We start from the raw sequence: 72,089 nt of genomic DNA on the forward strand, positions 1-72,089 counted from the left end.
CATTATTCTACACAAATCTCATCACCTATCATGGGAACATTATAAAGAAAAAAGAACCCAATGTACTGCTCTATATACATATGTGGCGGGGTGCCCGCGCCCCTGTGCATATTTTGTGTGTTATGTTGCATGTGGTGTGTTTATGTTGGTGTATACGTATTGGTGCACGGGATATAAACGGGTTTGTATAGCACAAGTGATTTAAATTGTATTTAGGCACGAGGATTGCACAATCACTTCACGTGCAGATAAAATTTGTATTACCATGTAAGCATGGGGAGTACACAGATTAGTTCACGTGCTGGGATTCAAGTGAATTAATCAGTAATTGAATTCCGGCACAACTGTACATATAGGTGCATGTTTCACTCACTCGGGGTTGTGTGTTTGAGAGTGGAGAACAGGAGAGAGAAAGTAGGGAGTAAACTTTAAAAAAGCTAAAAGCAAACAATTGCTACGCATGCTAGTTTAAACTAGCACGATACCTGTTTGTATTAGTGTGTTGCTTCTCTATTTAATATGGCCAATGCATCATTTGTTTTGTTAAGTGTGTTCTGTTTTGTTCAATCTTTTATTTTCTGTTTAATAATAAACCGACGCACAACGCAATTCGCAATTCACAATTCACTCACCACTCTGTGTGTTACTGTTCCAGGTCTGACGTCACCACCGGCCAGCCTGTCCACAACACAGGTTTACAGTATTAGTTGTTTACATAATGGAGAAAGTAAAATTGAAATGAATACCATTGTTGAATTCTGAAATACCTGGACAATAATCCTACTGTATATTGTAATAGTGATTTTCACCCTTAAGTACAGTATTAGATTTTACAGTACCTCTGTAAACCGCCACCTTATTTTGCAGCAGAATATTTTTTGTCTTGTAGGAGGTGATGGTAACTTGTCCTGAAGTGATTAACATATCTTCAATTGTACCGTACCTACTTTTGATTGCCCTTTGGAACAGGTTTTGTATCTCCGATCAGCACACTGTTTGCCAGACATGTCTCCTCTTTCATTGCCATTGTTGCCCACCACACAATGGTGCCACACCTATTTCAAAGTCTGGTTGACCTCTTGCCAGTATTTTGTCAAGCAAGACAGTCGCACCGGTTTGTCCCAAAAATACATATATGCCTGTATGAATCTGTATGGTGTACTCAGAACCAACATTCGAGTCCTGGAGAGAGAACGGTGCTCTTCAGTAAAGTAACCTGCAAACTGACCTACAAGATGTCTTACCTGGTTGATTCTGGAACATACAATAATGTTTCCAGAAGTCTGAAAGCATTTTGTGTCAGGATTTACATTTTGAAGAAGGAACTTGTTTTTGAAGAAAACAAACCTTACAAGATATTTTACTACACAATATTGGATCCTACAAATCTGTAATCATTTTTACAAATGATCCATTGCTGAGTGACAGCAAGTAACACATTTTGCAGCTTGCAGGCTTTGTATGAAACACGTTTCATATAAACACATTTAGCTGAGATATTAGTTGTTAGTGTTTAGAGGTATACTGTATAATATTGGAATGTTCCAACTGTAGGCTATATTTTCATCTTCAGTCTTTGTTTGAGTGAAGTGAAGGTAGGTTACTTTAAAATGCAGGCACAACCAATCCCATTATCAATAGGTGAGTGAAGGAGACATGTGAGCATGCAGATTTTTAAACATCATCATTATATATATATATATAGTGACAGATTACCTTCTGGTCACAGGCTTTCCTTCTTCAAAACACTTGACAACCAGGATGCAAGGAAACTCCGTAGCATGTGTTTATTATTTACAATAATAAAAGAAAATAAACAAAACAAAACTATCTAAACAGAAATTGTCTCTATTTAATAACAAGGCAGGCTAAGCCTGTTACTTCATCTTCAAAACCAAACCACAAATCAAGCCGTAGTCCAAATACCTTTTCCAATAGTTTGTTATCCAGTTTCACCGTAGTAATAATAAGTTCCCCCGTCTTTCTCTCTCACTCTACAGTTCTCCAAACACAACTCCTACCATCACTCTCAACCAAACCCTCACGAACACAGACATTTTAAATGGTAACCAATTACATTGTTAAACAATTGACAAATCACCCAATTGACTAATTAATTTGGACTTGAGCCCACCATGACTCATGTAGCTTCAACATGGTCCTACTGCCCCCAAGTATTGTCTCTGCACAATAGTAATTATTTATTTGTTTACCATCCAGTTGGTTTACGTTGCCTTTTCACATTTTATTTGTTTTCTTTAACCAATCCCTCACACTCTTATAACTTTGCTTGTATAAAATAAGCAATAAATAATGTAGCTATGGATATTAAAGCTTTTAAAATGTGAACATGCATGTCTTAATTAGCTGTATGGGGTCCTTTTGCATATATATGTATGTTTGAAACAAGACATAAGAAGAAAAGATGGTCTTAAAAATACATGATCTGAAATAAATTACTTCACACAGGTATGCAGTATGGGCTTTATATTATTTATGAAAACTGTTTTTGTTTGTTAGAAACCTATAATTTTCATGTGTATGGCCACCTTGGACATTGTATTGGAAAGACATGATTTATACCTAAATGTTAGTGATACTGTAAAGTAAGACAACCTGCTAAATTAACAACCCAAAACAACACACAAATTATACAAAAGTACAAAGAAAAAAAAGGTACTGGTTCTGCATTATAGGCTTTTCCTTATGAGGTCTTGTCAGCAAGTTTGGCAAATTAAGGAAAGCTGGTTAGATGTTTATGGCGCTTTGTAACACTGTGTGCAGTCCAAAAAACTTTTTTTAAAATTTTTTTTTTCATTCAGCTATGTGGTTATTTGTATACAACAGTTTAACAACATTATTCACTTCTAACAGGGAGTAACCTTAAATTTGTTGAATTTGCTGACAGGACTTCATAAGGAAAAGCCTATAGTGCAGTTAAAGTACTTTTTGTGTGTATGTTTTGTACTGTTTGTTTTCCTGGAACCAATGCTTGTTAATTCCAAAGACTGCCTTGTTTGAGCTGATTGGCTTATTTAACTTTTCACAGTATTACTTGGTTATAAATCACATCTCTCCAATACAGCTTTTAGGAAGTCAAAGTGACACTGTACAGACAGTATGCCATAGGCCTACTGGCTTCATACATTTTGGTGCTGATCTGAAGAATTTTGATAACAAATATAGTTTTCTTAAATAATATAAAGCCCATACTTCATACCTGTGCGCAATAATGTATTCCAGATCATGCATTTAGTTTGAAAGATGCCACATGGCAAATTTAAAACTGAAATAGATATCCAGTATTTATGAAGTATGATGGGTTTTTTTTTGTATATGAATCAGAGACGTATAATGAAGGTGAGTTCTACATCACAGTTTGCATCGCTAAATTATTTGCTGTCTATTTTAATGAAAAATACACCTACCCTTAACCTGGTTAGTTTGAGATGCATCCCCTCTCCCTCTGAGCAGTCATTGAAATCGCTCAAAGCTGTAAATATGTAAATAAAGCCACACCCTGAAATCTTCGATTATAAAACCTCGTGAGGATGCGTGACTGATCTTCTGCAACTTTTGCTGTCAGGTGTCTTATCTCCATCATACAGCACAAAAAAACAGTGATTCAATTATGCAGTATGGGAATTGTCAATACAAGGCGATGTTGTGCATATGCAATAAATGCTGAGATGACAATGGACTAGATGTATTAAGTGTTTGCTTCAGACCAAAGTTTGTTTTTTGTAAAAGAAAGCAAACGTCTGGACCTGATGGTGCCCAAGTTTAAACTCATGTTCGAAAGTCCTGTGTCTGCACCATCTTTCTTATTTTGACAATAGTTTCAATTACACAATGTATAATGTACTGTGGCAAGAGCATGTTTTTTATTTAATAAAAAAAAAAAGATTTTTGTTAATGTTTTCTTGAAATCTTGGGTTAAAGATTTTGTGAACAGAGCCCAATATGCTTAACTTTTTATTTTTTTATTTGTTTAGCAACTTCTAATCCTGATGCCACCAACACAAATTCTGAAGAAGAGGGAACGATAAAGCTAGTCTCATGGCAATACCCATTTTATTTTTACTTGGGGATCTCATTGATTGATTGCACTCTCTCTTATCTTGAGCTCAGAGTCTTGCCAAGCAGGCCTTGCCAATTCATGAGGTTTGTTCACAAACTTCTACAACGTTTCTTTCTTAAGATTAAGGTCCACAATATATCACACCAAATTAGTTTGATCTTTTTAAAATACCAGTGCAAGTATAAAAAGAAAAACTGAAATGGACTACTATTGTTTGAATGTTATATTAAAAACTCCATAATCCCAGTCTTGCAAAACCTTTCACTTTAAGAAATCAGTTTTGTCCTGAGACATTTTAAGAGCCCCAAAATAATCTTCAGAGATTCTACTTCAGTCTAATCCAATTTGATCAGCTGCTGTGTGTGTGATTGATAAACCAGTGCTAACAGCAGACAGAGAGACTGATAATGCAGACATGGGGTAAATAGATTTGAGAATCGGTTTTAAAAACATTTCTTAAAAAATACATTACTTTGTCTTACTTCATTCTAGGGTTGTCACAATACCAGAATTTTGAACTTTGATATGATACCAGTCCAGTTTCACGATACTCGATCCCCCTTGATACCACGGGAAAAAAAAAAAATATATCTTAACATGCAAAATAAGAGAACATTCCTTTAATAAAGGTAAACAATCTTGATTCTAGGTCAAACAGTGCAGGTGCAGTAAACGTAATTTGCATATTATCACTTAAGGATTTTTTTTTGTGTAGGACTATGATTGACTGTCCCTTTAATAGTTCTGCTTGTGGATGAAGTAAAATTACAAAGTGGATGAATTTGAGATTTTTATTAAGTGATTCAGGTGAGTGCTCTGTACATTATTGACAGAGAAAAGTTCTCAGATAAGTTTTTACTATTATTATATTTGTGCTTATAACTGTGACTACAGGGGTTCAGGTAAGTACCATATGTGGAATAAATCAGCACAAACTGGGGGTTCAGAAAATAAAAAATCCATTGTTTGATTTGATACCCACTAAATTTAGTAAAGAAACATAGGGCAGCAGTGTGGCGTAGTGATTAGGGCTCTTGACCGGAGGGTCGTGGGTTCAATCCCAGGTGGGAGACACTGCTGCTGTACCCTTGAGCAAGGTACTTTACCTAGATTGCATCAGTAAAAAACCCAACTGTATAAACGGGTAATTGTATGTAAAAAAATAATGATAACTTGTAACAATTGTAAGTCGCTCTGGATAAGGGCGTCTGTTAATAAATAAATAATAATAAACAAAAAACTAATGAATGTCAAGATGGCAAGAGAAAATAAAATATGCTTTTTAGAAAAAAAGAACATTTGTTGTCAAATATTTTTTTCAGTGCTCTGAGTAGAAAAAATGTATTTTACAATCAAACTTCAAGGTCTTGGGAACATGTCTAAAATGAAAGAATTAAAATTGGAACACCAGAAAAAAAGTTACAGCCATTTATAACAAAACTATAGAAAACGCAAGAAATGCAAAATAATATATAAAAGAAGAAAATGATCAAAAACAAGGGAAAAGCAATTTTTTTTTATTTTGTTTGGCAATGTTTTCTTTGCTATCCTGCGCGTCTGCTCCATCCAGTGCTCTCTCACACAACGTGAAGCAGTCTGTCAGATTCTCACAGACGTACATGCCCATATTGGGTATAATTAAAACGCCACAGTCCGCCCCTTTCCAAGAGTGACAGCCATATGCGCCTATGATATACCGCTCTCGTGTACTACGTCTTAGGCCGAGCCCAGGTGGCGACCTCAATAATGCTAGACTAACCTCAGAGAGAAATCTGTGAAGTGTGTTTGATACATTGACAGATAATTATTTGTAACATTAATGTGAAGGCAGACAATTACTATCTATCACTCCAAGTAGAGCACAACACTGTACATATTAGCGCTAAATTAGTTAGCTTGCTTTCTTAATTTCACATTTCCTCATCGTTTTCTTGAGGACATGTATTTTTAACGTATATATGTGATGCATTCATTCAATAATCTACACTGTCGCTAACCTGTCTGAATTATTTGAAGAGGTCAGCGTGCCTGTCCACCAAATGCTTCGCTAAATTTGAGGTGTTGCCTCATTTTGTTTGTACCGTCTTAAAGAACTGTTTGCATATGGGCTTGGATGGATCTTTTGCTTTGCCCTGTTCATTCGCTTCATAAACGAAATATTTCCACACAGCACTCCTGCTGTTCTCTTTTTCTAAGAGCGCGGGCCGCTGGGCTTGTTTGCCTTCCATCTTAACCTTTTACTCCTGAATCCTGGCTGTCTCGTTATCGTTGTTTCCACCTGGAGTGTATGGTGTCCCTGCGCGGACATAAAGGGAAGCTTTTTTTTTTTTTACATGCAGGACGCAAACACACAATTATCATTATACAAGTACAGAGTGCTCCGATACTTTCTGTTTTTCGGTATTACCGAATGCATAATTAATCAAGCTCAGAACCGTTTCTGAAATCTGGTATCGCGATAGTATAAAAGTATCGGTATTTTTGACAACCCTACTTCATTCATGTGTTACATTTTTTTTAAAAAAATCCAAATTTAAATAACATTTACTGATAACCGATTGAAAAATAAATTATGAATTAATTAGGGATAACTAAAACAAATGTTATAAACTATCTCTAGTTATAACACAAGAACTTTTTGTAGGATCAATGTGAGACAGACTAATTTGATTATAAGTTTCATCATCTACAGCTTCCCTGCTGACAACTGCATTGTGATGGGCTACTTAATTGCTACTGCTAACTTACCTTTAGACTCACATTGACAATGCACAATGCCCTTGTGGGGAACTAGCAAAGCATCTTGTAATGGTCTTTAGTCGAACTTTTTATTTTTTTTGCTATGAACCATGCTGTGCTCAAACTTTATAACAATACGTTTCAATGATGTCATGAAAAACCGAAACAAACCCAATTTACAGTTATAGGGGAATTGGCACTTATCCACATGTAAATATGTGACATTTTAACACCTTTCTGTACAGTAGACCCTTGTATGACAGCAGTTAGAGCAAACACAATTCAGCTCTGTTACATGCTATTGATGTTGGAATGAGGAAGCACAAACAACAACAAAACACCGACCCCGTTCACACTACTGGGCTGGCCCAGGGCCGCCGCATATTTAGGTCTGCAACCCCGTTCATTTGCGGTTTAAGGCGCCTTTTAATGGAACGATAACCTGCACTCAGAATGGAAGAGCTACTGGGATATACAGTAATCCTTGATTTGTAGCAGATGTTTTTTATTAATATTTTTTTTTTTCAATGCAGCACAGTAGCAATTTCATGGTATATACAGTATTAAAAAAAACATATATTATTGACTATTTTGACTTAATGTTATGGTGTGTAACAAGGTGACGGTCCAAGCTTACCCCCACCCACAATCACATTATTCTCTCAAGAACACAGGGGTATTTAGAATGCAGGAAACCTGCTAGTGTTCACATGTATAGATATTTATTTTCGTAATGGATACTTCACTCAGATTGCAGATGACTAACAGGCTGTCCATACAAGGACGGACATTCACAAGACAAGTTCACGACTGACCATCTTATACTACTGCTCCCTCCTAAGGAAAGATACGGCATTAAATTAAAAAAAAAAAAAATCAATAACCGGTTGCACCTGGAATCATTTTATACAAAAATAAACTATATTATTTAACATTCATTCCATTTGCAATAAACATTAATATAATTTACATTACACATGTTTCTTCTCATTTATACATATTTGTTTAACCTGATTGAATACCGTCTTTGTTTACAAACACGATTGTTCAAATATTCTACTGTTTACTCGTTATTATTGTCATTATTATTCTCTAGTCCCTAATCATTATAAGTAAAGACTGAACATCAGCATTACCCCTTCTCTTGGAAGATTACCCAACATATGGCTAAAACAAAACCCTTGTTCCACATGTAGCTACGGCAACATCATTAAGGGAAGCGCCCTAATCTTTTCTCAACAACATGCACGATACATAATAAATAACTGCTCTATCGCCAGTAGAATAACATAAACAATAATAATCACAATAACAGGCATTGAAATGTTACAGTGAAAATACAATTTTTTACACTTTCAAATACTAAGCTAGTTACAATCTTACCAGTGCTATCAATCAATAAAACAAACAAACTTTTTTTTTTTTTTTTTTTACTTCAAATAGTTCCTTGTTAAAAAAAATAAAATAAATAATGGTAGTACAACACAGAGTTAGTCTTCATCATCCGGATGGCTATTGTAAAATAGAGCTGCATCATTCTCCAGCCAGATTGTCATGAGACGCTGGCGTTGTGCACAGAAAATAATTCTAAGTTTGCTGTTTGTTTACGTTTCCTTTCATTCAATTTATGTTTAGGGCTTGCCATGTGTTATACATTCGTCTGCCTACGAGTGTAATCTACTACAGCCTTGCTGCATGAAGTACAAAACAGCACATTACCATCGTCATGAAATTCATCCTTGCCAAACTCGTTGATCCGATCTTCAGGTGTGATTGTTATTGTTTTTGGCATCTTTGAATAGCTCTGGATACTGACTGAAGTAAACTGAAGCCTCATTCAACACTGAACTTGAATACCGGAAGCAGTTTTATTAGACAGGTATGTTTACGTAAATGTAAAGCAAAGTTGCCCATGTTAATGTTTATATGTGGTACGTGTGTTGATTTGGTTATTATCAAATACACAAAAAAAAGCCTGTTTTTTGCCCCTCCCCAAATGTAAAACAAAAAAATCTCCGACATCATAGAAAATCCGCATTTTTCCGTGTTATTATAGAAAATCTAATTGGTCATGTGATACGAAAAGGCCTAAGTCTGCTTTGCGTTCATACATATGTAAAGGCTGGCCCTGGTCTCGAATTGCAGGCCCTGGGCCACATCGAAAACGGCGGCCTAAATCTAGGCTGGCCCTGGGCAGCCTTTTGTTTTTTGGAGCGTTCACATATGAGAAAAGGTGGCCCTGGGCTGCCTTAAATCGCAAGTGTGTATAGGATCATGGTCTCCAAACAAGCTTTAAGGTAGGAGATGATGAGTTAATTTTGAAATAGTTTTGTTTACTATACAACAACAAAAATACAGATTGGCTTTTGTATTTCTAATCACAAGGAATTATACATTTTATGTATGCTAAGTTACTCATAGATCAATTATATTCATCTAAACTTAGGGTGCCACAAAAAAAAAAAAAAAAAATCTAATCATTGCAGTAATTTACATCAGGCTCTTGAGATAATTACTCAAAAAAAGTGATTCATTTACATTCAATATATAAATGTAATTGCCACTGCTATAGTTCTGAGTTAATTATTCACAATATGAAATCATAAATAAGTCACATAAATTAATGTCACACTAAGAAGAATGGATATTGATATGTTTTGAAACAAACATAACAGGATCTTCATTTAGGAGATCTAATTTTGGTATCTGATTGTTTTTTTTTTCAAGTTTATAAAATTGTAACCTGGATTTGTTTTTGTGTAGTGTTTGCTTATTTATGTCGTTTTTTCACTTCATGTTTTTGACTTTCTTTTACACTGGATATGTTCACACACATTTTTTTTGGTTCATTGATAAACATCATACCTTCCATATAAATAAATAAATAAATAAATAAATAAATAAATAGCAATTCTGTATCCACATGGACTACATCCAACATCCTTTATCAAAAGATGACAAATAAGAGAGATTCGATTAGAAATTCTGTATATATTGTAAAACATATAATATCAAATTAAATGCAGTACTTCATAAGTTCATTGCATAGGGTGTTTGGCACAGCACACATTGTTGCCATAGCTGGTGAATATCTATCAGATCTTTCTTTCAACATATCTTGGGCAGAGGTAACGTGAGTCTGTGGACTGGAATATATATTTGTCATACAAAGCAGAAAGTATTTGCATGCTCCTGCAATATGTGCAGACCCTAAAAGAAAATTAATTTTTAAATTTGCGTTTTAATTTTACCAGCTGAATAGATTTAGAAGCACCTGTGCCCCTCATGGCTATATATGTGTCTAATATACATAAAATACATACATAATAATGCATAAATATTAAACTGGACCCAAGGAGTGCTTCATTTTTAATGGTACATACTATATTGCTATACATTTCAGACGTGTAAAGTATAGCCTTGGCCAAAATTTTTGCATCACCCTATACATTTAACTACTTTTGCTTCATAAAGTCGAATGAAACCTGCTGAATAATGTTATTGATTTACATACTGCTGATTATATTAAATCCCACTAATAATTGTTGGTCATAGCTTACTGGTGGATCGTGGAGCCCGGTGAGATCCCCCAAAATGGATGGCAGTGTTTGGTGTATTGGCCACCACTGTTCTAGAAGGTATATTAGTCTCTGCTGCCTCATCAGACAAGCTCAGCTTTAACACATGGGCCTTTAAACTTTCCTATAAACTGTTAAAGAAACCTAAAACAATGCTGCTATTTATTTGTAATTTTTAACACTGATTCCTGGTCTTCTGACCTGAATACAGTGGCACTGGGAAATTGACCAAACAGAAGTGAAAGCACCATTCAAACAATGTCATTCTATAATAAACATTACTATAATGTGGAAGACTCCTATATAGCATAAACAATGTCAAATGAAGTTTGTATTTGAAAGACTACAAATATATCAATCTATATACCTGTTATTGTGGTAGAGAATCTTACATTCTGTGTTAAAACAGAAGTACAGTGCAGGCTACAGATACAGCAGTTACACTATACTCAGTAATGGCTCTGCTCCCATTTTATGAATATTTTATGCTCTGATATTATATTTATTGGTCCTGGTAGATGTGGATGATGTGCAAGACAGTAAACCGTGACTGAGTTTTCACTTCTTGCCCTGACTTGAGAGATATGGATTGAAATTGGTACATACTGTATTTTTTGTGTCTTGCCTCATTACACCTTTATTTGTGTGATTAGATCAAACTAATCACACCCCATGCTGTGTCTTAATGCTTGATTATTAAAACACATCTTACTTAATATTTTATGACTTTTAGGAAGAACTGACAAGTAAGTTGTATTGTCAATCAAATGCAAGTAAGCGTAAATGCCACCACTTTAAATTACCTAGGACTTTTACATACAACCGAAATTCAATACTATTTTCATGAATAATTCTATGTATGCATTCTAGTACTTACATTTCCAATGACTGACACATTCAATTATCCCATCAACAGCCCAGTAATTAAGATGACCTTTTTATTATGGTAAGAAGCACAGTAAGAAATGGCAATTGTCCTCATGGGAGATGCATTATGTAGATACCTGTTGTGCTATAATTGTGCAGAGTTTCCCTGTTGCAGTTTCACTGTTGAAATGTTGCAGTTGACTTCACTGCCTCAATATTGACAAACTGAAATGTAGCTTAAGGGCATTTGAGAGACTACAAAAATAGCAGTGAACCTTAAAGAAACTGAAGTGTTTTCAGTAAAGTCCTAAGAATGTAAAATGTAATATAAATATAGAATAATATTTACTCTTGCAGAACAGGATTTCAATGTCTATCCAGAAGCATGTTTTTTGACGTATCATATCAGTATCGTAAGGTGCATTCCGCTTGCAAGATATCAACATGATATTCTTTGGTAGAAACCCTTTGTCTGTGGTTAATGATATAAAATCAGATGATTCAATTTGTATAAGGGCCAACCTAGATCATTCTAAGATATATATATATATTTTTTAATTTGTTTATTTAGCAGACGCCTTTATCCAAGGCAACTCACGGAGACTAGGGTGTGTGAACTATGCATCAGCTGCAGAATCACTTACAACATATCACCTGAAAGATGGAGCACAAGGAGATTAAGTGACTAGCTCAAGTAACTTAAGCCTCCTAATAACGTAGCAAGCAAGAATACTCTTCAGGCAAGGTAATTAGTACATGCACCATATAGTGTGACACAGCAGGTGAGTGAACATCAGTGTGCATGGTGGTTTTGTGATCCTGGCAGAAAGACAAACTTCCAAGTGTCAACAAAAACTAGAGCCCATGTATAATGTATGGTGTGTGCAATCAGCCCCCACACCCACACACACACTCTCCCACCCACACACACACTCACTTTTCATAATTTGGTTTAACCATTGAACCCCCATCTGTAAAAATGCATGATTTTAAATGGTCTTTAGGCCCAGTGTACCAGATTAGAAATGCTTACATTTAGAAGAACATTAGACTCAAATTCAAATTTTTTAACTTTCTTATGAACCATATGAAATAAAATCTCAGGTGTTTATTTTATTGGTCATACACTTTATAATCAGTAACACAACTTGTATCCACACAATGCAATTAACATCTAAGATTGTGGCTTGAATGAATATTGTAGGGAATTAGGCATTTGCTCCTGTAATACTGTGTCCTATTAATACAAGTGCCTGAGGTTCAAAGCTGCAAAGCTAACCTGTGAATACAGCTTTCAGCCCTTTTTTATGTATATTGCTTTTTTAGTTCCAATGCTTTATTACTTTTAGTCAACAAAAGTTACCTAACTTCTTTTGAAGTAAATATCAAATTACAACTCTGGGAATAAAGGTACTGTGTGTGAAAACTGTATATACGGTAAAACCTCAGTTAAACACCTCTGGTGTTTATTTACAATATTTGCCAGCAGACCCAGCGTGTATTGGAGACAGGAGATTATTTGAGACCAGCATTTATATTAGATCTCTAGCTTCACATGCTTCATGCGGTCATTCATAAGCCGCTAACACACAACCTTGTAGCAATATCGTAACTCAATTTAAACATTCCATCAACTTTGTTAAAAGGCTGTGCGTGAGTGGGAGCTAAGTAACAGTTTTGTTTTATAACAAAATTACATTGTATTGTACACCCTCAAGTATAAAGGAGGCTGTGTGGTCCAGTGGTTAAAGGAAAGGGCTTGTAACCAGGAGATCCCCGGTTCAAATCCCACCTCAGCCACTGACTCATTGTGTGACCCTGAGCAAGTCACTTAACCTCCTTGTGCGCTCCGTCTTTCGGGTGAGATGTAATTGTAAGTGACTCTGCAGCTGATGCATAGTTCACACACCCTAGTCTCTGTAAGTCGCCTTGGATAATAATAATAAAGCAAAAGTATTATTATGGTCTTTTTATATGCACTGGTTAACAAGGATACGGTATACAAAACGGAATTAGATCTACCATTGTTAATAATAATAATAACAGTTAAATCCACGAAAAGCCCTGTAGCTATCAGAACACAGGAGTATAGGCTATGCTTACAGCACAATAATAATAATAATAGTAATAATAATAATACAAACTTCTAAAATGTTTTTAAAAATGAACAATAAAAGCAATAAGTATTATTATCAAAAATAAAGTATTGTTTAATCTAAAACTTGTATATTTTTAATACAACAAAATGCATTAAAATACACACTTAAAAAAGACCCCAGAGATGTACCCTACTAAGCTCAATCCAGACGGTTGTCATGCTGATGCTTTGGGAAAACGGACTGTGGTTGATCCCCGGAGCCAGCATCACAGCCATGTGTGCTGATGCACTGGGGAGGCAAAATAAGCTGATCCCTGGAGCCAGCATTACACTTCAGCCATCAACACCAGGCAGAAGGATCTCATCAGAGGGAAGGCAACGCAAATGGATGGAGATGCAGATGGATCACATTAGTTTACTGTAAAGCTACGTCTAGTTGGTGCTTATCTTGGCGAGAGCCGAGTTCAAATCAGCATGAAGTTTTAACATCTACTCTCATGTAATGGTAATCAATCATCAAAACTTTTAATAATGTAATAACTGTATTAAACACATATGCATTACAAGTAGGCCTACCTTAAATTATGCTTTCTATTATTATTATTATTATTATTATTATTATTATTATTATTATTATTATTATTATTATTATTTATTAATCCTGAGAGTCACTTTCATCGCTGTCACTTATTAGCAGTTAATTACGCTCAAGCTTCTCCTCATCTTCCTCAGCTTCAATGGCAATGACAGAGACCCGCCGTTTAATAGAGACCCGGTGTTTATTTACAATATTTGCCAGCAGAGCTGGCGCGTATTGAAGACAGGTGGTTATTTGAGACCCAGCAATTATTTAAAGTTTTATGGTAAGACCAATTGGACTGCATCTGGTAGTCAGCATTTTCAAAACGACCAAGACCACAGTACTTGGCTGTCTGAAAGAATCTGGACAGAAAATAACATCTGCCATAGAGAATTGTGCACTGAACCATATGTTTATGAAGTAGGACATATGTCATCTGAACCAGGAGGTCATCTGAAACAGATGGACCACACTAGCATCAACTATTATACAAAACATGTATTACATTGCTATAGTTTGCAGAGTTTTTATTTTTTTATAAAAATGAATAGGTAACTAATATACAAGTGCATTGCTAAAGTATAGAAGTAAGAGTTCCATCTAACTTTCCATTACCTTCTGACCCCAAATTTTTGGGAATAAGACAATAAATTATTGGGTTTGAGATCCGTAAAGTGTTATCAAACAGAGAAGTATTTTTGTAAATGGTAGAGCTCAAAAATACACCTGTGTGAATTGTTCCTCTGAAATGTGTCATTTGTTGTAAATGTGATGCAGTAACTGTACATCACCAGCCCTCTCCCGTACAAACATGCAATTTGCACATGGAAGGACTAATATGACCTTTGATCTAGCCCTTGGGATATACAGTATCAGTAACAAAAAACAGTAACAGTAACACAAAACACATGCTCTCACAATATGACATCAAGAAAGAAGAAATGCCGACCTTTGTGGTGACAGAATTATGGAATAGGAACTGAAATAAATAAGCAAACTTAATGGTGTATTTAAGTAATGGTGTATTTAAAGACACTGTGTCACAATGTGGTCCTATTTAAACATATCTGCCACAAGATATCGTAATGCATTCAGCCATAATTTCAACTCTGAGAAATGTATTCAGAAACCCAAGGACACCAGCACTCAAGCATAACCTTGATTTAAACATGGACTAGAGCTGTATGTATTTTTTTTTGGCCAACACAATAATGATTGTATTATTACTAAACTGGGCATTCGGTTGTTCAGATGCATTTTTAATATAAATTGATTGAAAGTCACTTTGTTTTTTTAAATATCCTAGTTTATACCAATTACTGGTATAATATGAATATGAACAGCTGTGCATACTTTCTGCTAGATATTTGTATTCTAATAAAATACATCAACAGTGAATCAACCATACATAATTCACGTAGTTCTTATTTTATGCATTATGTACACAATTTTGGCAGAAATGTATTAAGATGTATATACTTTTTTGTGTGGAGAATATGAAATCCAGGTCCATATCCACTGCAAGCCTTTTTAGAATTAACACTACATTTACACAGATTTCTACTTTCTCTCCTACAGTATGTATGGGGATGTGAATGTGTGGGTTGCAGTGCTCAGGTGTACTGTTGCTTCAGCAATGACAAACACAAAGTTCACGGTTCAAAACAGTCATTTTATTTCTCTTTCTCTCTGTTAAGACCGTTGAATAATAAATGCTGGCTCTGCACACCAAACAGACACGGTCACTTCTCCTGACAGTGAGTGCTCTGTGTGCAAGATATTCAGTGACAATTGGTGTAAGTGTAGCCAGGCTTGATGCTGGCCTGTAGCGACAGCTTCCCGGCTCGTGTTAGCCCTCTAGTAGTGACAAACAGTTAGTTTCCACAAACAAACAAAACACTTAACACTCATGATGCGTTTTGCACAGTCCATTTCCTTTATCGGTCAGTTTCGTAGCCACATAAAAAGGCAATCTGGCAGCAAATTCAAACAGCTAAAAAGGAGAGGAAGGAGCACCATGTGACATTCCTGGATTTAGCTAATGCATATGGTTCAGTACCACACAAGCTTCTTTGGGCAGCATTTGATTTTTTCAGTGTACCGAGGACAATAAAAAAAAAACTTAGTGAAAGCCTACTTCAGAGATTTGCAATTTTGTTTTTCTACACGTCAATGTCTAGAAATTGGAATAATGGCAGGATGCACCATTTCTCCACTGGCTTTTATCATGGCAATGGAAGTAATTATTAGGGTGTCAAAATGGGTAGTGGGAGGAGAACGCTTGGCTTCTGGAATGCGATTGCCACCAATTAGAGCATACATGGATGACATGACAATCATGACTACAAAAGTAGCCTGCACTAATCGGTTATTGGGCAAAGTAATCAATAACATTGAATCGGCACAAATGCCATTCAAGCCCACTAAGTCAAGGAGCATCTCTATAATTAACGTTAAAGTAGTGGATAAGAGGTTCTACATTAACAGTGAGGTAATACCAACAGTGTCTGAGAAGCCTATGAAAAGTCTTGGAAGATGGTATGATGCGGACCTAAAGGACACAGTTTGTGTGGGAGAAGTGAGACAACAAGCAGTGCAAGGGTTGAAGAGCATAGACAGCAGCACTTTAACTGGCAAACTTAAACTCTGGTGCTTTAGGTTTGGTCTACTGCCAAGACTTCTGTGGCCACTCACTATTTCCTTGACAACAGTAGAAAAGCTGGAAGCGTTAATCAGTTGTGCCTCGGCAGAGTGGGACTGTATGGTAAAGGATACTGCAGCTGCCTGTCTCAGCTCTAACTGAGGAGTTTAAGTGCGCCAAGGTTTGATTGGAAATGACATTGGTAGTCACACAACGAATGTGGAGGGAGGCAGCACCTGTGTTAAAAACTGGAAGAAAGTGGGAAGCAAAGGAAGCTGCGGAAGATGCAAAGGCTGCCCTTCATATCAGTAATTTCATGGGGCAAGTACAACATGGAAGAGGAGGCCTTGGTCTCAGTTCAGCTCCTCCTAAATGGCACAAAGCAGCCCCAGCTCAATGGAGGAAGCTGGCATGGTCAATGAGGTACAAAAGCAGGAGGAGAGGATGATGTGCGTAAAGGCAGTTTCCCAGGCCAAGCAGGGAGAATGGGCGAGATGGGAGAGTGTGGAAAAATGCAAGATTGGCTGGCAAGATCTATGGACAATGGAACAGAGCAGGATCAGTTTCCTCATCAGGTCAACATATGATATTCTCTCATCACCAAAGAGCCTTAATCTATGGGTAGGAGAGGATCCGTGGGGTCCTTTGTGTTCATTGCCAGCTACATTAAGACACATTTTGACAAGATGTAAGGTGGGTCTTAGCCAAGGACTGTTTACTTGGCGTCATGACCAGGTGCTGCAATGTTTGGCTTTAGCATTGGAAGACAAGCACAGTATGACCAACAGGTTGCCACCAATTCCAGCAATATATGACTATAGCAAAGTGGTTTGGCAGGGGTAGTGGTGATGTGATTATGAAACAGAAGACAGACACCAAAGTTCATAATCCAAACAGGTTTTACTGTTATAATCCTGGTCTGGTGACCACAAAGAATAATCCCAGGCAATACACAGCAATGTGTATTGCACTGTTCCAAACCAACGGACTGCAGTCCCGAAATAATAAGACACAGATCGTAAATAATAAACACAGTAGAACACACACAAAGACCCACAGGTTCACAAGTCCAGTGTGAGTGCTATAGTGCTCGTGGTGAAATACAATTTATCCGTGTACAATGGTGCAGTGCTGTCCGGGTTTAATTCTGGCCTGTAGCGATAGCTCTGGATCATGTTAGCCCTCTAATAATAACAAACAAGTAGATTTTTAGACATGACAAAACAAACAAAACACTCATGATAAATCACAGTACTCCTTCTGGTTCATCTTAACCATAACAAAGGAACAGATCACCTCACTGCGTCCCCATTTGTGTCGTCAGTCACGCGCCCTTGGTTAGTGAGTGCAACTGTTTCTCATCCAATCCACATCACTTCCCATCCGGGCCAATGACTTGGTGTACCGTAGCTCCGTTCCCTTTCTAGATGGCCACCTTCCGCCTAACCCTGGGAATGAATTGTCCGGGCCATTATCCAGTCCAGGGCACTATGTTCCCTTTACACAGTGCCCTCACAGGTTGGGAAGGAGATTTATAATGACACACGAAGAACAACATCCCTCCGTCCAGGGGAGTAACCACCAAGAAAAGGTATTAAAACCAAAACTCGTCTAGGAAAACTGGAAGCTGCTAGAGACTGGAAAATGCTGGCAGATGTTGGACAATTGCTTATTTTCCCACCTGAGATTGACACCACTAACCTTCAACCTGATATTGTCTTGTGGTCTGGATCAGCACGCCTTGTTCACCTGGTGGAGTTAACAGTGCCATGGGAGGATGCTGTGGATGTGGCATATGAAAGGAAGAAACTTCAGTACGCTCAACTAGCTGCTGAAGCGGAACAGCAAAGATGGAGAGTCCAGGTTTACCCAGTGGAGGTGGGTTGTCGAGGATTTGTGGCACACTCCACAACCTGGTTTCTCAGAGACAATGGATTCAGTGGTCAAAAGTTGCGATGCATAGTGAAGAACTTATCTGAAGCAGCAGAGAAGAATAGCAACTGGCTCTGCTTGAGATGAAAAAATTCTGGTTGGGGACCTCAAGCATCGTAAAAAGAAAGCAACATCGATGTAAAGGAAGGTAAGCAAGCTGGGCTTAGCTGAGGGATCGAGCCCTCTTGAGGTGTCGTGGGCTAGTCGACAAAACACCAAGGAAGGTGCCCACTTGAAGACCCCAGAGAAGTACCCTACTCAGCTCAGTCCAGATGATTGTCATGCTGATGCGCTAGGGAGCCCGCACTGTGGTTGATCCTGGAGCCAGCATTGCAGCCATTGTGTGTGCTGATGCGCCAGGGAGGCAAAATAGGCTGATCTCTGGAGCCAGCATTACACTTCCGCCATCAACACCAGCCAGACGGATATCTACATCATCAGATGGAAGGAAACGCAGATGGATCACATTACGTTACAGTAAAAGAAGCTATGTCTTAGTTGGTACTTATCTTGGTAAGAGCTGAGTCCAATATCAGCATCAAGTTTTAACACCTACTCTCATGAAATTGAAATCGTGTTTAATTTACACATCAGTTTTTTCAAATGTCGGTAGTATAAATTTACCTACCTGTACCCCTGAGTTATGTTCAAAAGCAAAAATGCACATTTTATAATGCCTTTATTCAACTTCCTTTTTGGTATTTTTAAATAAAGACAACAAGTGACCGATGTTTTGTAGTTATTAATAGAAAACTGGAGAACAGATCTGCATGTAGCTTACATGGTTTTCTCTGCTGCTATACACTATACCACTTTCACACACAAATGCCACTTCTGAGCCGTCTCAGAGACGTTTCAAACATTCTTTAAAATACTCATTCACACAGCACAAAATTGCACAATCTATGCCGGTATAATACCCTTTTATACAGCCAAAGAGATCCTGTGAGTACAACTTTCAAACCTGTCAGAGATCGTTTTCAGGCAACGGCAACAGAAACAAAATAAATAAATAAGCAAAATAATGTGGGTAAGCTACTTTAAAAAATTTTAAAAGAATGTTTTATATCTAGGAGGAGTGGCAGCTACTAAACAGATGCGGCACTCTGAACTGTGCAGTAGAAAGTAGCTTACTCACATTATTCTGCTTATATATTGATTTGTTTTGTTTTGTTTCTGCTGTCGTTGCTATGAAAACAATCTCTAGGTCAGTTTCTTTACTCCTCACATTTAAATATTAAACCAAGGTGAGCAAAATGTGTATTTGGATTTGCTGCAGTAACTTTAAACTGACTTATATAAATATATAAATATGCTACACAGTAGTTTTCCTTACACCTGATTTTGTTTTTGTATACAGTACTTGATTAGACCTGCACACTGTGATCAAATATGGTTTAGTGGAACAAAAGAATAAAGGTGACATATTATTTTGGTTCTGTATAGCATTATGTTATGTTATCCATTCAAGTGGGTAATTTTGTGTTTATTTTTTATGTAAGTGTTTTTAATTTATATATGTTAAAAAGCATGTGTCCCCAAAAAAAAAATCTCACAGGGGACCTCTCTGACAATTTCTTTTACATTATTGGAGCTAATGGTAAAAGTACCAGACTGATGTATTTGTTTATTTGTTTGTTGTCAATGGATGATGCCAGGATTTCAGCTGCCAGGTAGGAATTTGCACTCATAGTTCTTAACACAGTCAAAAGCAGCAACTTTGCATGGTCTTTATGTAGGTTGTATAATTATATGCCATCTATTAAGGAGGTGTAAATGTACAAGATATAACATTAAAATAACCCTTACCTGGTTTTCTAAAATAAATTGTACAACTGTCTTCTTTGGAAAGTTACTGTACATGATCAGATTATGTGAACAGATTGAAAAAATACATTCAAAATCAGCAATGTAAACAAAGCAGATACCAACTTCTAAAATTAGTTATAATAGTTTTGACATAAAAAAAAAAGTTTCATCCTGATTTAATAAACTTAACGCCACTTACCAGCAACTTTAAAACAACCTCCTTCGCGTGAAGACAATGCTTCTTAACTTGCTGATCTGTTAATATTAAATACCACACATTTAATGTAGTGTTTAGCCAATTAGTGAGTCTCAAAACTTGAGCTGTTACAGTTCATTAGGGGTGAGGTTTTTAAAGAGCTTGTCTATGCAGAATTGGAAAGGACAGCTCTGTAGGGTACAGATGAATTTTAATAATATAACCTTTTTTTATTATTATTCCATAGAACTTCCATCAGAGCATGTTGAAACAACATTGTAAGTGGCATTTACTAAAGCACTTTTTATAAGCACATAAGTCGTATGCTACCGCATCTGACAATAACAAGCATTATACTGTGTAAGAATTCTTAGACCGATAGTAATTAATTATGATATATTCATACCTTTTTTGCTGTTGTGTGTGGCAGTCTGAGTTCACTGGAAGCCTCAGTCCGTAGGTAGTTTTTACTTATGAAGTAGTAACGCTTCTCATTCACACTGCAAAGAAGCTGTAACCCAACGGAAGTTTTTCTGGGCATCTACACAACGCTATGTCATGCGAGGAGGCAGGGTGATGCAGTGTGTGAGCCCCATAAAGACAGACAATACATAGAATGACACTTGTTTTAGAAAATTAACTTAATTATTATTATTTGTTTATTTAGCAGACGCCTTTATCCAAGGCGACTTACAGAGACTAGGGTGTGTGAACTATGCATCAGCTGCAGAGTCACTTACAATTACGTCTCACCCAAAAGACAGAGCACAAGGAGGTTAAGTGACTTGCTCAGGGTTACACAATGAGTCAGTGGCTGAGGTGGGATTTGAACCGGGGACCTCCTGGTTACAAGCCTGTTTCTTTAACCACTGGACCACACAGCCTCTCCTTACTTAAGGTAATAATGCATTACAATTGGCAATCTAAATTATTACTGGGAGACGGGAGATCAAGCTCTATATTGGGAGTGTCCCAACGAAATTGAGAGACTTTGCAGGTCTGCAGTAGTGTAAATAATAACATACAGATATAGTATAAAAAGTTAACATAATGTAGATATAGTGTACAAAGATATCCTGTAAAACCAAAACTGTTTACACACCTTTATATAAAGGGTGGTCCCATATCCTTACTGACAGCGGCAATGAAGCATGGAAAAGAAATGAGATGGAGGGTCTTTCAATAACATCCAAGTAACAGTCAATTTAAATTTAGAAATATGAATTAAACTTAACGATAAAATACATTCAATAACAACAAGTCTTTCTTAACTTGAATCTATTCATCTTGTTTGCTAAGTGGGTTTCCTTGCTCAATGTATAGGTGCATAGATTTGAGTTTAAAGGGGATTATGTTAAAAAATAAAAAAGGCTGTTGACCATCTGTTTTTGGTAGTTTTTTTTTTTACTTTATGGATAAAAAATGATGAGACAAGTACATCCTTTGTTGCGTACATGTTGTGTTGTGTAGACATTTAGAAACTTGGTGTTAACAATCTGCACTGCTGGCACTGTTTGTAAGATCTGATTTTAAACGCAGTCCCTTCAACAGCGTTGGCTGTAAATGGAAAAGCAGTCTAACCCATAAGAATTTGTCAATGTCACAAACCGCTCTGTTATTCTGCACCAACAGCCCCATAGTGCATTTCATACTGAGCCATGCCACATAAACCTGTCAGCTGCTTCTGGGAATTATGGAGGAATATGAGAGTAGGATAATGTAGGCTGCCAAAAATACCAGGTAACCTTGTGGCCTAAATCAACTCAACCAGAAATCTATTAAACACATTAATTTTGTCTTCATCATGTTATTGATTATCTTTACAGTGCCTCTGCCTCAATAGAATAAGATGTGTGTGTATGATATAATGGTTGAGTAATTGTAATGACAGGAGAATGCATCTCTAACAAGGCTAAGTCTGTTTTATATATCGGGTAGCTGATTTTGATAGACGTGTCATATTTCCATGTTATCATTTCAGACCCACTTGGCCTTATTAACAAACCTATAATACACACTGATCCTGAAAAGTTAAGGACGTGTTCCAGTTATATATATACAGAATAAAATAATTTCCTTTAGTGAACATTTATCTGCTCCTTATTTCAACTAATTTAATTAGGGTGAATCTATCATAATAGCAGGGTAAGAAAAGTACTAAATAATAAATAAGTAAATAAGAAAATATATAGTCATGTTCAAAAGTTTGGAAACAACAAATGATTTACAGCAAGACAAGAGGTGGGGATTGTATTGCCCATTTTTCCTCACTCAGACCCTTTACTTAACAAATACCCTGGTATCTCTGAATAGATAATCGACTCCTCTAAAAATGTGCTAATATTTTAATTTGCAAGACACCTCACAAGTACAATGGTAGAAATGTTCTCATTTTTCTTGGAAAGCAGTACAACTGGGGATGGGGAGTTTGTTGTCGGATAACTTCACTCACTAAATATCTTGGTATCCCTAAATGGAAAATCATCTTGTCTTTAAAAAATACAAGAGTGCTGTGGTACCCCAAATATGATCCATCTAGTACCAATGCAGAATTACTTCATTTTACCCTCAAAATAGGTTTCTGGCTGAGGACTGCCAAGGACAACGCTACATTGAATATTGTACCAATCTTGGCACTCACCACTCTGGAAAATCATGTTTGGGGTAAAATAAAGAACAAATGCTCCACCCAGTCATTCAGCATTGCTAGTAAATTAATCATATTTAGGCTACCACTGAACTTGCAAGACAGATTGCTCATTAAAATCCTGAGCATATTTGTAAAGGGGAAACAATTATCTATGCAGGGATACCAAGTTATTTAGAAGTCTGAGTGAAGTTATCCAGCAACAAACTCCCCATCCCCAGTGGTACTGCTTTCCTAGAAAAAGGAGAACATTTTGAGGTACCATTTTACTTGGGAGATGTCTTGCTCATTACAGTATTTAGCATATTTTTTAATAGCAGACAATTATCTATTCAGGGATAGCAAAATATTTAGTAAGTAAAGGGTCTGAAAAATGGGCAATACAATTCACTCCTCTAGTCTTGCTGTGAATCTTGTTGTTTCCAAACTTTTGAACACTATTGTACATGATAACATTTTTAGCGTTGTACGCAGCATTGAAAATAACTGTCCACAGTTATCAATCAATCAATCAATCAATCAATCAATCTTTATTTTATATAGCACCTTTCATAGTGGACCACCATCACAAAGCGCTTTACAAGATGCAGTAACAACAAGAAAATCCATAATACATTAAATACATAGAAATTGCATAATACATGATAGTAGCATAATTGAAATAGTACATTAAATACAGTGGAAAGTGCTAATAGCAGATATCAGGCTTAAAGAGCATGGAAAGCAAAAGAGAACAGGTGGGTCTTGAGAGTTGATTTAAAGCGAGAGACGGTGGGAGCATCACGCACCAAAGATGGAAGAGAGTTCTAAAGAGTTGGAGCCATGAAGCTAAATGAGCATTCTCCAAGTGTGGTGCACTTTTGCTTGTGGATAACAAGCAGGCCAGAGTTGGAGGACCTCAGCTTGTGGGCAGAGACATAGCTGGTCAGCAGGTTGAGGAGGTACTCCGGACCTGTCTGATGAAGGGCATTGTAGGTGAGCAGGAGAGTTTTGAAAATAATCCTGAACTTTACAGGTAGCCAGTGCAGCTGGGCAAGACGGGGGGTGATGTGATCATGTTTTTTACATCTGATAAGGATCCTGGCAGCAGCATTCTGGACTAGCTGCAGTTGGTTTATGGTGCGTGCTGGGAGAACCACCATATAGAGAGTTGCAGTAGTCGAGTCGAGAGGAGACAAATGCATGACAAAGTATCTCCGCATCTAGAAGGGAAATGTAGGGACGGACTTTGGAGATGTTTCAAAGATAGTAGAAGGAAGATTTGACCGCAGAGGAGATGTGGGCATCAAAGGAGAGGTTGCTGTCTAGAAGTACACCAAGGCTTCGTACTGTGGGGAAAGGCAGCAGCAGACAGTTTCCGATGTTCAGGGCAGCTATATTTAGATTCTTAAGTTGAGTTTTAGATCCTACTAGAAGGAGTTCAGATTTGCTAGTGTTCAGCTGAAGAAAATTGACAGACATCCAGGCCTCGATGTCTTGCAAGCCGAGAGCCGGACCATGGCAGAGGAGCTACCAAGGTTGAGTTTTAAGTAGAGCATAGGAGTGAAACATGCGGCTGTGTTGGCGGATGAGGTGACCCAAGGGAAGCATGTAGATATTGAAGAGAAGGGGCCCAAGAACAGATCCTTGGGGGACACCACAAGTGACTGGGTTTGCAACACCACTGCGTCCAGCATAGAAAACAGACTGCCTGCATCCGGATAGGTAAGAGGACATCCAGGAGAGACAGGTTCCAGAGATCCCTGAAGGCGGTCAAGAAGAATGCCATGATCTGTGGTGTCAAAAGCAGCTGTTAGGTCAAGGAGGACAAGCACAGAGGGAGCACCAGCATCAGCATTAAGCAGGAAATCATTCACAATCCGGAGCAGAGCAGTTTCAGTACTGTGATGCGGCCAGAAACCAGACTGTAGAGATTCAAGCAGATTGTTGTCTGTGAGATGTTTCATCAGCTGACTGGCTACAGCCCTTTCAAGAGTTTTTAAGAGAAAAGGAAGATTGGAGATGGGACGGAATCAGCTGGGTCAAGGGAGGGTTTTTTGAGTACCGGCGTAACTCGGACAAGCTTAAGGGCAGCAGGAACCGAACCAGAGTCCAGGGACGGGTTGAGAGTGTGAATAATGGAGGGAGCAAGATCAGAAGCACAGAGACAGACAAGGTTAGTCGACCTGGGGTCCAGGGGGCATGTGGCAGTAGTTGATTTTAACAGTAAACAGGAAACATCAGCAGTGGAGAGAGGAGAGAAGGAAGAGAGGGCAGGAGGGGCAACCGGAGGAGAGTCAAGGTGGTCAAGTAGTAGACTGGGTTTGTGGTGGGTGAGTGTAGAATAGATGTTGTCGATTTTGTTCCGAAAGAATGAGGAGAAATCATGACAGGTAAGAGAGGAGGATGGACGTAAGTTGGATCTGTCACTGGCTGGATGTAGGATTTGGTCAATGGCCTTAAAGAGAACATAGGGTTTACCGTGTCCCATAGTTATGATTTCAGAGAAGTATTTCACCCTGGCCGCGGCAAGCGCATGCCTGTAGCTCACGAGATGGTCGGTCCAGATCTCTCTGTGAACCGTTAGTCCAAATGACCTCCACTTGCGCTCGAGCTTGCGGCAGGCAGATTTAAGCAGTTGAAGTTCGAGGGTGTACCGTGGGCAGTTTCGATCTTTCTTCACAGTTCTGGTTGTAAGCGGGGCAACAGTGTCAAAAGGGCAGCAGTGTGGAATAGTGGTTAGGGCTCTGGACTCTTGACCGGAGGTTCGTGGGTTCAATCCCAGGTAGGGGACACTGCTGCTGTACCCTTTTACTTTACCTAGATTGCTCCAGTAAAAACTTTATAAATGGGTAATTGTATGTAAAAATAATGTGATATCTTGTAACAATTGTAAGTCGCCCTATATAAGAGCGTCTGCTAAGAAATAAATAAATAAATAATAATAATAATAATAATAATAATAATAATAATAATAATAATAATAATAATAATGATATGAGTAAGGGTGGCGCTGTAGAGGGTCACCGCATCATCAACTGATGACGAGAGAGTACCAGTTAGAGGGGATGCAGAGACACATTCTGAGAGTTTCAGAGGATTCAGCCGATTCTAGGGACGGAAGGAGACAACAGTATAGGAGGAAGGAGCAGGGAGATTAATATTAGCAGTGATTAAGGATTAAGAAATGGTCAGAGAGAGAGAGACATTTGAGACGGAGAGATTGGAGACATCAAGGCCCCTGGTGATGAGTAGATCCAGCAAAGAATTTGCAATAACAGCAGTGCCGCCGACATCACCTTCAACACCGTTGCTCGTGAAACATCAGCAAGTTGAGCTGTCTTGGTCACTGAAGCTGCTGCCAAACGCGTCCCAACAATCACCCCTCTTTCAAAGTCACTGAGGTCTCCTCTTGCAGCCATAATTATAGGCAACCAGGACTGTCCAGCATTTTTATACATGACCCTAAGCATGCTGGGATGTTATTTGCTTAATTAACACATGAGCCACACCTGTGTGGAAGCCCTTGCTTTCAATATACTTGGTGTCCCTCATTTACCCAGGTGTTTCCATTTTTTTTGTCCACTACCTGTATATTATACATACACAAATGAGAAAATTATTTGAAAAAGTGTGTTACCATCCATATTCTTTTTTTTTTTTTTTAATTTAGTCATCGCCGATTATTTTACCCCGATTTTCACCCCAATTTAGCATGCCCAATTACTATCTGTATCCTCGGCTCACCGCTCACAACCCCCGCGCTGACTCGGGGAAACGGAGGCTGGAACACGCGTCCTCCGAAACGTGCTCCTGCCAAGCCGTCATTTTTCGCACTGCAGATCCACAGCAATGCCACCAGACCTATAGTGCCGGAGGACAACACAGATCTGGCGGCTCCGCTGCAGAGCCACAGGCGCCCTATCGGCCACAGGGGTCGCTGATGCGCGGTGAGCCGTGGATTCCCCTGCCGACCTAAGCCCTCCCTACCCGGGCAGCGCTCAGCCAATTGTGCGCCGCCCCCTAGGAACTCCCGGTCACGGTCAGCTGTGACATAGCCTGGATTCGAACCTGCGATCTCCAGGCTATAGGGCACATCCTGCACTCCGCGCGGAGCGCCTTTACTGGATGCGCCACTCGGGAGCCCCTATATTGTACCATTTTCAATGTTGGCTACTGGTTATGAAAACATAAATCTGGAAGGAAACATGGTCAATGCTTCAAATTACTTTAAGTAAAAAGCCAAAATGTAAAATGTTGATACTGCTGATATGGATGCACCTGTGCCTGGCCTTTTCACTGCTATAGTGTAAAACTACAGAATATAACAGTGCATAGTATGTATGCTGGCATCTGCTTTTTTCAATCAGGGAGTTCAACATAAGAAATTGGTGCAGACCTGCAGCTATCCCACTGCCTTTGTTAATGTGGATTCTGTGTCTGTGTGGTAGCACGGATTTACTACCAATTAAGAAGTGCTATAAAAAGGTGAAATTGAACAAGAGATAATTGAGACAAAAACAATACAATAGTCACTGCTTTTGGTCTAAATTCACTGCATAACATGTTAAATATAATTTGATAATCTGTAATGAATGCATACAATATCTTAACAATGCATTTTCCTATCTGACACTTTTGATCTATGTAGCCAGTAGCATGCAAGCCTAGGTTACCTTTGTAAATGTGATTCCCAGCTTGCCCATTAGACCTGCCAGTAGCTTCAAGTAACACTGTCTCCCTTAAATGTTAATGAGACTGCTGATAGCTTGAGCAATTACAGGGGTTGCAGGATGATGTCTCACCGGGTTTTCTTTTCTTTCTTTAGTGCTGTGATTTTAAACCTGAAGAGGAAACTTAGTCATGTAGTGTCATAATAATGTGTTTCTCTCAAATTACTAGGAATGTTTTCAAAGTGAAAGATACGTACAGTATAAACTCTCGATTTTATTGTACTTTAGAAGTGAAAAGTACATACTTGCAGAGTTTTATGCTTGTATTGGATGTCAGTCAAATATATACTGTAATTACACAAAGCATGTGAGCTGTGTTCCGTACACGCAGCAAGGAGGCTCAAGTGTAGGTCCCTACTCCTTCCCAGCAGAGCCAGTACAGTATTTATGCTGCTCTTGTTAACCCTCTTCACGACCTACTCCACTCGGTTCTGCCTACCTCCAGATGAGAACACACACTGATTTACTGTAATGCACACCTTGGAGTGTGTTATTGTGCTTATAACTGGCTATATGTCTATTTTATAAAAAGAAACCAAGTTTTAGTATAAATTAAAATATCCTTCCAAACATGCAATATAATTTGAATACATGTCTGCAATTACTCTACTGTTGTTTACTTGTATACTATATTACTGCACTGACCATTTCAAATCTGAACATAGTTGTTTTGTTGTTTTCATGAACCAAACTGCTGAATGCCTGCATTCAATACTAAGGTCCACTGCTTTAAAGGAGCTTCCGACACAAGATTTTAATGAACAGGCATCAAATGAATACAAATTATATGATATGATTCTGTTACTTTTTAACAGTGTTCGACTGATGAATAATTGTGAAAAAGCTGACTAAGTAAAAAACAGTAATGTCTGCAAAATTCACTTTCAAAAGCTGACCCAGATGCACTTTTTTGTCTTTAAATGTGAGACACCCCCTTTATCAATGTATTATTGTTTATCAGATGCACGGCTGTGACGGCAGATCTCCCATTTAAATGAAAAGGATGGCTAGTTGTGCCATGTTATAAAGTATTATATTATAAAAACCACTGAGATTCTGTAATTAAAATAGGTTAGCTACTATACAATAGATCCAATCAGAAGTAGTAATTTTAATCGGGTCATATGTTATTGATTTCATGTCAAAATATATGATTGACAATGACAATGGCCATTAGGGAGTGCTGGCATTAATGGGAGCAGCTGGGTCCTTCTTTTCAAAGACCAAGCTGATCTTATCTGTTTGCCTTTCTGCAGCCTGGCAGCTTCAGTAATACAATCTTATTTTAAGAGAAGCACTGTATTGACTTTGTTTTTAACTATCTTTTATCTAATTTGACTTTCTGAGCACAGACTGCTGTTCTGTCAATAATTTCTGCTGCCCTCTGTAATACAGACACTAATATTCCTAATATGATGAGAGTTCGCATTACAAGAACATTGGATTCATAAAAGTGCCATTTGGTTCCAGCTGCAGAATGTAAATCTCACATTTAGCATTCATGGCTGAAGTATATCAGTTTTAGAAACTATCTGCTTCAGTAATTTCACTGCCTAATGATCTGCCTTTTTACCCACAGGGAATATGAGCAATCTTTGAATCTAGCATGCCTAATTGGCTAACATATATTCATATTTTTGGACTGAAATTAGTTCTGCAGGTTTTTATTATTATTATTAGTGTTCTAAGTAAGTGTTAGTGGCCTCCTTGTTGGTCCTTTACTGGAAGATAATGACATGCAGGGATAGTTGCAACTGGAGGTTATTAACTGCCAGTAAGGAACCAACAAGGAGGCCAATAACACTATTATTAAACACAAAAAACTGTGTTTTACTTGATGGTAAGAGCTGACAATTCCAAGCCGCCACTGCGCCCTTTCCTGACCCATGTTCTGACAAGGCTTTCCAGCACACACTGCTTAACTGGTACAGTAGGTGGATTCACTTCAGACATGTGTAGTCACCACTGGGCAGGTCAGGTCTAAAACCAGAACCACCATCGTTGTTTTCATGTTGTCATAGAATTATATGTGAATTGGAAAAGCTAATTAGAATAGTTGTAATATTAACACATCTGGAGTGAGACAAGTTATTTATTGTGTACTTTTCCAAGTATACAAATATGTACACCTGTCATAACCATTTCAGGTTTTTTCTTTCTTTCTTTTGGATTTTGGTTTTGTTTATGAAGGACACAAAAACATGGGTTTGATATGATGGAAAATAAATTTGTTGTATGTGTGTGTCACAAAGACGGCCGGAGTGGGTGGCGTCAGACCAGAGCCAGGAAATAAAATGACAGAGAGGTGTGGTTTGGTGGAGCTGAGCGAATGGTTTCGCTCAGCATTTAATAAATAAACAGAACAGCAAAATAAAAAGGTTGTACAAACAAAAACACAGGGCATGGCACTTATGCCAAAATAAATATATAAACAAAACGGACTAAACAGTAAACAGACAAACGAACAGACAAACACGGTGAGTGAAAACACTTCTATTATTATTCTTCTTCTATTCTTCTCTTTATTCTCTTTATTCTCTTTACCTCCTCTCCACATCCGTTCTCCACTCACGAACACCCAACCCCGAGTGAGTGAAAACATGCTGCTTTTATGCAGCTGTACCGAGACTCGACTGCTAATCAATCATTCAATTGGAGTCGCGGTACAACTGCACGTGAATCAATAAAGTGCAATTCCCCGTGCTCACATATTACATTTTACTTGCACATGAAGTGCTGTGCCATCCTTGTGCCTAAATACAAATATATATTTTAAACACTCGTGTTACACAGACCCGTTTATATCCCGTGTACCAATGACTATACACCAACATTTAACACACCCAACATACAACATATAACACAGAAAATACACACAGGGGTGGGCACTTCGTCACAGTGTGGCAGTTGTGTATGGAATCTAGTGGAAAAAATTTAAACTGGAGGCTACTATCTTGTGCGCACAAGATAGTAAGTCATGTGCACGAGATAGTAGCCTCCCTTTTAATTTACACCATGTCCCTTTAGGGGTTCCGTAGTAATGATTGAAAGGAGACAAATAATATGATACACAAGCATTTTCTAACCAATCAATTCATTAACTTTGTAGAGCTTTCCTATCCATTTATGATAGCGACTCTTCTAAACTTCTAAAGGATATCTATTAGGCTGTTTAAGAGAACTTTTGACTCCTCAGCCACCTATTAGTGACTACACATGTTGTCTGAAGTGAACCCACCTACTGTACCAGTTAAGCAGTTTGTGCTGTAAAGCCTTGTCAGAACATGGGTGAAGTAAGAGCGCAGTGGCGGCCTTACCTGCCAATTTCCTGTGTTTTTCGGAACTGTCAGCTCTTAACGTCAAGTAAAACATGTTTAATAGCCATTATTTTTTCACTGGAAGGCTGATTTTAAAACATGATATTTACGCACAATGGAAAGTAGATCCCTCCATTTAGATTGTCGTCCTTTTTGTATATCTTAAAGGAAGTTTTTGGTTTGCTATGTATTTTTTTTATTTGTGGTGCAACTTAGTTTTTGTATAAGTAAAATTCTCTACTAGTATAACAAACATTCCCAAGTAGGACCACATTTTAGATACCTTATACACATATACATAGACTTTGCATAAATAAAACAAGGTATTATTATAAGGCTATTACATTTTCAACCATTTTTAAAAATACAAATACTTTAGTTACGTTTATATTAGGCTAGCTATCTGATTTAATATTAATAACAACATGAATATATTCATGAATGTATTTATATTTATACCTTGTTTAAAAATGTACATTGATTCAAATGGCACCATTAGTCGGAGAATCGCACATTTCCATACAATTGATTCAACCATTTCATCGATTAATATAAACAAAATAGTAGCCAAATAATCATTAACAACAGCATCTCCCAGATTCTTGTAATTCTGTTAGCTAGGGATTTCAACATGTAACCAAAACACTGAGGTAAATCATACCGTATAATGGCAAATTTTGGATGGTATTAAATTTGGCAGATTTGAATTGGTGTGTTTCACTAAGCACGTTTGCAAAGAAAAATGCCACAGTTTTATATTTCTACTTTTAATTTAAAAAACATTACAATACATGTTTACTTAATTAAATTTGTCTTCTAAAACAGTATCTCATTTACAGTAACTCATTATAGCATCTACAATGTCACTGCAGCAACTTGGAGAACAACAAAGAAGGCCTTCTAAAAATGAGTTACAATATTTATCGTTATATAGTTCTTAATTTTAAGATACCAGTAATTGGAAAGGATCAGTAGCTGCTGTACACTTTAATGATAGGCATTTGCTAACTCTCAGTTTTTTTTTCATTGATTAAGACATGGTCAGAGAGAGAGAGAGAGAGATATCTGAGACGGAGAGATTTGAGGTGTCAAGACCCTTGGTGATGAGCAGATCCAGGGTGTCCTCGGGTGTGAGTGGGGACGTTGACATATTGAGAGAGCCCAAGACAGTCCAGAGGCATGTTGAAGGCGGTCACTAGGGGGGAGGAAGGCAAGTCAACATGAATGCTGAAGTCACCTAGGAGTAGGATTTTGTCAGTTGAAAGAAGTGCAGAGGAGGGAGAGGAATTCTGAAAACTTGGCAATAAAAGCAGAGTTGTTCTTAGGTGGACGGTAGATAACAGCAAGGTTGAGGGACATGGGAGAGGGGAGCTTGATGGCGAGATGCTGAAATGAAGAAAAGGCAGGCAAGGAAAGAACTGAGGAAGCGAGCACAGAATCAGCAATAACAGCAGTGCCCCCGCCTTGGCCAGTGTGGCGAGCTTTGTCAAAGCGGGAATAGCCCTTTGGGGTGGCTAGATGCAGCGAGTGCATGTCGTTTACAGAGTGCCAGGTTTCAGCTAGACAGAGAAGATCAAGATTGGTATCAGTTATAAATTCGCTGAGAAGCAGAGATTTGTTAGTCAGAGAACGACAATTGAGAAAGGAGATTTTGAAATTTGTAGCAGGCAGCATAGGGGGAGAAGGAGTTAGTAAAGGTATGTGCAGCAGGTACTTACCAGTGTTCATTCTGGGAGTGGAGAAAGAGTGAGCCTCCTTTGTCCAGGGGATCCAGACGTCAGGTGTCAAGGTAGTAATGAGGCCTCTAGCAGCCATTGGGAGGGATTTGGAAAAGGTCCTCACTCCACCTGTTCTTGCTCTGACTACCACAGCTCAGACTGCCCTTGGTTGTGTGGCCCTTAGACAGCTGGCCCTTAGACGGCTGGCATTTAAAACAACTGGCATTCTAAGACTCTGATTGCCAATTTATACTATCCTGTAGGCCTGGAGCCGTATTCTTAACAGTAAATTTGCATCAACCTCACAATTCAACACGCTCCAAACACAGTTTGGATTACTTAATTTCAATTTTTTAAGTGCAGGCTGGTTACCTTTAGCAGACAACGATTTTAACTAACAAATAAACTAAAATCCACTTACCTATTTCAACGCCGATTCAAACAGCAACGCGAATTCCAGCCGAATTTGCAGATTATGCTCTCAAAACTAAATAATTGCAGGGTTTTAGCTGCCAATATATGTGCAGGAAGCCACATAACTGACACACGCCCCCTATTTAGAGGACAATAGACACCTAATCATTGTTTATTTTTCACAAAATTTGCATCAACCTCACAATTCAACACATCCCAACACAGTTTGGTTAACTTAATTTCACATTTATTACAGCTTGTATCATGTAACACACACAATGGGGAAGGTGATTCTAATGTTTTTATGTTTTTTTATTGACTCCTCCTTTCAGATACTACAATGCTGCAGAGATTGCATAAAGGAATGCATTCGACTTTGAAATCAACAATAGGTACTGGGAAGACAACCAAAGTGTGAAGATGCTGGGAGATTGAGTTATTGTAAACGAAATAAATTGAAGGCATATACAGTATATTAGATAAATACACTTAAGAAGAGTCTTCATTTATATTAAAAAAAAAAAAAAAATGAATTTCAAAATCAGCCCAATGTGTGAACCTTTCAAATAAGAAAAATGTGAACTCTATAAAGTAATGGCAAATGGCAATACATATTAGGTCAAATGTAATGGAATTATTTTGTCAGATTCAGATGCTTTGAACACCAGGGGCTATAGCAAGTTCATCTGAGTAGCAACAGTAGCACATTCATTTCAACCCTAGTCCCTAAATATGTAAACCTAAAAAAAATGTCATATAAAGTCACATATCCTGGTCTGTAACCCAGGTGCTAGGGCCTGCCATGTGAGTGATTAGCCATATCATATTATAACTTGGTTGCTGGGTTCAAACAGCATTACGGCCACTGAGGAAGGCATGGATACACATATTTGAAAGGACATTCATAACTCTACCAGAATGTGCATTTTATTTTATTTATTATCTAATTGGGAATACAAAATCCACAACAGAATCTGTGATCCTCTGTGAGTTTAAGCAACACAGTCAAAGGCTACCTCACTCACACTCCGAGACATCTGTAATGTAATCAAATTAATTGAATATCACTCCTGTCACCTTCCGCTTATACACACAAAATGCGATGTTGGTTATTATCACATTGATCAATATCACTCAAATCAGTCATATAATTGATTTTCACCCCTCTAATATATCATTGAGCTCAAAGATTACAACATGTACATACACGTTTCTGAGCGGTTTTGTTTTTCTTGTCAACATTCAAAACATATGTATACTCTATGTATATACTCCATTTGAATTCCATCTTGGTACTGCAATAATAAATCTGTTTTTCTCTAAAAAAGTCTGTGTTCCTCTTAAATATGTTTTTTTTTGTGTGTGTGTGTGTGTGCAAAAACTTTCAGCAAAATGTAGTACTCTGGAAGATAATCCAAAAGGTATTGTAGGAGCTCTAACAAGTTATAGTGTGGTATAACAAAACCATGTTGTTGCTCAAATAAGACTGTTATACATGAAAAAGATGATTGGTAGTAAATAAAACAAAACAAAAAAAACAAGGACAAGAAAGATGATAGCATCAAGTTTGTGTATCATGGATCAGGAATCTACATTAAAAAAATTCTGAAATGCAATATATATATATATATATATATTCATATATATTCAAATAGAGAAAATAGCAACCTGAGAGTGCTTAAGAAATACTGAATTATGAGTAAATAAAATCAGAATGTTAAGCGCCATGTGGGGGCTCCCAGGTGGCGCATCCGGTAAAGTCACTCCGCGTGGAGTGCAAGATGCGCCCTATATCCTGGAGGTCGCTGGTTCAGGTCCAGGTTATTCCACTGCCAACCGTGGATGGGAGTTCCCAGGGGGCAACCATAGGAGGAATATACAAAACCTTTTACTCCAGTTAGTCAATAGCACAATTTTATTTTATGAGTTTGTATCCCCTTTTAGAAAAAAAAAATGCTGCTGACACAATTGCAAGTTCTCTTTAAGTTATTCTGTGAGGTTATGAACTTACAATTTGACTTATTTTCCATGTACAGATAGCACTCCATCTGCATTCAGATGATACTGTAGGACATTGACAAAAATGGCCTACAGTAATATGGACCCCTGAGGTACACCGATATCTGACCACAGAGCATTTCCTGAGACACAGTTTCACAAAATATCCCTGAACCATTCCAGGGCTGTTGTCATCAGCCCAAGCCTGCTAGGTTTTATGCTTTCACGATCAGCTAGGTCAAAGGTCTTGGAAAGATTGACATCCAAACAACCATGCTTTTATGCAGGAAAATTGCCTTACAATTCACTCCATTCATTACATGAAGATTGCTACCACCTTGACCTTTTGAGACAGAATCTGTTTGAAAATATATGTTGTACAGGGATGTATGGCAAGGTGCAAGCAGTAGATTTGAACATTGGGCCCCAACCATTTAATTCAAAGGGTTATAGACCTATATGCATATGCCATATGCATGGTTAATTTGATATTACTCCTAAAAATATGCACAAGCAATACAATAAACATAGCTGAGAAGAATCTCAAAGCAAACACCATTAACCTTGGAATAGCTGAAAAGCTGATATTGTATATGAAATCCCAAAGACTTTGCTTCACAGCCAGTCCAACATGCCTTATGTAAAGTCTCAAGGGGTAACATATAGTCATGATTGCAGAAGAGGGAACACAAATGTGTATTGGTTTATAGCAGGGGGGAGATGGGAAGATAAATATTGGAAAGCTTTGTTGTTCAAACATTTATAAATTTGATATCCTGTTAGACAGATATAGGCATCAAGGCTGTGTATACACTGAATACTTGAGTGGTTAAATGTCACATATAAGTAGAAATAGAAAGAACAGGATATCAAACTGTAAAGACTTCATAATGAGTAATTGGTGTTATTTTGTCCAGCTTCATGATTTGAGTTATACAGTACTTCCCAAATTAATTAATATTTTCTTATCCCCCGGGGAGATACTTTTGGCTTAGCTATAATTATGTACATTTCTCGGAAAGGCACAATACTTACATGTTTATAGCTAGTTTTTTATGTGATGTGCAAAAGCAAAAAATACAATAGTTGAATTCTTATTTTGCTTTATTGTTTCAATAGCTTTGCCTTGGGTGTTCATTTTACTCTTCATGTTGAGTGCATGATTTTGTCCATGGGCATGCAAAATCTTACAGTTTACATGATAGAGACAGATTAGTAGCAGAAGCCCTCATTCATCACAAATGACATATCTCTCTACCAAACCTAAATTCAAACTGTTATTGAAAAATTATCTTGTAGCGATTGCATTTACTTTCCAAGTTCTATTTTGTGAAGAAAAAAAATTACACAAAGGATATAGAGTATAGAACGAAAGCATAAGAAAACATTGAAACAATTATTAGTTTATTACAAAAGTGTTATGCATACTGTATTCAGGATACATTCAGAGTATATTTACCTCAACTGTGATGAGCTGTACACTGTCATTAGTTTTACATATTTAAAGAGTAAGTAGCGGGTTTCGGAAAAATATAGCGTTATATGTCCACACGTGTTGCTACAGCTATTTAAATAATCTACCTGTATTTTTCTTTTCGTTGTTAACATCCTAACAAGTTTTTATACTTTCAAAGGTCTTTTCAAGATGGCTTCTTAGTGCACTTGGGTTTGAGATCTCTGTGTCTCTGATCACTGCCGAGAGCCGTATTGTTTTGTTCCTACCCGTATTTCTGAAGCTTTTCTCTCTCTCTAGTTTTACGTAAGATTTATAATTGATTGTTTAAATATGTGGCTGAAAATATGAAATACAGTACAGTATGTCCCGTTAAAGTATTACAGATTTCATTTCTCTCTTCATACAGGATCGTCTTTAGTTGCATACAATATTTATACATCAATAAATAAATTTATTACCGCAGTCACTTATTTTTTTCCCAAGATAGCCTAGTTTGACACATTTGAGGCTACCCCGAGAATAATTCAAAAAGTAGTCTCACTTTGACATGAAGGAATGTATTTATTTATATATTAATGTTGTATGAAACTGAAGACGATCCTGTATGAAGTGAAATGAAAGCTAACTTACTTTAATAAAGTAATGTAATGTATTGTACTTTACGTATGTTCATCCACAACTTTAAACACTCAATTATAAATCTTATGAAAAACTATAATAAAAAAACTGTGTACAATTATACCCATAGACCATGTTTATTTTGTTTTCATCCCTCATGTAAAAACGAGACTAGTTGGAATTATTCTCCAGGGTCGCCCCAACTGTGTCAAACTATATATATATATATATATATATATATATATATATATATATATATAAAAACATCAAACCATCCGATTTATTTGCATTTCAAGTACAAAAGTGGATCTTCTTCAGATCGGCTTCAGGTAAAGTTAATTTTCTGTATCCTGATGGGGTCATATTTCAGCATGGGGTCCTGTGGCAAAGTGGTTTGCAGTGCGCAGGTGTAGAGGTGATGCAGTGCTCGCTAATAACAATCCAACAACAGTCAAATGGTGAAAAACGATGCTTTATTATTTGCTTAAATAATAATACTGGCTATACACAGCAATGTGTAAAGCCAGTCAAAACCACAGGGTTCAGTCCTGAAATAATAACACACGCTTTAAAACACCTACACAATCACCAGTCCAATAGTGAGTGCTCCGGGTGCAAGTGGTGTTGTGAATACGTGAAAACAGTGGTGCAGTGCAGTCCGGGTTTGATGCTGGCTTAACATTGACAGCTCCCGGATATTTAGCTGTCTACAATGACAAATATCAACAGTTAAATTCACAGATAAGGCAACACTTGAACAGATTGCTTGGCCACATCCCCTGATATACCTTCAGTCACGCCCCCTTCGGTAGCGAGTGCAATCACGTATCCTCCAATCCATGACTGACACATCACCTAACGCATTAAGGCGATGACTTCTGGTATTGGTACTCCGCCCCCTTTCTGGATGGTGACTTCCGACGGACCCTAGAATGAACTGTTCCTGTTATACATGTAGGGAGGGAGATTGTTGACTAGGATTCATTCACTCTGTCACAGGTCCTTCTATACACTATCCACCCCTCTCAGACGCATACCTTGAAAAATTACTGAAATCCAATACATCGTTGAATTGTTATTCCTCCCATCTGTTCAAACTGCTCAAACAGTGTGTGTCTGCACCATCAGTGACAGGGAAAAAAAAATAACTCAGTGCCACCCCCTGGTGTATTTTTTAAATGGCAATGTCCACAATATAAAAAATACAGATGTACTTTCTTTTGCATGTTCCAAAAAAAGCTTAACTTAGTGTGTAGTTCAAAGTTATAAATGTAACTACTTTATTAGCGTAAGGATATTTAGTTAAAAAAAAAAAAATCTAATAATTTTTTGCCCTAAACATGATTTATGCTTTTTTTTTCCTTCAAGTCCACAGTTTGACCTGGATAATAAATGCAATAAGGCCCTTCAGGGTGTCTCTATACATCGAATATACTGGGTATACGGACGACCTGTTGGGCCTTATTGCATACATATAGATAGATAGATAGATAGATAGATAGATAGAGGGAAAAAGCACCCTTGATCAGAGAGAGAGGATACGCCTCTGATCGCAAACCGGAGTGCACTAAGCACCCATCTTGAAAAGACCTTTGAGAGAGACTTTACATTTATAAGTGTAAAGTGTAAACCTTGGCCTAGCCCTGTTGTCTTTTTAGCCAATCAGTAAGAATAAGAACAATTTGAAGCTACATAGTTTGAAGCGTAAACACCCCAGTACAGCTACAAACCCAACTGGAACCATCGCCAGAAGCAACCACTAAAAAAGGAACTGTTTTACAACTTAACAGATTTCCTTATTTTATTTTAGCTGTATGGATTTATATTAAAGTTGTAACATGTTCACAGAGTTTAAGTATATAGGGGCAGCAGTGTGGAGTAGTGGTTAGGGCTCTGGACTCTTGACCGGAGGGTTGTGGGTTCAATCCCCAGTGGGGGACACTGCTGTTGTACCCTTGAGCAAGGTACTTTACCTAGATTGCTCCAGTAAAAACCCAACTGTATAAATGGGTAATTGTATGTAAAAATAATGTGATATCTGTATAATGTGAAATAATGTATAATGTGATATCTTGTAACAATTGTAAGTCGCCCTGGATAAGGGCGTCTGCTAAGAAATAAATAATAATAATAATAATAATAATAATAATAATAATAATAATAATAATATAACATAATATAAAGTCAGTGTGATACCTCGAAAAAAATGCGCTGAGCCGATAAAGAACCCTGTAGAACACATGCGTGGTTGTACAGTAGTTGAAAGTAACACTGCAGTTAAATGAACAACAATGGTTTTGCAGTAATGCGAATTTAAAAATTCGTCAAAAAAAAAAAAATTAAAATCCATATCTGAGGAACAAAATGGACAATGTTCTGACTTCACCAATAAGAAAAAGAGCCAGAAACTGTGGTTCCTACAGTGCTTGCAACACATTCAGCATCTTCTTATTAGTTTCATGCTGGTATGAACAGTTCAAAAGCAAAATAAAAGGAAGAAACCAGTGCTGTATATATATATATATATATATATATATATATATATATATATATATATATATATATATATATATATATATATATATTGTAATATTGTGCGGGGTTGGAGTAATTATAGATTGTGATAGACAAGTGGTAAGATGCAAAACACCAGACACGGAGAGATTGTAATACGATTTCAACAGCACTGTCTGTATATTTTATTATTTCCCACAGTTTATAGCCTTCCAATAAGGAAGCAGATTATATTTCTTTTTAAATGAAAAGAAAATAAAACAAAATGAAAATAATCTTTAACTCATTTAAGAAACCAAAAACAAACAATCATTGGCAGTCTCGTGGTTCGGGTTCAGAAAAGGGTCGTTTTACCAGGTTCGGGTACTCATTCAGTCCAATCCACTACTCGAGGTCCAATTCCGTTCCAAAGTTGTAGCCAAGTAATCCTTTTTTTGTTTGTTGGTTTCTTTTTTCCTTCTTTCTCTGGCTCACTCGCTGTACGACTGCCGTCCTCCAAGTCCTTTTCTCCACCACTACACGCAGACACAGTTTGCTGGTCAGAGCGTATTTTATACAGGTGCGTTGATCCGTGGCACCTGTCTCTTGTTGAGCTCGTCAGTGCTGAATACCAAATGACAGGAAAAGTGAAGATCTATAGCGGCCATCAATTATTCTATCCTGTGCTATATTACAATATATATATATATGGTACATTTGAAAAAAAAAAAAAGCTTACTACTACCTTTTTGCTGTTAATCAATTTTTTTCTTTTATTACTGTTATAACAAAAATTGCACAGCCACAGTTCCCTGGCAGTAGAGGGCTCGGCCTTACACTTACATGGAGCACAAAGTAGAAATCTAAGCATACTGGGCAGGTTTTCCATAGTTTTTAAATGCATTAAGGTACCTTGATTTGCATAAAGTAGCAAATTAAAGTTTCCAAAAATACGCTAATGTCGAGCAAGTTTTTTGCAGTAGCAGTTCACATAAATGTCATCTACTCAATGCAGCAGGTACAAAACAACGTATGTTAACAGCGGTTATCGATGATGATCTATGTTCCAAAGTTTAAAATAAACCTTAACCCAACATCAATCAATCATACCTTGAGTACATGTCATAGTGATGTGTTTTATAATAACAGGACAAGAATTGTTTTTTTTTTCATGTTATCTACATTATTTTGTTCAAGGACTGTGGTGATTGTATTTTGCTGAGCTCAAAGAAGCTGAATAATGTCAAGGCCTTTATTTTACTTGGTTGCTAAGAAACCAACTGCTCATGCATGTACAAATATCTCCTTGGAAATAGAATGAGATGCTTTTAAGTTGTCAACTATCTGGTTCCCTGGATGCTGCTGTCCTATACTGGCTTACGGTCCTGTTCTGTAGTACATAGACCGAAGTGCACGACTGTCCCCGATTCACTACTGAACAGGATACTGAACTGTTGACTCTGTTAGTGACACTTTCTAGGATAATGTGACATCACAACTTATCTTTAAACCCTTTGCTGCTTAGGGATTTTCCACCCTCAGTGCTAGAGGTTTTTCTTGAGTTTGGGACTGAACTTTTTAAAAGTAAAATTTCTCACAGGTCCCTAAAGGAAACATAGGAAACCTATATTTTTTTGGCACAATCTGAACTTTCAATGATATCTACTCAACTGATTGAGATATTGCAGATTACATGGGCAAAAAAAATGAAAAATTGCAATTTATGCGCCACTTTAAAGCCCTAAAAAAGCAATTTCCTGACATGGTAATTAAACAAATTGCATGTGTCTTGCATTGCTAATATGTTAATGTGACAAAGACGGCTGCAGGGAGGAACTCAGACCAGAGAGAGAAACACACAGACAGAGACGGTGGTGATGCTGAGCTGAGTGCAATGGCTGCACTCAGCGTTTATTAACAAAAATAAAAAGGTTTAACAAACAGAACACAAAACAGGACACGGCACTACACGCCAAAATAAACAGACAGACAAAACGAACTACACAGACAAACACGGTGAGCTTATTTTACTATTATTTTACTTTATAATACCCTCCGTCTCCTAACCCGTTCTCCACTCACCGAACACCAACCCCCAGTGAGTGAAAACATGCAGCTTTTATGCAGTTGTACCGAGATTCGATTGCTAGTCAATCATTCAATTGGAATCTCGGTACAACTGCACGTGAATTAATTAAAGTGCAATTCCCCGTGCTCACATATTACTTTTTACTTGCACGTGATGTGATGTGCCATCCCCGTGCCTAAATACAAATATACAATTTACACACACGTGAAACACAGACCGCTTATATCCCGTGTACCAATGCCTATACACCAACATTTACACACAACACGTAACATATAACATACACAGGGGGGGCACTTTGCCACATATACCCCCCCTTGTGCAACGCACACATGGCCTCAATGGTGGAATGTCTGGCACCCCCCAATTGTTCGTGGCTGGCAGCTCCCTCTTCCGGGGCTTCAGCCACACTATCTGCTGCCGCGAAAGTGCAGCTGGGGGAGCTGGTCTCCTGACCTCCCCCTCTTTCTTTATGGCCGGCAGCTCCCCTTCATGGAGCTCCGGCCACAGTGTAGCGACCCGAGGCAAAGCAGAGGCCCCGGCGACCCCAGGCGAAGCAGGACCCTCGATGACCTCAGGCGACGGCAGCAGCAGCGGACCCTCGGGAGGTGGAGGCAGAGGCAGCTCCTGCTCCTCTCCCTCAGGTGGTGGAGGCAGAGGCAGCTCCGGCTCCTCTCCCTCAGGTGGTGGAGGCAGAGGCAGCTCCTGCTCCTCTCCCTCGGGTGGTGGTGGAGGCAGAGGCAGCTCCTGCTCCTCTCCCTCGGGTGGTGGTGGTGGAGGCAGAGGCAGCTCCTGCTCCTCTCCCTCAGGTGGTGGAGGCAGAGGCAGCTCCTGCTCATCTCCCTCGGGTGGTGGAGGCAGAGGCAGCTCCTGCTCCTCTCCCTCGGGTGGTGGTGGAGGCAGAGGCAGCTCCTGCTCCGCTCCCTCGGGTGGTGGTGGTGGAGGCAGAGGCAGCTCCTGCTCCTCTCCCTCGGGTGGTGGTGGTGGAGGCAGAGGCAGCTGCTGCTCCTCTCCCTCAGGTGGTGGAGGCAGAGGCAGCTCCTGCTCCTCTCCCTCGGGTGGTGGAGGCAGAGGCAGCTCCTGCTCCTCTCCCTCGGGTGGTGGTGGAGGCAGAGGCAGCTCCTGCTCCTCTCCCTCGGGTGGTGGTGGAGGCAGAGGCAGCTCCTGCTCCTCTCCCTCGGGTGGTGGTGGAGGCAGAGGCAGCTCCTGCTCCTCTCCCTCGGGTGGTGGTGGAGGCAGAGGCAGCTCCTGCTCCTCTCCCTCAGGTGGTGGAGGCAGAGGCAGCTCCTGCTCCTCTCCCTCGGGTGGTGGTGATGGCGCTGCCGGCTCCTCCGACAGCGGGGGTAGGGCTGGTGGCGCTGCCGGCTCCTCCGACAGCGGGGGTAGAGCTGGTGGCGGGCGTCTCCGCTGGGCTCCCTTCAGCAGCAAAAACAGCGGCTGCTGTGGAGCCTGAGCTTCACGCCCTCGTCCCTCCCAAAAAAAAATAGGGGTTTGGGCCTTCAGCTCCTCCCCTCCGGACACAGGACGCACCGACTCCTCCCTCTCGGGCCGTGGACGCACCGACTCCTCCCTCTCGGGACGTGGACGCACCGACTCCTCCCTCTCGGGACGTGGACGCACCGACTCCTCCCTCTTGGGACGTGGACGCACCGACTCCTCCCTCTTGGGACGTGGACGCACCGACTCCTCCCTCTTGGGACGTGGACGCACCGACTCCTCCCACTCGGGCTGTGGACGTTCGGGCTCCTCCCACTCGGGCTGTGGACGTTCGGGCTCCTCCCACTCAGGCGCAGGACGTTCGGGCTCATCCCACTCAGGCGCAGGACGTTCGGGCTCCTCCCACTCAGGCGCAGGACGTTCGGGCTCCTCCCACTCAGGCGCAGGACGTTCGGGCTCCTCCTCCCCTGGCTCCTGCTCTGGGCAGTCCTCGTCCTCATGCCCATAAGCAATGCACATGGTGCACCACCTTGGCTCCCTCTTCTTCCTCCTCACTTTTCCCCCTCTCTGCCTCCTTCTGCTCACCTTCCTCCTTTGGGCTGGTTCCTCCTCCTCTTCCTGGAAGGGGCAGACAGCCACCGTGTGCCCATACACCCCGCAGGCAAGGCACCAACCTTGGTCCTCCAACCTGCCGAGGAGATCCTCCAGCTCACTGCAGCCGTCTCTCCAGTTCCAGCCTTCCATTTTTTTTTTTTTTTTTTTTTTTATTTACTTTTCCACAAAAAAAACTGCGGTTCCCGCTCTGGCCTGAGCCCTGGAGGCGCTGTTGTCCCGGTTCTGACACCACGTGTGACAAAGACGGCTGCAGGGAGGAACTCAGACCAGAGAGAGAAACACACAGACAGAGACGGTGGTGATGCTGAGCTGAGTGCAATGGCTGCACTCAGCGTTTATTAACAAAAATAAAAAGGTTTAACAAACAGAACACAAAACAGGACACGGCACTACACGCCAAAATAAACAGACAGACAAAACGAACTACACAGACAAACACGGTGAGCTTATTTTACTATTATTTTACTTTATAATACCCTCCGTCTCCTAACCCGTTCTCCACTCACCGAACACCAACCCCCAGTGAGTGAAAACATGCAGCTTTTATGCAGTTGTACCGAGATTCGATTGCTAGTCAATCATTCAATTGGAATCTCGGTACAACTGCACGTGAATTAATTAAAGTGCAATTCCCCGTGCTCACATATTACTTTTTACTTGCACGTGATGTGATGTGCCATCCCCGTGCCTAAATACAAATATACAATTTACACACACGTGAAACACAGACCGCTTATATCCCGTGTACCAATGCCTATACACCAACATTTACACACAACACGTAACATATAACATACACAGGGGGGGCACTTTGCCACAGTTAACTATCTACGGAGAAAAAAAATAGGACTTAGTATGTTTCTGTCATGGCTGCGTCAACATTTGAATTAATAAATACTAATAAAAAACATTTAAAACAGAACATCGTTGGGTCAATATGTAAACTATACATATTTTTAAATGTAGACAAAAACTAAATTCAAAATATAATTTCGAAAGCCTAAATTCCCCTATACATGTCCTAAAATTCTGTAAGCGATTACTCACTCGCACCACCATATTTTATAATATTATTACTGTGGATGGTGCAGTATAGGCTGTTACAGTATACAGCAATCAATAACGATTGATTAGTTCTGAAAATAACTGTTGAAAATAAAATACAATTTGACAAAAATATCTCCTGTGGGTCTGCTAAATGTTGTAGCCATCAGGATTTACTCAAATCAAACCACGATCTGAAATATATAACCCTTCAGTTGTTTATTTGACTTACTGGATTCCAGACTGAACAACACAGAGAAATCCTATAGGCCATTCACGGTTTGATTGACGTGACCCCACCATGCACAGGTTTGAGAGACTAAACCCTCCAACACATATCCTAAAATGTCGGAAGCGATTGGTCAAACACAGCGTGCCCAAGCACTGAGTTACTGCAGGATATGCCACGGTACAACAGAGACAGCATACAGTAATAGCGATCGACCAGTTCTGAAAATACTATTGAAAGTAAGATTAAGTTTGCTAAAAATAGATCCATCAAAAGTTGCGCCAATCAAAGCACTATAAAAAATATAATACAGACCTGTTTGTTTACTTGTTTGACTTCTGCATCTGACATTGAATAACACAGAAAAATCATATACAGGGCAGTTTACACGTCAATCATGCACTTTTTAAATGACGTGACCGATACACCATTCACATATTTTGAGAGCTTAAACCCTTCTACACACTCTATAAAAAAAAAATTGGAATGATCGGATGCTCACAGCCGGCGCTACAGTGAGATTTATTTTAGGATGTATGCCGTACGCCCCCTAACACTTTATGAGGAACTTTTTAGGGTGTACATCGTACGCCCCCTAGCACTGAAGGGGTTAAAACACATCAATGGTATAATGGTCACAATTATCCCATTATTAGTAAATGTTTTAGAATTAACCAGCAGTAACTTAACTATTCTTTAGATCATTTTAACTGGAGACATCTTGAAGTTTAGGAGTGAAGTGCAGGTGAGTCAGTTCAAACAAATTCTGCAGTGAACTTCTCAAGGCCCTACCTCTGAGTTATGTTACTGCATTTTGGTAACACTGTAGTTTAGGTCTGTTATTATGGTGCTATTATAATCTGTTATTAAGTGATTATAAGCAATCTGTAAACATGTTATTAATTATGCTATAAAAAATATAGCATTAGATTTCTTTTTTTTTTTTTTGCTTTTGTTTATAATCAGTTATAACAGATATAATCTGTCTGCCTGTCTTTTCAGGTCTGTTTGTGTTTCTATGTCTGCCTGTCTTTATATCTCTGTCTCGACAATTGTATGAAGCTGCTTTGCTTTTGCAATACAGTAATTACACAATGTTGCCATTGTTTTTTTTTACTATTGTCTATAATGACTAATAACTGATACCTAAACTAAATTGTTACCCACATTTTAAAGGGGAAGCCATTGCTAGCATGGGAAAGGGATAATCCTAACACCATTACAGTAGCTGATATATAATACAAAATGTTAAGCAAACAAAATGATACACTGGTCCTTCCATTATCTAAATTGTATCTTGTGTATAAATGTGAAACATGAAAACTTAAGTAGTGACAGCAATTGAGGATTTATCAAGGGCTAAATGACAACAAACTGGAACATAATTTGAATCACATTAGGAGAGTCAAGATATAAATTACTATAGTCTCAGATAAGAAATATTGTGGTAGTAAATCATTTGGCAAAATGTCTGGGAGCAAAATGTTGGTTACTAAGGTTAGATTTGCCATAGCCATTAAAATTGTAACCAAGTCCGATTCCCAGGAAGCATCGCCCAAAGTTAAAATAAAAAGTGAAAGGATGAAGAAATACATTACAGCAGGGGTACTCAATTACATTCTCTGGCGGGCCAGACAAGGCAGTGTCCAAACCTTGCGGGGCCACAGAGCGCTCAAGATGTGAGTACTGGTGGGGGTTGTTTAAATGGTCATTAAAAGCTGACTATCGAATCATGCTTTACATGCAGCAACATAACTTTGCAACACTACACTTGCACCAATCAACTAATGCATGTCAGAAATAACTACTTACAATGATACAATGTCTGATTGCCATTTAATAATAAAAACAAAAAAGCAAATATGTTTTTTCCTGATATTTTTCTGACAATATTCAAACGACATCTTGCAAGCACATAATTATACAAATGTCACTGTAATGCTATTAAAACAGCATGTTATTCATTTTAATTTTATTAAAACTAGAAAATGTTCTGAAAATGACAGCGCAGCAAGCATTCAAGTTAACTAATGAAAGCACATCAATTACTGATCGCTTTATTTACGTTATATAAGCATCTTATTAATCGCCTGATGAAAAGTATAGCACGGTGTCTAAATATGCATGTTCTAACTCATTCTAACCAATGTGTTTAAATGGAAATGAAAGATTTCGAAATTAAATACATAGCATGACAGTAAACAGATGGAAAACAAACTTAAGTGCATATCCACAGTGCCATCTTTGAGAGGCGTGCCACAGGTACATTTCTTACTGTTGCCAAACAGGTTTTTTTTAAGCCCAAATAAAATATCTTTGATAGGCTCAGTTTCTTCTGCCAATTTCCTGTGCCTGAACATTTACTGGTGGCCACATTGCTATTTTTTTCCTAAAAATACTCCAATTTATCATATAAAAAATAAAGAAAATATAGACATATGCACTTATATATTTATATAATATAGCCAAACTGTTTCTCATTTTAAAACATACAGCAGCCCCTCTCAACTTCCCAAGCCTTTCTGTAATAAACTGGAGAAAAAAATCTGGTGTTTTGCAAAAAATGCTCTGACACCAGGTAAAACATAATAGGTTAATCAATCATATAACTTAATACAATACCTAAGCTAAAGTACATAGCTAACATACAGTATTTAAATTAAATGAATACAAAAACTACTTTCACTTGCATGTTCCAATCACATGCTGCACAATTCCCAGCTAAATCTAGCAAAATTAAAATGATTTCCAATACTATTTATCCTATAACTAAAACTGTAATATTCCAGAATAGGTTGTGAAGGATTTATTTTGCTCCACTGAATTAACTATAAAGCAGAGGATATTAAAACTTAAAATTATACACTTTTTCATGTGTGTATTTCAGTCAGAAACAGTACAAAAGTAAACATGGCTTTTTTATCCTTGCCATTGTAGTTTCTTCACAATAAACAACGTGGTAAATGACACATTTTCATAAAGTAATAAAGTTACAGTTTTTTTGGTTTTTTGGGTTTTTTTAAGCTGTACACACAAGTGAAAACTGTCAGATTTAACTTAAACTCTTCAAGAAATAAATGTGGAAAAGGGAAAAGGGGATGGAAAAATAGGATCACAACAAAACAAAATGTTGATCACTATACATAACATTTACCTTGCTAGTTTGGCCAATGTCTGGAAAGTGTGAAGCATTTTCGAGTGATGTGCATTACCTGCATCTGTATCCCCTGAATCTGACTCAGTTGCCAAATCTGAAGCATCACTATGTTGATGTTGTGATAATACCACACATCACTTGCCATTTTAGACACCGATGTGAATTTTTGCCTTTGAATTAATGTGCAGCAATGTTTGTAAGAATATTCAGATAGTTTCTCTGCACTAATGAAAATAATATTACTCCATACCGCTATTTTCATATCGCACTAACACTAAACTAAAGGGGCGGAGATTTGTGACGCACGCCAAAATGAAATCTCATCAGAATGAAAGCTGGCCAATCCGCTGTCTTGTTCCTGATTAGGTTGCCAAAAAATAAATAAATAAAAAACCTGTTTGTTAGGGTGCACAAATACCCTGTAGCTTGCGGCAACATTACAATGTTGAGTATCAATTTCAGCTTTTGTAATAAAGGACAGCTGATGCTCGACGGGCCAAAAGGCGGGCCGCCATGAGGAACCCTGCATTAGGGGATCAAGAAAAGGCAATAGGTTGCATAACAGAGAAAAGAAAGTCTACAGATTGAATATTCTGAGATGGCCAAACTAGTATGCTCACTGTATTAAGTTCTAAATCCCTGACACCAGATTTGCTAAAGAGTAGCTCTACCCAAACTTTTATTCTGAGAAAGAAGTTTTCATAACAGTACAAGGATGCTAACAAGGACTGTCATGCTCTTGAACCCTAACGGTTCTCGGGCAATGAGCTGAAAGTGGATTCTAGGGCTGCAAGATATTTCTAAGTAAAAGCTCAGTTCAGAACAGATGACAAAATGAGTCAAGTCTTTGAATCAAGCAAATAAGCTTCATTACAATTCTCCCATATATATGTTTTAAAAGCAATTGTAGCAACCAGCATTAAGCATTTCAACAAAGAGAGTTAAAGATTTCAACAAAAAAAGAGTTCATCAAAAGAGATTAAGAAATCAAAGTATACCTCTTGCAGGTTTAAAAATTGGTCTCTATACCCTAGCCTGTCCTAAGCGTGAAGCTCTTACAGTCTGGCTGGTGCTGTCAGCAGACTTCATGGATCACCTCTCTAGCTAATAACAATTACTGCTTATATCTGTTTTTAAGTTCCTGTCTGACTAAATGCTGACTCAAATTCTGGATTTGAACCTGAACCAATTTTTTTATGGGTTTTGCTTAATATTGGCTTTTTTTGGTTTACTCTTTATAACCTGTTGGTGCACTGTACACGACTTGTTCTAACCACAATCTTTCACTTCCTATAAGAAATTCACTGGCACTTTCCTCTCCAAACAGCTGTTGTGACTAAAAAAACAGATACTTCAGAAAAGTCAGACATTATGACATCAAAAAGAACCATTCATACTTATTTCTTCATCTAGGTCACAGTTTGTGACAGGATGCATATTTAACTAAATATAAACAAAAATGGTTAAATAGATGTGTTCAGATGTAAAAGGGAACCAAAATAAATGTTGCAGAGCACTCCCTTTAGAGTCCACTGGCTCAATTAAGGACACAATATCACCAGCGGACTCTGCATGGGCATGCTCTAAATTCACCAGAAACTGGACTAGGGAAATCTTCTCTGGCAATATTGCACTTCATGGTCAAGAAGATTCACAAGGTGATCTCTTGCCTTTGTAGTCTCAAACAGGGAGCCCAAAAATAAAGTGGTGGAGAAATGAAACCAGAAATGTTGCAAGATATTCTTCAAGAGGAGGATGAAGGGCTGTTGTCTGGCGTGCAGAAAATAAATGTGAAAAAACGACTCGAACTGACTGCAGAAAGGGTAAGCAGCATCCAGAGTGACACAGGAACTCTGGTGACATGATGGCTCTGTGCAACACTCTCCATCCTAGGTTCCCCCTGGTAACAAGGGAGAGTATAGCTTCTCATTATGGACTCTCACCCAGGTGTTGTTTCAGCGGGACACAAGGGTGAGTAAATGGAGGGGAAGGAGTATCACCGCATACAGGGATCTCCTCAACATGAAATGGAAAGGGGTCAAGGAGAAATCTGAGGTCCCACACAGGTGGTTCTTGAGGGGAGGCTGAGGGAAGTGCCACACCTTTGGTTGGATAAGCAGGAGCAGACAGCTGGGGAGTGAGGTTGACTGCGGTCCTTAGGACCCCTTTGAGACACCTGACAATCTGGGTGCAAAGCGGTTTTTCATTTAGTCTCTTCTCATGGAAAGCATGCTTCAGGTTTCCAGCAGGTCCTGGTAGAAAACCGGCAGCTCAGATGGATCCCTCAGAGGTCAATGAAAAACGGCTGCCAGTAGGAGCGCAGGTTGTGTAACTCGCATAACAGGAGGGGGACCAGTACACACCACTGTGTGGCAGAGTATGCCAAAGTCATTGTATTTATCTTGCTCTTAATTGTATTATTACTTGTACTGTGATTCTTGAAATGTATTTTTGTTTATGACTGTAAGTCGCCCTGGATAAGGGCGTCTGCTAAGAAATAAATAATAATCATAATAATAATATGCATACCTCTGCAGGGTCTGTAGGCAGAAAGTGTACACATGACTCTTGATGCACACCAGGATGTGCCCTCTCTTATCCAGGGGGAGGCACAGAACTCTGACAGAGACCCAGTGCTTTCTGGCCCACAAGAAGTCTATCATCTTCCTCTGGAGCCTGGCAAAACACTGCAAGCTGCCAGCATCAACACAATCACCTGCTTGCTCACCAGAGCCCTCAGCCTTGTAGCAACTTTATCCTCCAACTCCACCCAGTGCTGCCTCTGAGTTCTCTGATGTTTGTGCTCCACTGGAAATGTTGGCACACAACAGGAAGGGAGTCCACTTGCCATGGACCTATTAATTGCCTACAGCATTTGTTTTTCTGAGTGTACTTCAATCCTATTTTTCTATGCACACTGTTTCTGTGTGTTTTGGGGTTATTTCAGGTCATCTAATGTGCCAAGGAGGACTCAGATAACCCTGGGACAGGGGTAGATAGTTACACCCATTCATAACTCTATTTAGCTCATAATGTCAAATTCCTTATATAATGAATGCAATTTACATATTTTTGTTTTGTTTTGTTTTAATAAAACAAAACATTTGTATTGTATTTTAAACACATCTCTTTTTCCTCAAACTATTTTGCCACACGGAATATTTTTGTACCAAGGATTGTTTGGCATCCCTTTCAGCTGTCCCATTTCCTGATATTCCAACAAGAGGCGCTCATGCAAACTAACTGATAATTGATTTCACTGATATAGGTAACATATACCAGATCTGAATATCTGAAGTCACATTTTTTATTAATTGTAGATAATTAATATGATTTATTGGTAACACTTTAGTTTAGGTGTTGGTTATAAGCAAGTATAAACAATCTGTAAACATGTTATTAATTATGCTATAAACAGTGGTATAATATGATTAGAAATAATTTTATAATCAGTTATAACGAATATAGTCTGTCTGCCTTTATATGTCTGCTTCACCAATTGTATGGGGTTACTTTGCTTTTGCAATGCACTTATTATATGATATATATATTTTTTTGCTGTTGTTTATTATAACTTATAACAAATACCTAAAGTGTTACTGATTTTTTTTTTACTTCTTGTCTATTTCAGTACTGTTATGATTACTAACATTTCACAGTGAATGCAGATACATTATCTTCTCCTTTATATGCTTACTTTAATCTCAGGGATAAAAAATGACATTTGGATCCATCAATGGTGATGTGGAGATGCTATGACAGAACCTACCCCTTCACTATTGACTTGTTTGTTTAAATTGGATTTTTTTTTTTTTTAACCTTTTCTAACAGCCTCACACCAGCATGCAGTCTATAAATGTACCAAGGAATAACATTTGATGTGCATTTTGATTGACATAGTTTAATATCTGCCTTTTGATTCCTAGTGTGGTACACTATTTTATTGTCCTTAATTACAGTACTAATTTATATATTTTAATTTAAGAGTAAAATAAATATTATTTGTATAAAATATATTATTATTACGTGCCATGTAGTAATGCAAATGTGCATGGCTGTATACGGCATTGCCATATGTGGAAAGTGTGTTTAGTTTAGTCAGCATCACACTTACCTGTACAGTATTTTGATGCTGATTTTAGTTTTTTTTCTTCTGATTATGTTTCTGTCTGCTCATGTGCGTGTGTGTCTTTATCTCTCTCACTTGCTCCTTTTCCTTCACTGCTTGCTATTCATGCTCCCGTTACATAATATATACAGCCGGCTGCGTCTGCGTTTCAAAGTAGAGGTGTGCAAAGAACCTATTACCTGTACTTGTAATCACACTCGTACTCAGAAACCAATATTCATAATTGAATTTTACTGGAAGTGGGCGGGGCTAAACCAGAAGTGTTGTTGTCAGCAGGTATTGAATTAAAACCTAAACAAGCCTGTTTAAAATGAGTTAATTGTACAACAAGAAATGCTGCTTTTCTCTTATGTGTCCTCATCTGCACAATTGAGTGCATTCTCACAATTCACTGCACACAGAGACACATTTCTATGGAAACAAGAAAAGAGAAAAATCACAAAGCAATTTTATAGCAAACGGATAAAAGAAGAGTAAGACAAATAATCAAAGATAAATGAGTGGTTTTAGTTGAATGTTTACCATGAAAGGCTCTATATTCAATCACACTGTCAGATTGTTATTGATTGGCAAACAATGTACTCAGTACTAAGAATGTACTATGTTAATATACAAGTTGATTTCTACAGAAATAACCACAAAGCAAACAGAAATTGTGTTATATTGTGCAGACCAAATAAAATGTATATCATATACAGTATATTCCGGCACACAATATAAAGACTTGGACGTTCTACCAAGGAATGACAAAAACAAGCCAACATCATACCAAAAAGAGAAGACGTCAAAGAAACTTTTTAAAAGCACGAAAAGGACAATGTAAGAAAACATTGTCAACACTGGGATAATCTATAAGGTTATGTGAGATAGGCGAAATAATGATCTTATGTTCTTTTTTTGGACCTACAGCACTGCGTTTAGGCCTTTAGACAGAGGTGTCAATCAAACTGATGATCTTATTTTCAGTTGTCAATATGAGAAAAATATATACTTGGACCACTGCAATAGAAATCCAAAAGATTAAAGTAGCTGAACCTAAAAGAAGTAATTTTGTCTGTGATGTATTGACATTGAAGTTACACTGATGAACAATGCTACTCTTGGTGACTCCCTGGTCTTTGCAGCACTGATTAAAACAGATTTCAGGAACATCAGAATCTAGAAACTTCTTCAACCCCTATTTGGAAGATGGAATGTAGTGACATTTCTGAACACAAGGCTAAAATAATGCTGTGTTTCAAACTATAATGAACTGCTTTTGAGTGATAGGGTGCTAACAGTGGCATTCCAGAAATGCAATTTTGCTGAAAAGTGTATTTCTTCAGCCCTAGCACAGCTTTTATTAATACTGTAATACTAAAAATGATATACAATGTTACACTAGAACAATTACACTACAATAATAGACATAGCTGAGGAAGACATTTTACTAGCAAATAGAATGCCATAATGTTTCTGAACTAGGGCAGCTCTGATTGGTTGATTGTTCAATTCCATCAATGAAAATGTGTTATCCAATCCATTCATCATCTGTATTCAGAAAGTAAGAAAAAGATTTGTTTGTCACAGGGAACTCACTTTAACCTTAGTTCAAATCACATAAATATCAAGCATATGTTCGGCATTTCCAATATAAGACAAAATCATCAATTGAATAGCTAGTTCCTTATTCATCTGTCGATAAACAATGGTGTCCAATAATCAGCAAGGAAAGGATTTATATTTTACCTCAATCCACTACGTTCCTGTTGTGCACCAGAGTTCGCCTCCCCAGCCTCCACCTGCTTTTTGGCTTTGCCTAATGGGGAGGGCAGCTATCCTGCCGCCCTGCCCATGGCTTCCCTATTGCCAGCCTCTCCACTTATCGGCGGTCTGAGGCCAAAGGCCAAAGAATGTAGCATAAATCATGTGCATTGTAATAGCATTGTTTAGTCTGTTTTAAAATATCATCTGTAATATATCACATGAGTTTTCTGACTGAACAATCAGTTATATTAAAGGGATCTATTAACATTTGTCATGGACTTAACATTATAAACAGGCCTCAGACACAGCAGACCAGTTTCAGATTCTAGTTAGATTTAGAACAGGTGCATGGTTATAATGGAACACTCTGGTTCTGACCTCACTCAGGTCACAACCAAAGCAGGTTTGAAAATGCAACCCTGGTGTGAGTATTTTATTTATTCAATTATCGTTGCAGTAGGCATTTCACAAAAAATGTTTAATGAGGTTTACAATAAAAACTAAAACACATAGTTTATAGTATTTCATTTACTGATATTTCTTGGTCTTATCAGGGAAACACATCCACAACTGTAAATATCCATACACTGTAAAGTCATTCCTCTCGCTGCTGCATGTGAAGTCAGACAGACTAGCTTTTGGAGTCTGTACAGGTGCTGTCTGTATCTTAACCCAGAACTCTCAAGTGAGACTAGGTGTAGCCACTGACTTTTACCAGGGTGCACCATGTTGCTAATTCTGGGATAAGCAATAATGATAGTAGGACGGAACTGGAAGTCGGCCATCTTGGGACCAGGCCGTAGCTATATGACTGCTAAGCAACTCTATTGTGATCAGCTGGGTGGCGTGTCATGATTGGAGAGAGTATGGTGCCGCACTGATCACGGGGAGGAGTTTGGCAGTAGAAAGGGGACACAGCTACATGAGTACTGCCCCTGCTGTTTTTGTTTCGTGTCTCTCTGCGTTGTGAAGAAGATTAAGTCAGGAGCTAAAGCCAGAGAGCAAGCACACACCTCTGGAGCACTCACTCCTGCACACGACGCGCACTTGCACCATTACCACACCGGAGCCTGAGACAGAGCTATGGGAAGCGGAGGATTATAATTATTTGTTTATTTGATTTTGGGACTGCAACCCGCCAGCTATTGTTTGTATTGTATTGTATTTGAATTATATTGTTGGTAGTGGGGCGATTGAACCAAATAAAGCTGGACAGTTTTGAATTAAATAACTGTTTAGACTTGTTATTTTTACCCACACCACTCACCTTCCTGACAAGCCGGTATACAATAACACTGCTTTTTTTTTTTTTAAATCTGCTGCAAGCCCTTTAACTAAACTTGAGCCGATTACTAAAAAATGTGCATGCTACAGTGCATAGTTATTATAAGTCACAGTCACACTTCTTAATGACTCAGATGACCATTGCATATATAGAGATGGGAAAAAGGAGTTATGGTCCACTAGTTCAGAGGATTGTAACACCTCCTTGAAAATGTTTCTTCCTTGTTATTTTGCTTTTCCACAGTTCACTGTCACTGAGATCAATTGGTGTGTGTAAATTCAAAGCCTCTGTGTTGTCAGGATGCCTGGACTTATTTTCTAGTTCCAGGAAATAGCCTACTTGGTGAGGTTGTTCAGACTTTGATATTCTAAGCAGCACGGATAGTTCTTTTTAAAAACCAGAGAACCTAGCCATGCTTTTATTTCTTTAGAGTACATAAAAAAACACAGAAATGCTACATCCAACTGAGCCTATCCATGCTTCACGTTGTATAGTTTGATGTAATGCTGTTTCATCTAGAAGAAAAACCCCAGGAATAAAGGTGAAGTGTAAAAATGTGTTTTTAACATGCAGTAAACTATTAATGATATATGACAGAAACTATTAATGCATTGGTAGTTTTAATTTAGAAATTGATGCAGTACAGATCAAAAAGTGCTTTGCTACTGTATATGTGATAAGCAGCAAGTGCATTATATACATTGAGTTTATATATATTTACATCTTGGATAAATAATTCTTTATTTTGTTATGATTTATATATTTTTTTCTTTTAAAAAATAGCAGTGGACAGGCAAGGATGATATATATATATATATATATATATATATATATATATATATATATATATATATATATATATATATATATATATTGTGAGGAAAGGGTAGTGTTGCCTTTAAGAAATTGCGGCGCTAAGGGAGAAACTACACAACCCAGAAATCCGAGTGCCAATTAGATGGGTGGGGTCTCTGGGTTTATAAAGAAGCAGGGCAGCGCCATAGGGGGAGAGAAGTGTGGGGAACACGGCCCGGTTGTCCTACGAGAAAGTAGCGAGCAAACTCCAGTGTGTTGAAAAAAACATTGCAAGGTAAAGTTATCGTTTGTGTTAAAATATAGTCAGCGTTTAGTTTAAACAAAGCACAATTTTTCCTCTTGTTGAGGTAGCCTTTTGTTTGTAAAAGTTTATTTATTTTCTTTTGTCGGGGTGCTATTTGAAGATATTATACTCCTTAGCAATTTAAAAGAGACCCACAGTGTTCTGCGCTGTGCGTTTGTGCGCCGTCACAACAGTAGTGTGATGTACTATATGCTTTATAACCCGGAGGGGTATTGGTTATTTACGTGTTGCAGAGATCTGATGAACTTTTCATGTCGGGTTGATTTGGAATAAAAGCTCAGTTTGGGATTCTTGCATGTTGGATTAAGATTTGGTGCACTTTGTCGTTTCATGTCAGATTGATTTTCAATAAAGTTCAGCTTCAATTCAGGATTTTTGCTTTTTGCACTGCGTTTTATGCATTGCATGCATGAGACGAACAAGCTGATCTTGTAATGTGACAAAGAAAATACAATAAATCGCTATAACTTCAGAATCACACATTAAACAAAAGGCTACTACAGAGGCTACTGAACAGAACGTAAAACAAACAACAGCCTTATTTGTTTATTTGTTTATTTAGCAGATGCCTTTATCCAAGGCGACTTACAGAGACTAGGGTGTGTGAACTATGCATCAGCTGCAGAGTCACTTACAAATACGTCTCACCTGAGAGACAGACCACAAGGAGGTTAAGTGACTTGCTCAGGGTCACACAATGAGTCAGTGGCTGAGGTGGGATTTGAACCGGGGACCTCCTGGTTACAAGCCCTTTTCTTTAACCACTGGACCACACAGCCTTTATTAAAGAATGCCAGATACCTTTGGGTAACTGAGTTTTGGAACTGTTTCTAATTGATGTCCACATCTGTGTAACTTGGTAAATCTTTGCCTTACACTTCCAACCAATTCAGTGGATGCAGACGTGCAGTTTCAATGTATGGGCAAATCCACACCAGACAGAGAATGTCGGCAGCAACTGCTGGGGGATGTTGCAAGTTTGCCTTTAACACTAGGACCGCCACAGCCACTTTTTGATTGGCTTTTGTAATTCAAATTTAAATATCTCCGCGTATGTGAATATGTCGTGCATGTCCGTTCTTAAGTGTTACTAAATATTTGAATTAAATACCCATACGGTGTTTCAGCAGCAGAATCATAAAAATGAATAAGTTATAAGCACTTCCTTCTTCAACTGCCAGACCCGCAGTTTATGCGGCATATTGAAATCAATACAATATAGCTGACAATTTAGTCTGTGCTTTGTAATAAAATCAACGTCATTGTGAAATAACATATTATAATCCTGCTGAGTGCTTGAAACACTGAAGAAAGTCATTCTACACATCTATCAAACTGCAGGACGTTTCTGACAATGTGTGCTTTAAGAAAGCAGTGCAGTAGATGTTGATTTTCAAATTAGAATTTCGAAAACATGGCATCAGGGAATGTTTTGGTTGTGACAAAATGTTTATACCAAGAGGTTCTGAGTTGCCCAGTTTAAAGATAAAATTGTTTTATTTTTGGTTTCCTAGTAGCATGCTTTTAGTATATATTTAAAATGCTCACAATTCAAAAAGTTATCTGTACTTGCTTTTTAATGGAAGTTGTTTAGTTGTCCTTCTTTCTGCTCTACGCACATCAGCTATCGGAAAAAAGACTGTTTGTGACCCCAAGATTTCCAAAATTACTGGGGACAGATGCTTTACAGGTGATATAGTCAGCCTGTCACGTACCCACAATTTACAAGATCATAGATGTTGTGAGTAAAAGCTCAGTGTAGATATAAATAATTCTATTTGCCTCGGCTAGCAGAATCCAGAACTCTTTCTTTCTTTAATGCAACTCACGCCAACCAACTGAAAGGACTTCAGTGTTTATTAGGGAAATATAATTATTATTTACACTACATTTCTCAGGCAGAACGACTGTGCCACCCTGTGTGTGACGGTGCAAAAACATTAAAAATATGTTCGTATTCAGTGACCATCAGGACTGGTGCTAAACGAAAGCCAGAGACTGTTGCATTTTACAACGCAATGAAATACGGTGTGGATATACTGGATCAAATGGCACGGCTGTATTCTGTCAAAGGTGGTACTCGCAGGTGGCCTGTGTCTGTTTTTTATAATGTTTTGGACCTGGCAGCCATCAACGCTGTGGTTTTGTACAAGGAGTGCACCGGCAACACAATCACTCGGAGGGACTTCATTTCATTAAAAAAAATCTCCAGTGACACTTCATGGGGCAGTTTGGATCATGTTGTAAATAAAACATTACGCTTTTAAATGACTCCTACAAGTTCTATTGTGTATTATTATAATTAAATGGATTGTTCTGTGGTTATTTAATGGAATAGTTTACTGTTGTTTTGCAGCATGGATGGGGTTAAAATTCCCAATCCAGCTAAATACGTGCGTAATGTAGCCATCTCCAAATTAATTAAGTAATTACTAATTTGGAGATGGCCATGTATATAAAAGCACATCAGCTGCTCACAGAGGGGGTAGGAGAGAAGGAGAGAGCGGAGAGAAAGAAAAGTAAAAATAACAATTGCTACTCGTGCTGGAAGGACCAGCATGACACTTGTTAAAAGAGTTTGTTTGTTTGTTTAGCCATCAAGCCCTTTTGTTTATTATTTAAAGTTTATTTGATTTAATAAAATAAGAGCGCATTGGCGACTCACCCCAGAGTTCTTGTGTGTGCCTGTATTTCCTGGTCTGTGACGTCACATACTTAGCCATCCTGCCACAAGTACAGGGTGGTGATTAATGTACATAGTGAAGTGGAGACCACTTAGACAAGACTGTGTGATATTGGCCGTATCTCAGATGAAAAAATTCATGGCTCTTTAAACACACACACACAACTTGTGAGGAAAAGAAAACAGCACATACAACTCGTGAAACATACGTTTTCCATAAAAAAATATGTCTTCTTAAAAGCTAATGCAACTCAGACAATAGCTTGTGAGTGCAAAGTAAATTAAAAGTGGATTTATTATTTATTTTACAGGCACATACCTTAAGTGTTGTCTATGTGTATACCTGTACCAGTAAGACTAGGACACAACTAAATCATACACCTGATCTCAAATAAAATAACAAGAAAATGAAGAAGAAAAAAAACACCCTCACAAAAAATGCCTCCTTGAAAAGGATTAGATTGCTTTGTTTTAACTAAAATAAGGACAGGAAGACTGAACTGAAAGATACTGCGGTGCTAGATAATAAAATAACATTCAAAGACACACACAAAAGTCTGAAATCAAACCCAAAAACTAAATACATTATACACTCATTTTTTTTATTTGCACGTCGAGCACATGCACAGACTGAAGGACTCAATTGCTCCCTCTATGAAATATTGTCATTGGCAGGTGGATGGGATGGTGAAAAAAGGTTCCACCTTGGAGAAAATAATTCGTTGTATGGTGATGGAGGTGGTAGAGAGGTGAAATGAAAAAGAAAAGACAGTCAAATGATAGTTACAGTTAATTTGAAGGCAAAGGTAGTCTTAGCCTCTTAAAACCACAACAAATCTATCATTTAAACTAGTTTAAGTGCAATGTTGCAGTCAGGCATAATCTTGTAAAGAAGTTGCATTTGAAGCACAAGTGTCACAACTGCATGTGCATGATTTGCAGTACTGGATATTAAACCTCACAATTGTCTTGGCATTTTTGTAATCTTAGCATAAGCAGCTAACTGCCATTCTTTTCAGTCAGCAACCTGTCTCTTAGGGTCTTCAGTTACTTCCATACAAATCTGAAAATGTTCCAAGGTAATGCAACAAGATTGACCTGCCAGAAGAGATTATATTAGTTATATTATTAGACCTTCACATGTGTAATTTTAAAAAGAATCCCAATGTTTGTTTGTTTTTTAATCCACCAATGTATCATTATTTCTTTCACAAATTTCTAGAACATTCATGTAAGAATTACCCATAAAAATACACCTGTAACGGTATAGGACCCCACAACTGTACAATTACATACAGTTAGTCAATTCATCTGCTGAAATCAGTTGAACATATGACCTCTTGACCCAGAAAACATCTAATATATTATAAGAGTGTGACAAAGTGGCTTGCAGGGAACAGGTGTAGAGGTGATGCAGTGCTCAGGAATGATTTGAAATAACACAGGTCACAGTTAAACAGCTCTGTATTTGGCTGGGTTGCTTGTTTTTCAACCAGAAATAATAATACCTGGCTCTACACAACAATGTGTATTGCACAGGTAAACCACGGGGTTCAGTCCCGAAATAATAATAGACACTAAACAAGACACACACAAACACAACACGGTCACAAGTCCAGAGTGAGTGCTCTTAATAAATGTGGTGATTTACAGGTTTATACGTGCACAATGGTGAAGTGTAGTCCAGGTTTATTGCTGACTGTTTAGCTACAGCTTCTATAAACAAGAAATGTAACAGTTTAATAGAGAAACAAAACAACACACAAGAACTCACGGTTTCTTTATAACACAGTTCTCCTTCACTGGTAATTTCATAACCATAACAAAGAAACAGATTGCTTGGCCACATCCCCTGATATACCCTCAGTCACGCCCCCTTCGGTAGCGAGTGCAATCACGTATCCTCCAATTCATGACTGACACATCGCCTACCGCATTAAGGCGATGACTTCTGGTATTGTGACTCCGTCCCCTTTCTGGATGGCCGACTTCCGACTGACCCTGGAATGAAATACCAGACCATCCAGTCCGGGGGATACTGTTCCTGTTATACAACGCCCTCACAGGTTGGAAGGGAGATTGTTGACTAGGATTCATTCCCTCTCTGTCACAAAGAGACATAATATGTACACAGTGTGTATTAGTAGGACCTTCCTTATTATTAGGGGTCTACTTAAATCGCGGAGAAATTTTTAATTTTTGCGGGTCTATCACGGCATAAATAGCAAAATTCGGATATTTGACAGCTATATTTATACAATATAGAAAACATATATATATATATATTACCTCCAAAGCTCAGGAATAAAACGCGACGTCTTATTTGTTAAATGTCAGCATGCAGCATCCACCAGCAGTTGCAGTTGACATCCTCTGTCTCTGGGGTGTGAATACTTGACCATACATTGATATGGCACGTTCGGCATCCACTGAATTCACCGGAATTGTAAGGCAGCGCTTTGCCAACTTGTAGAGACATGGAAAGCGGTCGGAGAGCGAGTCCCAAAGCTCAGTCACTTTTACTGGCATCTGCAATTCTTTGACATAGTTCAAGTACGCAGCACGTTCGTAGTCATGCTCTTTCTGCCATCCAGGTATTGCTTTAAGTAGATTGGTGTCAAAACACAAAAAAGATGCCTGATTTGGGTCAAAAATGCGAACAGCATTTAAAAAGTAGGCAGCAGGCTGTTTAAATCGAGGTGGCTTTAACTGGTCGTACATGTAGTACTGATTTAACTTTGCTGCGATTGACTGGAACACTTGTTGTCTGCGGCGGTTTTCAGCTTGGCAGCCTGAAAGTTGTTGCGATGCCATATCCTCGACCCAGCTTATCAGATCAATCACTTTGTTGTAAGCTTGGTGGATAGAAACCTTCCGACTTTCAAACCAAGTCAGAAGCTGCACGAACCTGCTTGCATTTTCAGCCACAAATTTCACTTGGTCAGCTATGTCACTTTGTTTTAAAAGATCACTGATTTTAAGCAAAGACTGTGTGTCTGGTGTGATTTCAAGCTCGTCACAAACAAATTGCTGGTAGTATTGTATATTCTTTGCATGGTAACTCACTGCATTAAACCACGAATTCCACCTCGTAATCACTGGTTCCGGTGGAAGCGACACTGTTGCAGGTACTTTGTCACTTTGATTGGCAATAGACTCCCGGTATAGCAATTTACGACTTGGACAATGTTTAAATGTTTTTTTTAAAGAAGAAACCAGGATATCCACATCAGGGAAACTTGTACGCCAGACATCACTAGCCAAGGAAAGAATATGTGCATTGCAGGTAAGGTGAATTGCATTCGGCATCATTCCATGCAGCACATCAGAAAAAGCTTTATTCATGTACATCGCATTGTCAGAGATAAATGCGGAGACCTTGTTGAATTCTAAACCATAGTTTACAACAGCCTTTACTGTGGCTTGCGCTACAGTTGAGTAATTTACAGACTCAAGCTGAACAGTCTCTGTTAAAAACACGGTCAGGTCGTTGTCGTTCCAGCTGCCAGGTACAAATAAAATGTGGAGTATATAGTTATCCTGTGTGTCTGTTGCTTCGTCGGCTACAATTGAAACTGAATCGCATTCCGCCAGTGCAGATTTAACAGACTCAACGTGCAAAGCAATTAATTCTGGTAAATAATCCTGGCGAAGTTTGTTTGCACACGGAAAACTTCTGGCGTTTGCTACGTGTTTGTTGAAGTACTCCCTTAGTTTCGGATTATCCATTTTTTCCAAAGGTATGTTGGCAGCAGTGAAGGCCTCCACTAGCTCGAACATTGCTTCTCTTCTTGCTGAACTGCTTTCAGTTGCTCTTTTAAACATCGATGCCACTGTCGCTTGCTTCTTATTTTGGGCAGTAACTTCTGCAGTAGATTTAAGTTTGATATGCGATTCTGAAGCAATATGTCGATCGATCGTGTTTTTTCTTGAAAAATCTATAGTCACATTACAAGATGAACAAAACAATTTACCGCCGTCTGCATGTAATTTTCCTGTTGGGAACTGTTTCACCCGCTCCTGAGCTGAAATGTATTTAGATTTTTTCAATTTGTCCGTCATAGTCCGGTTATTTTAAGTAATGCCGCCTTCGATATGTTTTAGAGTTCAACCAAACTGATGTCGCATAAAGTAGTCATACAAAGTAGACGACACTGATTCAGCAAGCCAGTGATTGGATTTAATTATCACATGGCCACATAAAGAAGGAAGCAAATTGCTTTTGCATCGCAGTGACCTCGGAGAAGTTTTAAAACAAACTATTTTATCAGTAATTCACATCTTATTTTGAATAATACTTTTAAGGTGAATTTCGCGGACAATCCTGTATTTCACGATTTCCGTGAAATCCGCGAAATCGCGAATTGAGTAGACCCCTACTTATTATAGTTGAACGTTAGTGCCACTATAGTTATGGTTTCAACTTCATTACTATTTTAAACTCTGATTTTCAACCATTCATATCTCAGCAATGGTAAGGGGTAGAGTAATATAACTTGGAACATAAACACTTTGTGACAGTGTCTCTAAATCTTTAAACTGTCTTTTGAGATACAAGGGGAGTCAAAACATAACACTTTCCCCTGTGCATTTCTTTTGTTTAACCATTGTTCAAACAATCTTACAGCTCACTTACATTTTGCCAGTGTACTTCTTGGAAACCAATTGCTGGCAGTGATATTTAGGTCTTCATCTGTTTTAGGTTCATCAACACAATCAATAACTTTACTTACCGTTCCTGGTTCACATTCCTTTGTTATCTGCATTTTTATGTTCTTCATCTAAAAAATAGTATTCACCACTAAACTTACAACAGACAATTATGTATGTGTGAGATTTAAAACTTAGTCTCTGAAGAACTCCCACAATGTGAGAGACAAACATTTAAACTGTTTAACTAACCATAGCAAAAGAGCAAAAAACAAATCAACTGTCCAGAATAACAATTAAATGAATATTATGACCGAACAAGTATCAATTAGGAAGAAATGTTTTAAGTGGCATATTCAACACTTTATCCCCTATAGAAACAACCTTTGAAACAATGTTCGATTGTTGAGTGTTAAAAACAGTATAAGGTGTGTTGTATTCCTCTTTGAAACTGAAAATGGACCAGAGATCATACCCTTTGAGAATAATACACTCTTAGAACAATCTGTCTTTGTAGCTATTAGACAGAAACCTAATTTCTTTTTCATGATTAAAAGGGATTAAAAGGTAAGGGCAGATATATTTAAAACGATAGAAAAAGGTTATTGTAAATATGGAGCAGGGCAGAGCCCTGCTAGAAATGTATTATTTTGTATTGGTTTAAAAGGGATATTGTATAGTTTGGGTTCAATGTGATTTGGCAGGGGCGATGTTTGAGAATGCGTGGTCGGCAGCTAATGATTTATTGACAAATTTGTTATGACATATTAAAACTCTCGTGCAGAATGTGGCCATCTCCAAATTGATTAAATGATTGCTAATTTGGAGATGGCCACATGTACAGTATATAAGCTGGTACTTTTCTGTGTTCGCTGTGGGTGTTCAGATAGGAGAAACGTGTGTGAGAGAGAGAGAGAGAAAGAAGAAAGATTAAGAAATAATTAACAATTCCTACTCATGCCGGAAGGACCAGCTTGGTACTTGTATGGGGGAATTATCGGTGTGCGTGACTTATTTTTGTTTGAACTTTTTATTTTGGCTGTGTGAGCTGTGTTTTGTGAAAGTCATTTTTGATTTAAGACCATAAAAACATAAGAAAGTTTACAAACGAGAGGAGGCCATACGGCCCATCTTGCTCATTTGGTTGTTAGTATCTTATTGATCCCAGAATCTCATCAAGCAGCTTCTTGAAGGATCCCAGGGTGTCAGCTTCAACAACATTATAGGGGAGTTGGTTCCAGACCCTCACAATTCTCTGTGTAAAAAAGTGCCTCCTATTTTCTGTTCTGAATGCCCCTTTATCTAATCTCCATTTGTGACCCCTGGTCCTTGTTTCTTTTTTCATGTTGAAAAGGTCCCTTGGGTCGACATTGTCCATACCTTTTAGAATTTTGAATGCTTGACGTAGTCTTCTTTGTTCAAGACTGAATAGCTTCAATTCTTTAAGTATGTCTGCAAATGCCATGCCTTTTAAACCCGGAATAATTCTGGTTGCTCTTCTTTGCAGTCTCTCTAGAGTAGCAATATCCTTTTTGTAGCGAGGTGACCAGAACTGAACACAATATTCAAGATGAGGTCTTACTAATGCATTGTACAGTTTTAACATTACTTCCCTTGATTTAAATTCAACACTTTTCACTATATAAATCTGAGCATCTTGTTGGCCTTTTTTATAGCTTCCCCACATTGTCTAGATGAAGACATTTCTGAGTCAACATAAGCTCCTTGGTCTTTTTCATAGATTCCTTCTTCAATTTCAGTATCTCCCATATGATATTTATAATGCACGTTTTTATTGCCTGTGTGCAGTACCTTACACTTTTCTCTATTAAATGTCATTTGCCATGTCTGTCCAGTTCTGAATGCTGTCTAGATCATTTTGAATGACCATTGCTGCTGCAACAGTGTTTGCCACTCCTCCTATTTTTGTGTCATCTGCAAATTTAACAAGTTTGCTTACTATACTAGAATCTAAGTCATTAATGTAGATTAGGAATAGCAGGGGACCTAATACTGATCCCTGTGGTACTCAAATGGTTACCTCGCTCCATTTTGAGGTTTCTCCTCTAATCAGTACTTTCTGTTTTCTACATGTCAACCACTCCCTAATCCATGTGCATGCATTTCCTTGAATCCCTACTGCATTCAGTTTGAGAATTAATTGTTTATGCGGGACTTTGTCAAAAGCATTCTGGAAATCTAAATAAACCACGTCATGTGCTTTGCAGTTATCAATTGTTGATGTTGCATCCTCAAAAAGGTCAAGCAGGTTAGTTAGACAAGATCTCCCTTTCCTAAAACCATGCTTACTGTCTCCCAGGATACTGTTACCATATAGGTCATTTTCCATTTTGGATCTTATTATAGTTTCCATATGTTTACAAATAATAGTAGTCAGGCTTATTTGTCTGTAGTTACCTGGTTCGGTTTTGTCTCCCTTTTTGTGGATCGGTATTACGTTTGCAATTCTCCAGTCTGTCGGTATAACCCCATGATCTTGGTTAGCGGTTTGCAAATAACTTATTTTATTTCATTGAGTACTATTGGGAGGATCTCATCTGGCCCAGGAGATTTGTTTAAGAGCTCCTAGTCCCTTTAACACTTCTGCCTCTGTTATGCTAGTTATTTAAAACTGGATAGGAACAGGTTGACATGTGGGGCATGTTTACGACTGTAAGTCGCCCTGGATAAGGGCGTCTGCTAATAAATAAATAAATAATAATAATAATAATAATAATGTTACCCGTATCCTCCTTTGTAAAAACATGTGAAAACATGCTATTTTTTTTCTCTTTCTCTGTGATTTTGCCATTTGTATCTCTTAGATATTTTACCTCCTGTTTGAATGTTCTCTTGCTGTTATAATATTGGAAAAAACCTTTTGGAATTGGTTTTAGCCCCCTTAGCAATGCTCATTTCTATCTATCTCTTGGCCTTTCTAACTTCCTTTTTGACTTGTGTTTGCAGTTCCAAGTACTCTTTCTGTGTACTTTGTTCTTGGTCCCTTTCAAACGCTCTGTAAAGTGTCTTTTTTCTCTGAAATTGATTTTTTAAACCATTTGGGCAATTTTGTTTTAGATTTAGATTTGTCTACTTTTGGAAGGTGAATGTTTTGCACCTCTAGTACAACATTAAAAAAAAAAACAGCCATCCTTTTTCCGTGGATGTTTTCTCTATTTTACTCCAATTTACTTCTGTTAGTCTCTGTTTCATTCCTTCATAGTTTGCCTTCCTAAAATTGTAAACCTTAGCTTTAGTCATGACTTTTGGGGTTTTAAAAAGCACTTCAAAGGAATCCATGTCGTGGTCTGAGTTTACCAATGGTTCTCTGATCTCTGTTTTAGTTATTCTATCTTCATTATTTGAAAAGACTAAACCAAGGCATGCCTCCTTACTATTAGGTGCCTTGACAAACTGTGTTAGGAAGTAGTCATTTGTCATTTCCACCATTTCAATTTCGTCTGTCGTGCTCCCCACTGGGTTTTCCCATTTTATATGGGGGAAGTTGAAATCCCCCATTAATATGGCTTCTCCTTTGCTGCACGCATTTCTAATGTCATTGTGTAACAGATTATTTTGCTTGGTGCCTGAATTTGACAGTCTATAGCATGACCCTATTATTATGCCCTTTGAATTTTTGTCCATTATTCTGACCCATATTAATTCTACGTTGTTTTTTTCTTCCAGATTTAACACCTGGGCTTCAAGACAATTTTTAATGTATAGCGCTACCCCTCTGCCTCTTTTGTCCTGCCGGGCTTTCCTATACAGTGTATACCCGCTAATATTATATTCGTTTCCATCACTCTCGGATAACCAAGTTTCTGTAACACCTATCACATCGTAGTTACCTGTTAGTGCAGTAGCTTCAAGTTCTAATATGTTTCTAAGACTTCTTACATTTAGATAAATACATTTAATGGCTTTGATGTAGTCTCCCTTCTGTTTTTTTGTTGATTTCTCCCCCTTTCCTTTCTAGTTTAAATGCTTCTGAACCTCCTCGAGGATCCTTTCTCCGAGTAGATTGGTTTCCTTTTTATTTAAGTGCAGTCCGTCCCGCCTATATAGATAGTTCTTGTTGTAGAATGTGGTCCAATGTTCAAGGAAGGTGAAGTCTTCCTGTGTGCACCACGTTTTCAGCCATGGATTTAGATGATTTATTTCCAGCTGTCCGTTTGCTCCTTTGCAAGGTGCCGGCAGTATCCCAGAAAATACCACAGTTTTGGTCTTGTCTATTAATTTCCTTCCTAGCTCTCTGAATTTGTTTTGCAGGGATTTTGGCCTGTCTCTTCCAATGTTGTTTGTACTGATGTGAATAAATACGCGCCCAGCGCTTCAACCCGCAGTACTTGTGTGAGTGTCAGCTTCCTGGTCTGGGGTCGACACCCACTCAGCTGTCCTGTCACAGCTAGATATAAAGAATAATGACTGGGAGAAAAGTTTGGAAATGTAGAAGGCACTGAAGAGGCGTTAATTAAAAATGGTACAGGTACTTTGATGTCAACAATTATTGCATTCATTATAAAAATATACTGTAATTCTGATGTATCTTTCAAAATTCTTAAGGTAATGCTGTATTACAGAGGGCATTAAAAAAAAACATAGACAAACCCAAACTACTCCAATGGATATTAAGAGCAAATATGTATATGCATTACCAGGAGATCAAATTGTAGTAGACATTGGGCCTCATTTACTAAACAGTGCTAAACTTTATGGCGCGTGATAATTGAAATTAGTGTGCACGTTCATGATTGCCGTATTTACTACTGCAATTTTATTAATTATCGCGTACGATACTTGGCATATTGTGGCCCGCACTAAATTTAGTGCTTCACACTATGGTAATCAGAATGAATATGTGATTTTTATGGTAAGCATGCTGATGTATTTAAATGAGCATCCAGCTCAGAATAATGAGATGAGCTGTATTCACATCTAATTTCTAAAGGGCATTAATTTTAGTGTGCATTAAAGTGATTGTTAATTAGTGTGTATGGAAAGCAGGCTTTAACCAGTGATAGGTGCACTATTTAAACCTCTTTTTCTGGGCTGAAAACTGGTGATGTGCAGTTCGATTCTTTATTGTATAAACTCAATCTGTGGAGAATGGCAGAGATATCGCTGTGTGTTAATGTGAGAGCGAGAGTCAGTCGATGCAGGCAGTAAGTAAAGGACAAACACTTGCGGGTTTGGGTCGGGTTGCAGGTCTTATTAAAGTGGGTCGGGTCGGGTCGTGGGTAAGAAGACGGTGTTGCAGCGGGTTGCGGGTTCGGGGTCAGGTCCTGTAGTAGCGAGTTCAGGTCGGAAGCGGGTCGTAAAAACCCGACCCGTCCAAGACTCTGGTTTGGCGTACCATGCAAGCAAAACATTACTTAAAGATATTTGTAATATATTTTGAAGATATCTCTATTTCATTTTTAGATATCTCATAATGGAATTAAGATATCTTCAAAAGGATTTATTTACAGATGTAAATCATATTTCAAGATATCTAAAAATGCAATTTGAGATATCTCTAAATGATAATTTGGCTTGCCATAACACAGGCCTGTTACAAGAAGATACATACTTTCTGTAATAATGTAGCAAAATTACATAATCATAGGATTCATATTTATTTAACTGCTAGTGCTTACAAAGGAAATGTTAGGAGTACAAATAAGGTCCCATAAAACAACACAAATTCTAGTTGTTAGTCAATTTATTTTATTTTTGTACTACTATAGTAACATTATTTGACAAATCAATGAAGAATATCAGGGTGAGGTTTTACCAATATTTACATATTTCTTATAAATTGTATTGTATTGATTATTAATGCAATCTTTTTTTTAACAGATACCCCAAATGTGTCATATTGTTCTTATACCGTATATAATAATGTTGCTACACAGATTAGACCTACTATAGTCATTCACAAATATGTCACAGTGAGACATAGGTAGCCATATAGTATTTTAAAAGGTAATAATAATCATTTTGTATTAAATGATATGGCTTCCACAAGCTTTCAGAAAGCTGGCATTTAAGGACTGTTGCTTGTTCATGTAAGCAGTCTTACTTTTTCTTGGGGATATATATACTCACATTGTTACTCATGGGAACCACATTGTCTGTGAGACATTTTTGCTAACTTGTGTTTACATCCTGTGGGAAAGACTGACAGCTTATGCTTCAAACACACTTTAAAAAAAGGCCTTTTTAAGTTTTAAAAAAGATGATTACATGTTGTGACAACTGCTGCAATTACAATGATACTCAAACATGACATGTGTTCTTTTGTGTAAAATAAACATTTACAGCAAGATAACATGACAGGTCAGAGCCATGGCTCCAATTCATAGAAAAGAGTTGTCAACAGTTGTCTCAAACCTTTCTTTCTTTCTTTCTTTTTTTTTTCAAGCATTGGCTTGAATTATATACAGAAATGAATTATATACTGTCATTCAGGTTTACACACAGAAACAAAAAAATGCCACAAGCTATTTGTATAGAATCTATGCAATTGAGATCCCGAAGTACCCATTACTTTACCAGCTGTTGTTTCAATAAGATCAGATGATTTTTCTTATTAACACAGTATGTTGCTGAATAAAAGGTGCCCCCTGACACATTTCATTGTGGATATGTTTTGTTTATTTATTTCATGATCAACACTTATGTTACCATCGACAGAAATAACAGCTACTGAACAAACAGCCAGATGCCACCTGGAAGATTTACAATGTATGTCTAACATACTAATGAATGGAACACTACAGCACTGTGGATTATGTAAGCAACAAGGCACGACAGGGTGCATGATATACTCTAATATGGTGATATTAGAGTGTATCACACACCCGAAGGGTCTTATTGTGCTTATAAAATGGGTTAACTAACTAAATTGAAAAAAAAGTTACATTTTTATTAAATATCCTTCTGCCTAAAACTGAGCTAAGAAAAAATAGTTCCATATAACTATTAACTATAACTATAACATATAACATAACTATAACTATAACATATAACATAAAAATGAAAAATGCATCACTTAAAAAAAAAAAAAATAATGACTTATAGATGCTGAATTGAACATTGCCATTGAAAGTGCAGTTTTTCTTGTTTTGATTCGTTACACTTGGGGATCTACCTAATTCGCGATTTCACGAAAATCTGGAAATTAAGGGGTCAACGCGAAATTCGCCTCTTTAGGGGCCCATGCATACCAGACTAGTACGGAGAGAAAAAAAAAGAAACCTAATTTAATTTAACTACTGCACACCGCAAGTGACGCAAACTGCATATCTTAATTCTATAGATAGGCTTTTTTTTCCTTTTATCTCCTGTGTGCATTGCACTTAGGCAAATAAAAAAAAAAACTTCCTTAGACAAATAAAATTAAAAAAAGAAATACTCCAAAGAGGTTAACTTTCTTGTTTACTGTTCACATGATGACAATGTTTAAATCAGCCTATCAGTGCATGTCTACTGGCTTTTCTGTGACCTGTATTGTACAGTAGGAGGTGGGACAAAGTCATTGTTGCATTGTTATTTTGATTTCGGTTGCTAAAATCTAGTTTTCAGCATTGGAGGTAAAATACCAAAAATGGACAACAAAACAAAAAAAGCTAAGTATATTTCGGCTGAAGATCGTGTCATGATATTTCCCAAAGAAACATTACATACAGATGGGTAAATTGTTTTGCACATCTTGTAATGTGACTGGAGAAAATACAATTGGTCGCTATTTAGATTCAGAATCACACATTAAATGAAAGGTTATGTGACAGGGTGGACGAGCAGTGACGTCAGGCCAGAGTCAGGAAGCAAAAACACAAAGGCAGTACTGCAGGCAAAAAGACGTGGGGCACCGTTTATTTAAATACAAAAATAAAATAAAAAGGTTTAACCAAAAACACTTTGCTCACAGAGCGAAATAAAAAGGTTTAAACAAAAATAATCACAAACACTAAAATAATCACAAACACAAAAAATAACAAAACCCAGGTCAAGCTGAGCAAACGAC

The sequence above is a fragment of the Acipenser ruthenus genome, chromosome 4, assembly GCF_902713425.1.
Source record: "Acipenser ruthenus chromosome 4, fAciRut3.2 maternal haplotype, whole genome shotgun sequence".
In the NCBI taxonomy this organism is placed as follows: Eukaryota; Metazoa; Chordata; class Actinopteri; order Acipenseriformes; family Acipenseridae; genus Acipenser; species Acipenser ruthenus.